General features: G+C 46.4%; 1 protein-coding gene and 2 pseudogenes across 1 annotated transcript; all 3 read right to left on the bottom strand.

The window, feature by feature from the left end:
• Window positions 1-26,882: 26,882 nt before the first annotated feature.
• Window positions 26,883-27,001, bottom strand: LOC142473898 (5S ribosomal RNA; annotated as a pseudogene).
• A 286-nt stretch (window positions 27,002-27,287) lies between these two features.
• On the bottom strand, window positions 27,288-27,406 carry LOC142473897 (5S ribosomal RNA; annotated as a pseudogene).
• Window positions 27,407-31,279: 3,873 nt separating this feature from the next.
• Window positions 31,280-72,086, bottom strand: LOC142473895 (tetratricopeptide repeat protein 5-like; the record flags this gene model as incomplete). The annotated part of the gene is made up of 5 exons (XM_075580830.1): window positions 31,280-31,961; window positions 48,434-48,578; window positions 49,094-49,281; window positions 49,766-49,912; window positions 72,060-72,086. Coding segments are annotated over 5 exons (627 nt in total), but the record flags the coding sequence as incomplete, so codon positions are not given.
• Window positions 72,087-72,089: the final 3 nt, after the last annotated feature.

The raw sequence follows: 72,089 nt of genomic DNA, 5'->3' as shown, positions 1-72,089 counted from the left end.
TTAGGTACCTCCAGATCAGGGATTTCTACAACAAAACGCCAATACGACCGGCACGAACAAATTTTGAGCAGCTGTGTTCTAGAGATACGGACACTAGGGGACTCACGTCTAGAATGTACAGGGAAGTGATCTGCCAGAAGTCGCCCAATGACAATAGACTGAGTTACATGAGACATTGGGAAATAGACCTAGGAGAGACTTTAGAGGACGATGACTGGGACAGAATTATCCAGGCGGCGGCAAAAGGCTCAATCTGCACCACATTAAAGGAGAACGCATATAAAGTCCTAATGAGGTGGTACTACACTCCGACGCGCTTAGCGAAATTTGTAAAGGGCTACTCTCCTCTCTGCCCTAAACAGTGTGGGGAGGCAGCAGATCTCCGACATATGCTGTGGTCTTGCACTAAGGTGGCCCCTATTTGGGAACAAATCAGAGATTGGATTCAGCGGATTCTCGATTTGGAGATCCCCCTTGACCCGTGGCTGTTCCTGCTGGGCAGACGGATCAAGGGTCTTTCAAATGCGTCACATAAATTGATCGCGCATTTTGCCACTGCCACGAGGTGTGAGATCGCAGCATTATGGAAACAGCAGGAGGTACCAATTATCCCTAAGATCAAAAATAGAATTTGGTATGTCTGCCGGATGGAACAATTAATGAGTTTAGTTAATGACACCGGCACAAATTTCCTAAAAGTCTGGGATCCATGGTTGACCCAGGTAGACATCCCAGGAGTGGATGCCGCCTCAATTCTGCACTAATTAAACTAGGTGCGTTCTCCTTTATGGGCAGACAAGACAACACGACTTAGAGACGCACAGCTAGCAGACCTTTCGGTAGTCATAGAATTGGGAAAAACAATGATCAGGAGGAATCCTCAGAAGGACCTGTCCCGACTCAATCTCTCAGCAAGGGCCGACAATACTGAAAAGGAGATACAGTATCTACACCCTTACTCCGGAGCCCGGCTACCCACTATCTCCCCCCTCACCTCCCCTCCCCCACCCCTATCCTCTCACCCTGTCCCCATGTCATGTTCGTCTGGTCCTGTCTGTAAACCGTTAAGTCTGTTCGTCTCCTAGGCGTTACTATATATGTTTGACAAATCTGGAAATGTAATAATGGGCTGTGGTACATTGGCTGTATCTGTACTTTCCAATAAAAAATTTGAAGTTAAAAAAAAAAAAAAAATGGTGTATAAGGGTATATATATAAATATATTTTATGCACTATATATGAGCTGGCGATTTCTAAATCTGTGGTTCCGAGAGGGGGTAACCAGGCTCACTAATAAAGGTCAAGCCACTTGGTTGCCCATGATCCATGTTTTGGTGCCCTAGAGTGTAAGCTCTTGGGCCTGACTGTTGTATATATTCTGCCATGGATTGGGTGTCAAATATGCAATAATAAAGAATGCATGTGTCTTTTGTCTTTCCAGGACTGCTAACCAGTGGAGATTCTCAGACTATGAGTTTCAGGGTGGACTTTCCGGTAAAAGTGTTGCCGGATTGTGTCGAGCTAGCCGGGAACCAGAGATAATGGTCACCCCCAAAATGAACAAGGGAACCGAGTCAGATTCCCGGGTACATAAGGACACAGACCTCCGGACAAAATCCTCCCTGGAAAGCAGTTACGCGGCTTCCTGCCAGAATGCCCTGCTTCAGCACAGACCAGTAAGGCATTGTGATACGCGTATCCCCGGTATAGTCAGGGGTAAATGGGAGTCATCCCCGTCCCCCCAGTATATGCCCAGAACCATGGACCCAGTATTTGTGGTTCGGACTGTCTCCAACCAGCCATAATGTTGTGAGAGTGAAATTATGTCTAAGTCATGCTTCGGTACATTAGAAGCAACTCTGAAACTTAACCTAAGCGTTTTTCGAAGCTACTTTTTAGCTAACTTCTTATAGGAAGGTCTAGGAGCTCTGAAAATGAACGTGCGCGTCTTTCACTCTTCCCGAGGGACTTAGAAGAATTTTGTGATATTTTTTATTAAAATGGTGTATACGGGTATATATATAAATATATTTTATGCACTGTATATGAGCTGGCGATATCTAAGTCTGTGGTTCCAAGAGGGGGTAACCAGGCTCACTAATAAAGGTCAAGCCACTTGGTTGCCCATGATCCATGTTTTGGTGCCCTACAGTGTAAGCTCTTGGGCCTGACTGTTATATATATTCTGCCATGCATTGGGTGTCAAATATGCAATAATAAAGAATACATGTGTCTTTTGTCTTTCCAGGACTGCTAACCAGTGGAGATTCTCAGACTATGAGTTTCAGGGTGGACTTTCCGGTAAAAGGGTTGTCGGATTGTGTCGAGCTAGCCAGGAACCAGAGATAATGGTCACCCCCAAAATGTACACGGGAACAGAGTCAGATTCCCGAGTACATAAGGACACAGACCTCCGGACAAAATCCTCCCTGGAAAGCAGTTACGCGGCTTCCTGCCAGAATGCCCTGCTTCAGCACAGACCAGTAAGGCATTGTGATAGGCGTATCCCCGGTATAGTCAGGGGTTAATGGGAGTCGTCCCCGTCCCCCCAGTATATGCCCAGAACCATGGACCCGGTATTTGTGGTTCGGACTGTCTCCAACCAGCCATAATGTTGTGAGAGTGAAATTATGTCTAAATCCAGCTTCGGTACATTAGAAGCAACTCTGAAACTTAACCTAAGCGTTTTTCGAAGCTACTTTTTAGCTAACTTCTTATAGGAAGGTCTAGGAGCTCTGAAAATGAACGTGCGCGTCTTTCACTCTTCCCAAGGGACTTAAAAGAATTTTGTGATATTTTTTATTAAAATGGTGTATAAGGGTATATATATAAATATATTTTATGCACTGTATATGAGCTGGCGATTTCTAAGTCTGTGGTTCCGAGAGGGGGTAACCAGGCTCACTAATAAAGGTCAAGCCACTTGGTTGCCCATGATCCATGTTTTGGTGCCCTAGAGTGTAAGCTCTTGGGCCTGACTGTTGTATATATTCTGCCATGCATTGGGTGTCAAATATGCAATAATAAAGAATACATGTGTCTTCTGTCTTTCCAGGACTGCTAACCAGTGGAGATTCTCAGACTATGACTTTCAGGGTGGACTTTCCGGTAAAAGTGTTGTCGGATTGTGTCGAGCTAGCCGGGAACCAGAGATAATGGTCACCCCCAAAATGTACAAGGGAACCGAGTCAGATTCCCGGGTACATAAGGACACAGACCTCCGGACAAAATCCTCCCTGGAAAGCAGTTACGCGACTTCCTGCCAGAATGTCCTGCTTCAGCACAGACCAATAAGGCATTGTGATACGCGTATCCCCGGTATAGTCAGGGGTTAATGGGAGTCGTCCCCGTCCCCCAAATATATGCCCAGAACCTTGGACCCGGTATTTGTGGTTCGGACTGTCTCCAACCAGCCATAATGTTGTGAGAGTGAAATTATGTCTAAGTCCAGCTTCGGTACATTAGAAGCAACTCTGAAACTTAACCTAAGCGTTTTTCGAAGCTACTTTTTAGCTAACTTCTTATTGGAAGGTCTAGGAGCTCTGAAAATGTACGTGCGCGTCTTTCACTCTTCCCGAGGGACTTAGAAGAATTTTGTGATATTTTTTATTAAAATGGTGTATAAGGGTATATATATAAATATATTTTATGCACTGTATATGAGCTGGCGATTTCTAAGTCTGTGGTTCCGAGAGGGGGTAACCAGGCTCACTAATAAAGGTCAAGCCACTTGGTTGCCCATGATCCATGTTTTGGTGCCCTAGAGTGTAAGATCTTGGGCCTGACTGTTGAATATATTCTGCCATGCATTGGGTGTCAAATATGCAATAAAAAAGAATACATGTGTCTTTTGTCTTTCCAGGACTGCTAACCAGTGGAGATTCCGGGGGTTTCTGGGGTAACCAGGCTCACTAATAAAGGTCAAGCCACTTTGTTGCCCATGATCCATGTTTTGCTATGTGCAGAAGCAAAGATATACGCGATTTCACAATGTGTTCCTAGAAGAGCTGTGAGCAACTTTTTTACACAACGTTAACAACACATCTGAAGCTCAATATTTCTGGGCGGAAGCGGGGAGGATAGTGCAATTGTGCCCTGTAAAGTGGAAGTCTGTGGCAACAGCAGGGGTGGAGAAAAAGTACTTTCTACCCATTTTTAGGTTCAGCGGTAAAACTGCAAGTTTCTATGGAACTGCAGCTCGGCTTGTGACTGTGGTTTTCCCGGTCATACAAAAATGCTGAAATTCGACTTATACAGTGTTTGTGCTTATTAAACTTGATGAATTCTCTGCTTTTGACTGTAGAACAGTGTGTACAGCAAAGGACAATACATTGCTATGTGTAGAAGCAAAGATATACGATTTCACAATGTGTTCCTAGAAGAGCTGTGAGCAACTTTTTTACACAACGTTAACAACAGATCTGAAGCTCAATATTTCTGGGCTGAAGCGGGGAGGATAGTGCAATTGTGCCCTGTAAAGGGGAAGTCTGTGGCAACAACAGGGGTGGAGAAAAAGTATTTTCGACCCATTTTTAGGTTCAGCGGTAAAACTTTTTACTTCCTCAAATTCCTCTACCTGCTCTCCCCCCACCCCTGCACGCGCCCCACCTCTTCTTAACTTGTCACCGGCGTTCCTGACATCACGTGGCAACGCGACGTCATTTGAAAACGCATCCCCAGAAGCACCCGGAGATCAGGTAAGGGAATTTACGCGATCACTCAGCATTTCATTGAAATGCTTTGGGCAAGAGCGTGGGGCCTCTAAGCGCCGCGCCCCTCCCCGCCCCCCCCCGAAAATCTCATGCCCCCCAGTTTGTATTTAACTGTTGTCGGGGCACCTGTCAATAAACTTTTTTATGTTCAGTATATGTGACTCCAACTTTTCTGGCGTAGAGTAAGAATGCTATATTCCAAATGCTGACATGTCCGTGGCATTTAAATTGTGCTCACTTTTAGAGATCTCTTCTTTCCAGCGCAGTCTTTTTTATTTTTGTAAATATGATGCTTCATTTTGGTGTTATTGTAATATGAAGCACTGGGTTCTCCCCAGAGCAGTTTTAAGGTTACCATGGTAACCCCAGAAGCTAGATATTAAGAACATAATATATATTTTTTAACACAAGGCAAAAAAAAAATAGCAGGCCATACTCGGGGGACTAGATACTAACGTTATATGAGTTCAACTTATATAGGTTTCTCGGGGGCAGGTGGGTGGCGGCGTTAAATGAGATGCAATTAAAATGTTCATTAATAAACACAGGGCTCTTAACCTCCTGATTCAGCAACAAGTATAATATACAGGATCAGACTTTCTGGCTTTTATGTACAATCAAGGGTTTTTTGTTTTTCTTTTTATGACTGAACAATGAGACTGTTTAAGCCAAATGGGTGAATTGAAGCAGAACGTTTCAGGGACCTTGGCTATTATTTGTCTTGCACAGGGAGTGTCTCCAACAGGATGCTGTTTCCTTCCATCTCGTTTTACTCACTTTTAGCATTGCGCAGAGAGATCCCATAACGGCTAAACTAATTTCTTTATATTATGCTAAGTGGTCAAAGCAGTCAGTACACTTTTGTGAACACCAATTTAAAAGGATCAGAGCAGTTTCATACCCGCCAAATACACCAGTATTTTGCAGGTACTCAAATCAACTCTAAAGTGTTTGGCTTCTGTAAGACCAGCTGTACCTATTATGCATGTAGCCCTTTTTGTGAAACCCCTGTACAAAGGAACTACTGATGCTGTGTTTTATCTGTGGCTCCAGGAGCTCTAAGCCTCCGCTGTTGGGGAGCCTGGGGTCTTACCCTCTATTGTCATGGTGCAGCGCCTCCACTTACCCAGGATCCCCATTGTAGAGAATCTACCCTGAGTAAGAAACATACAACTGTATTGTGCAACAAGCAACCTTTTACTGTGATACTAACTATGATTTACTGGCACACTAGTGCCCCCAATTAGTTAGTGGGAGGCGGGATCAGCGCCTGGGTGACCGGTGTAGGTGCACTTGATGACTAACAATACCTCCCGGTCACTGCGGTGACCACACCACTTCACAAAGGGTCCGTAGTGTTGCTCCAGCCTTGCGCCGACACTCTGCTCTTCTGTGCGTTCTGTTCTCCAGACCAAGATGGCGTCCGCAACTCTGGCAATGAACCAGCACTAATGGGATGCTTCCCTAATTGCTACGGCCTTCCCTACAAAAGCGGCACCCTACTGTGACAGGGGTTATACTCCTGGGGTCTGGGGAATGTCTCTGTCCTAAGCGGAAGGGTCACTGACCCTCCGCTCTCACACACGAGGATCCGCCACCTTCCTCCTTCTCCTCTCTCACTCGTGTGTCCGCCCACACGCTTCCTGTATCTCTCTCTCTAGAGTCTCATACCCTATTGGTCCCCAGCCTCAGCTGACTCCTCCATAGTTCACAGTTCAGAGTTCAACCCCTAAAGTCCCGCCGGATTGGTTGCCGTTCGCGCGCTTTCCTCGCGCATGCGCAGCCTTGCTATTCACACAGTGACCTTACTGGCAAAAGAACAGTATGACGCTTCCTGCATTAGTAACAGCGCGGAACCCACACATTTATGTACACATCCTTACATTCTCCCCTCTCCAGAATCCAACGTCCCCGCTGGACTACCTTCATATATGAACTTATTTACACAGCCCTCCTTCCTTATATTAGGTTACACATTTCATTGAACAGTACCACCATAGATTGCATTCTATGCCGAGCCCACTGCTGAGCCTCATAATGGGGTGCCCCAAATTGATCGTACGCCATTCTCATGGGAGGCTGACTGGTTCTTTGACTTCGCCGAGGTTGGTCCTCCTCGGCTTCCTCCGCAGAGTATCCAGTCTCAACTGGTGGTTCCATCTCTACCCTTGAGGGGTTTTCAGCATTAGTAAAGTCTCTCTGGGGTGTGAAACAGGGGCTTTGTGGATCTAATGACTGACTCATTGGAGTCAGATTGTCAATGTTCGGGCCAAGAGGCTCTTTACCCGTAGCTCCTTCGGAAGATGCCCCCGCGGCCGGAAGGCCCCTTTGAGAGGTTCCTTCCATCGGATCCTCAGAGGTGGCAAGTTTTACAGTCTCTAGGCCATCCTCTGGGTTTCCAACTTCTCCATCTATTGGTGTAGCGGGTAGTTCCAACTCGTCGTTCCCTACTTGAGGTATGGGAAGCAGGTGATTCCTATGCCACACTTTTACGCGGCCTTCGGAGTCCTTGATCCGATACACGGGAAGGCCAGGCATCTGAGACTCCACCTCGTACACACCTTCCCGCCAACGGTCAGCCAATTTATGTTTCCCAGGAACACCTAAGTTGCGTAAGAGAACCGCATCCCCGGGGTGAATTTCCTTGTGACGCACTTTGTGATCATAGCGTCTTTTATTTCCCGCATTCAATTGTGCTGTCGCTCTTTCAGCCAATTTATAGGCCTGCTGCAGACTATCCCGTAACCGCTGTACGTATCGGAAGTGCGTTCTGTTGGATACCCCATCGGTAGATATCCGCAGTCGCACATCCACCGGTAATCAGGCTTCTCTTCCGAACATCAAAAAGTACGGGGTGTACCCGGTGGACTCATGCCGGGTACAATTATAAGCATGTACCAATGTCTCCACGTGCTTACTCCACTCCGTCTTTTGTGAGCCTGTCAGGGTTCCTAACATATCTAATAAAGTGCGGTTGAACCGTTCGGGCAAAGCATCCCCTTCGGGATGGTACGGGGTGGTACGTGAATTGGCAATGTTCAGCAGTGTTAGCAATTCTTTTATCAGTGTACTCTCAAAGTCCCTGCCCTGATCAGAGTGGTGGCGATTTGGTAATCCATAATGAATGAAATACTTTTCCCACAGGACTCGGGCCACCGTTACGGCTTTCTGATCTTTCGTAGGGAACGCCTGGGCGTACCTGGTGTAGTGGTCAGTAATCACTAGTACATTGCTAATGCCCCGGCTGTCGGGCTCAATACAGAGAAAATCCATACACACCAGATCCATGGGGCCCGAACTTTTCAAGTGCGCCATGGGAGCCGCCCTGGTGGGCAGTGTTTTCCTTTGTAAGCAGCGATTACACCTTCGACAGTGCTGTTCCACGGACTCTCTCATCCTAGGCCAGTAGAATCTATCCTGTAGTAGTCCGAACGTCTTATCAATGCCCAGATGGCCATGGTCATCGTGGAGGGCCCGAAGGACCATGTTCCTCAAACGCTCCGGCAGGAACAGCTGACGCCGATCGGGATGGTTGTGATAGGGGATCACCCGATATAACAAACAATTGTCCATTTCGAACTTTCCAAACTCATTCAACAGGAGTTTCACCAAGTTTTTGGGGGCTTGCTTGAGTATAGAGGGATTTTCTTGTTGTACCGCTTGACAGGCCAGCTCCACTATCGGGTCTTGAGTCTGGTAATGCACTAGATCCCTCCATGAGATGATGTTATCTTCCGTGATATTCATCCCTTCTCGACCCTGATAGGCCCGGGGAATGGCTCGCGAGTGACATCCTAAAGAATCAGCAACCCGTAGTTCCGAGAAGGCCACCTGATTATTGACTACCGCAGCCACAGAGCAGAGAGCACGGATTCGGGGACCCGGTATTTCTTCCCATACTTCCTCATCAGGGGTGGATTGAAGGCCGGGTCGATGAGACAGGGCATCGGCCCCTATATTGGTGGGTCCTGGTTTGTATTTAAGATTGAAACTGTAGTTGGCCAGGGCAGCTAACCAACGGTGTCCCGTAGCGTCCAATTTGGCGGAAGTATTTATATAGGTCATGGGATTATTGTCCGTGCGTACTTCGAACTGTACCCCATACAGGTAGTCGTGCAGCTTGTCCACCACTGCCCATTTCAAGGCCAAAAATTCCAGTTTATGGACCGGATAGTTCTGCTCACTAGGTGTCAAGCTTCGGCTCGCATATGCCACTGGGCGGAGCCCCGTTTCATACTTCTGATGCAGGACAGCCCCCAGCCCACTAAGGCTGGCGTCTACATGTAGGACGTATTCACGTTCCGGATCTGCATAGGCCAAGACCGGGGCCTGGGTGAGGCTGGTTTTTAAGTTCAGGAATGCCTGTTCACATTCTGGGGTCCATTTCTCCCCAAAGGGCGTTTGCGCCATGACCCCTTTTCGTTCTGTCTCTCCCGGATAGATCTTTAAGAGATTGTTCAACAGCTTGGCTTTGCTGGAATAGCCTTCCACGAACCGCCGGTAGTAGCCACAAAATCCCAAGAAGGACCGTAACTCTTGGACATTATGGGGTCTAGGCCAATTCACCACAGCCTCTATCTTCCCTGGATCGGTGGACACTCCTTCAGCCGATACGATGTGGCCCACATACGTCACGAAGGACCGACAGAACTTGCATTTGTCCAGATACAGTTTGAGGCCCTCCTCCTGAAGTCTATCCAGTACCTTCATCAGCCTCTCGGAGTGTTCCTCTAGAGTTCGCCCGAACACTATAATGTCATCCAGGTACACTAAGCATTCTTGCGGGTTCAGGTCTCCGAGAGTCTTTTCCATCAATCTCTGGAATGTGGCCGGGGCCCCGCAGATCCCTTGCGGCATGCGGGTAAATTGATAAAATCCTAATGGGCAGATGAAGGCAGTCTTTTCTTGGTCCTCCTGGCCCATGGGCACTTGGTAGTACCCGGACCTAAGATCGAGCACACTGAACCATTTACTTCCCGTCAAAGCGTTCAACAGATCCTCGATTCGGGGCAGGGTGTACTGATCGGGGATGGTGCGGGTATTAAGGGTTCTGTAATCCACGCAGAGACGGACCGTCCCATTCTTTTTGCGGACTACCACGATGGGTGAGGCGTAAGGGCTACGAGATCCTTGCACGATGCCAGCCCCCTCCATTTCGGCGAGTAATCTCCTCACCTCTTCGACGTCCCGGGGTGCGAGCCGGCGGGAGCGCTCCCGGAAGGGGGTAGCGTCGCTCATTCGGATTGTATGGTGGGCACTGCGACTGCACCCCACATCCATATCTCTAGTGGAGAACACGCTCCTTCGGTCTTGTAGCTCGACTTGCAGTCTCTTCCTCCATTCATCCGGGAGCGGAGAGTCTCCAAAGTCGAATTCCAACGACGAATCAGAGGTAGGGGGAGAGTACTTGGGTCGTTTCGTCGAGACCTTCTCCTCGGGAGTCACAGGGTATATTCTCCCCAGCATCTGACGCCGATCAATATTCATGGGATAAGGGGAGATATTCCGCATGTACACCCAGGTGCGATCCGGAATCTTCCTGGGCCATTTCTTCACGGAGGCCAGTACTTCGTAGCCCAACCGTTGTTCGTCTTGGGCCACGCTTTCCAAGGCGAAGAGCTGATCCTCCGGCCGTCGTCGAGGGTAGTGGCAAGCAGCGACCATCATTCGTCCTTCCCCCGGGGGAATTTGAGTTAGTCCCCATTCTTGACTGTAGAGTACGCCATGTTCCTCTTCGGTCGCAATTTTACCGCAGACCTCCTGGAGGGCGGGGCAGGCTGCTAGGGCCAGCAGCGGGGATTCTCCCACTTCTTGCAAATACATGCGGAACACCGCGCGCACAATGTCAGCGTTAGTCCCCAAGATGATTGGAGCGCTGGGGTGATCCTGAGGTTCGGGGCACACTAAGGCCTCCACTTCCATGGGATGATGTTTACCGGTGTTCAGTTGGGGAATATCTAACTGCACCTTTACTACTCCGTCTATGGGGTAATCCTCATGACTCAATCCCCTTAGTCGCAAGGCATCCGCAGAGAGCAACGGTAATCGATGTAGGTGTTGATCGTAGAAGGGCCGGTATACGATGGTCACCTGGGATCCCGTGTCCAACAATGCGGCGGCGTAGATGCCCTCGATAACTACCCGAATAATGGCGGCGGGGCCGATTCGGTTGCTTGGGGAGGGCGGCGACGCCTCTCCATCCTCCAGGGTTTTGCACGGCATCGACTGCGCTGGCCGGGACGCCGTCTTCCGCAAGGTGGGGCAACGGGCACGCAGATGTCCCATCTTTCCACACGCGTAGCACTGCGTTTGGCTGAGGTAATTCTCGCTTCTCCTGGTTGGTGAACTTCGCCCGGTCGGGGGGCGAGGTCTGGGCGTCACTGGTGCGCCGGCATCCTCGGGGTCGGGATCCCCAGGTTCGGGCACGTCGGCCTTGGGTTCCACTTTCTTGACTTCCTTACTCCCGGGCTGGGGCTTTTTCCCAGGGGCTAGGTCACGTCTTAACAACACCGTCTCGTGCGCTTGGACCCGGTCCATTAGGTCGTGAAACGATAAGGCTTGCCCGGGCGTTAGGCAGCTACTGACCCGCACTGACACGGGGTGCAGGGGTAGGAGCCCCCACAACAGCTGGGTGGTGGGCAGTCCATTGGCTTCCATTCTTGGCAACACGCCCTTCCTCACCAGGTTCCATAAGTCCAGGTGTATCGCCTGAGGAAGTCGGATACCATCTCCCCTTCCTTCTGGGCTAACGCATGGAATTTGGCCATCAATGCATAAGTATCCACCGGAACCCCATACGCCTTCGTCAGGCAGTAGATGAGATCCGCTGCATCAGCCTCCGGGTTGTCATCCCGGTAGTAGTGCACCATGTGGGACGCAGGGGGTCGCAAGCACTCAACGATGCGCTGTCTTCGGACTGCGTCCGTGCAGGTCCATTCAGGCAGCACCTGTTCTGTATGATCCAACCAGTCCTCTATCCCTACTTCCCCTTGGGGCGTGGGTTTCTCGCCGGAGAAGGCCTTTAACTTCCTATATTGAAGCGACTGGGTGGTGTTGTGGAGAGCGGCTGCTATTGCGGGAATAGAGGTGTCTCCCGGTAAGCTATCCCCGACTACGGGGTAGGTGTCCAGTCTGGATAGGCTAAGGCGGTTGAGGCCAGACCGCAGGCCTGGCGGGGTGGACGTGGAGCCTAGGCCCAGGGCTGCCGGCCAGTGAGGTTGCAGGCCACGGTCAGGGGAGTGGTCTGGGCCCCCAGCCGCGGCACCTACTGTGGGTGTATACTCTCTCTGTGGGGTGGAAGTGGCCAATGGTGCAGGGGTGTCAACTTGGACTATGGGGCAGCGTATCCCCGGGGCCTCGGGCAGCAGCAGTATACGAGGCAAGGCCTCGGGGCATATGTCTTGTTCAGTGGCATACAAGACCCGGCGCCAGGCCTGGTCGCGGTAATAGAAGTGGTCTTGTACTTGGGCATTGTCCAGGAGTGGGAGCTTTCGGACCTGCTCGGTCACAGTACCTAACGAGATCGTGGCAGGGACGTGGCGCAGCGCGAAAACACGGTTCAAGGGAATCCCGCGCCGCTGGGCCCACTTGCGCACCTCGAGCGCCGAGGGCACCGACATGATGGGGGTTGGTTGCACAATAGAGAAAAAAATGTGGGGGCACCCCAGGTCTAAGTTCTCAGCAGCGCCTCCAAATGTAGCCCTTTTTGTGAACCCCTGTACAAAGGAACTACTGATGCTGTGTTTTACCTGTGGTTCCAGGAGCTCTAAGCCTCCGCTGTTGGGGAGCCTGGGGTCTTACCCTCTATTGTCATGGTGCAGCGCCTCCACTTACCCAGGATCCCCATTGTAGAGAATCTACCCTGAGTAAGAAACATACAACTGTATTGTGCAACAAGCAACCTTTTACTGTGATACTAACTAATACGAAAATGTAACGTACATATACATGCATATAACTCTTATACTTTATAATCAAACATTTCACACTGTGGCTCGGCCACACCTTTATAGGGTTAATGTCCTGTACACAGGTGGCTCTGCCACTCTCCCAAGGAGTTTGTCCTGCAACTAGTAGTTGTATTGAATGATTTACTGGCACACTAGTGCCCCCAATTAGTTAGTGGGAGGCGGGATCAGCGCCTGGTGACCGGTGTAGGTGCACTTGATGACTAACAATACCTCCCGGTCACTGCGGTGACCACACCACTTCACAAAGGGTCCATAGTGTTGCTCCAGCCTTGCGCCGACACTCTGCTCTTCTGTGCGGTCTGTTCTCCAGACCAAGATGGCGTCCGCAACTCTGGCAATGAACCAGCACTAATGGGATGCTTCCCTAATTGCTACGACCGTCCCTACAAAAGCGGCACCCTACTGTGACAGGGGTTATACTCCTGGGGTCTGGGGAATGTCTCTGTCCTAAGCGGAAGGGTCACTGACCCTCCGCTCTCACACACGAGGATCCGCCACCTTCCTCCTTCTCCTCTCTCACTCGTGTATCCGCCCACACGCTTCCTGTCTCTCTCTCTCTAGAGTCTCATACCCTATTGGTCCCCAGCCTCAGCTGACTCCTCCATAGTTCACAGTTCAGAGTTCAACCCCCAAAGTCCCGCCGGATTGGTTGCCGTTCGCGCGCTTTCCTCGCGCATGCGCAGCCTTGCTATTCACACAGTGACCTTACTGGCAAAAGAACAGTATGACGCTTCCTGCATTAGTAACAGCGCGGAACCCACACATTTATGTACACATCCTTACATGCAGAAAGGTGTTTTTTTTATTTTTATTAAGCTGCATATGTTATGGGACTAGTGGTATCTATTGTCTACCCACAAAGTGTTTGTGTATGTATTCTACACACCACTCCTAAAACCCTGAGTGCCAGAGACACTGACAGGGGTTACTGCAATTTATTTTGTTCTTGTATTGCGCTTGTGTACGCGCTGAACATAACATTTTTGCAGGCATGAATCCCTGCCCCACAGAGTTTACAATCTATGATTTTTGATGCCTAAGGCACAGGGAGATACAGTGACTTGACCGCTTCAAACTCAGTGTCTCATATTATTTGAATCCTGCTAATAAAGGGGTGAAAACATTGTATTTCCACATGAGTGAGCGGCAGCATTATGAGTGTATAACAATCTGATCTTATCACATACACCCCTTGGGTCCTTCTCTCTCCCCTGATCACTACTAATGACTTTCATCACCTCCACGTGTCCACAAATAACATGCTGCTATCACTTCCTGGGGCTGGCAGGCCACACCCTCCCTGCTCTGCTATTGGCTTGAGCAGGGGGATGCCATGCGGTGATTGGTTAGTGTGCTACCAGTCATGTAAAGGGGGCAGCCTGCAGGCAGACAGGTGGGAGATGTGTTGTTGTGCCCTGCAGATCAGGCTCTGGGCAGAGAGACAATGACACTGGACATCACAACCAGTAACTACAACATCACCTGCACTAGTCACACTGGAATATGTGCATCTAAGTAGGGAGACCTGTGTGGGCCATCAACTGTCCCTTCTAAATCAGGGACAACTGTGCAGTTAACCGAGGATTGGCACTTTTATTGCATGTTATTGATTAAATAGTATTGGAATAGCCTCAGTCAGCGAGGGAACCTGAATATCCAGCTGTAAGAAGAGTCTGGGCAGCACAGGGGGGGAGAGACTGAGCCTGCAGAAGAGAGGGACAGGACCTCAGCAGGACCTGCCACTCCAGGAATAGGTGCACTACTTCTAGGAGCAGCCATCCTGGCTACATCCTACTGAGCCTCACACCACTTGCAGTGTCATAGGTGACACATCAGATAGTCGCCAGGAGTCCCGTTGTGAGCAGTGTGTGTGAGAGTCATGGAGGGACAGTGACACTGCCACTGCACCAGCGGGGGCAAGAGATGATGAGCAGCAAAGAAGCCATAGACATCCTGTCTGCTGCTGAGAAGCACTCATCATCATGTCTCCTACAGCTCTGCACCCCTCTCTCTGGCTGACCATTGGCCTATGTCTGACACAACTGCTGCAGGTACACTGGCGACACACTTTATTCGAGCTTGGCTAGTCCCACGAATTCGGGTATACCCGGGTGTATTGAGGTTTGTGACTGTTTTCTGCCCGAGTGCATTGAGGTATTTTCCAAGCAGGGATTGAAGCATTTTATTCCCGCTAGCTGCAATACTGCACAGTATATATATATATACTGCATTACAATTCATGAATTTATGCCATCTGGTAGACACGCGAAGCATTGCAGCCTATTAAATCCTAATCATTATCATTTAACAGATCAGCCGCCCATCAGCCAGGCATGAACCCAGGCTGGGAAGGCAAATGCAACGGGGCTTGTCAGAGGTGAGGAGCGGCGCATTCCAGGTATCTGCCAGGTACATACCGGGTATTTGCTCGAATAAAGTGTGTCGGTGCAGTAAGGGCACCTTACACAGCCCTGCTACTGTTTGAGCGCTGCTTTAAGTGTAACTGTACTAGAAAGTACCACTGCTTTAAAAATAAATATATATTTTTCCCGCATAATTTTTTTTACATTTACAAATCCATTTTAAAGAAGGGGGGGGGGGGGTGAGACACTTATTTTAGGGAGCCCCATCCCCTTTTCTTATTTTAACCTCAGAAATGAAATTAATGCTTCAGCCACCCACATCACTTCTGGGGAACCTTTTGTGAAATGTAACATAACAATTCATTCAGCCGCAAAAGAAACTTTTTTTTATTTTGCTTGTTTCAGAATTGAACTGTTATGACCCTTTTTAGATTTTGAAGGATTTTCCTGTCCGTATCGTAATCCCGCCATGCTCCTCTGGCAGTGAAGGGGTTAACAGTAGTTTGATGCAATTGTACACAGTATACAGTATATTGAGACTTTTTGACATGTGCGATTATTTATTTCACTGTTAAATTTTCTCGTAGTTTCTTTCTGAGCCCCCCGCCCCCCTGGGGATTATTAAAGATGGCCACCAGTGATCATTTTTTCTTCTATCTGCATCTTTTCTGCATCATAACTTGCAGCAGCGGTGCGTTGCAGGACTGGAAGGGGTTAACGCCACCTGTTCTTGAAAAGCCTTGCTCTGCCCTCTGACATCCGCAGAACGGAGGTAAAGATCCGGGCCCATGTTTACTAAGCAGCCTTTCAGCGCGGGAAGAAACCTCCCAGCCTATTCAAGTCAGTGGGCAGCAAGGTCTCCTATGGGAGAAAAGTGCTTAGTAAACATGAGCCCAAGTCCCTTTTCAGGGAAGAAGAAGAATCAGGCACCCGGTCTTAATCATCAAATGAAAAGGGGGTTTAATGTGCCCCTTCGAAGCGAAACATTGGATTCCTTGGCACATTAAACCCCTTTTCATTTGATGATTAAGACCCGGTGCCTGATTCGTCTTCTTCACTGGATCTATTTGGGACATCAGGAGCTCCCCAGAACCAACGCACTGGTGGTTAAGTACCCCACTTTCACCCTTTTTGTTTGAGTGCGTGCGCTACCTTCCTCCCAAGTCCCTTTTCCACGGAGGCTGGGGAAACGGGGTGATCCCTTTACCCAGGCCTCGGAGCCCCCCTGATTTCTGGCAGTGCTCCAGTACAGGATCTGCATCTCTACAACTGAATATACAGGATGTGCTCAATGCTTGTCAGTCTACCCCAAACCTCACCTGTTGGTGGCCCCTTGAGAACTGGAGTTGGCCGCCCCTGCATTAGATCATACACCATTAAGTAACCCTTGTTTTTTGCCTTTGACTCTCTGGCTCTTTCCCTGTTACCCCTCTACCAAGAAATCTCCTCTGTGCATAGTAAGGCTAAGTCCATGCTGCCGCAGACCGCGCGGAGGTGTCCGTGTGGGACGCGATCACATTGCCTTAAGGCAATGAACGCGCAGGCAGCAGCTTGAGGGGGCATGCGTTCCGTGGCGGGCAGGTCACGTGAGCGGTTCGCCCAATGAGGGCGAACCAGTTGCGTGACGCCCCTAGGCACGCCCCCCCACAGCGCATCTAGCATGGACAAAAAACGTACCCGCTTCATGCAGGTGACGTCACACAGGTGCGGGTGAAGGCAGTATGGACCTGCACGCGGCACGGACAAATTCATATAAGTGCACCAGTCCGGCCATGCGACACGCTCGGCAGGATTTGGAGGAGACCAATCCATTTGATCGCGTGACAGCCGCGTCACGTGAGACAATGAGGGCGAACCAGCTTGGTGATGTCACGGCCACGCCTCTCTATCGCGCTCGTCAACGGAGTCCACAGATCGCTCAGGCGCGTGCTCTGGCCGCAGACTCACCCTTTCTCTGCTGGAAGCGCCTATGTTGCTGGCCTGTATGTACAGTAGTCTTTGCATGTATATAATGACATATTATAGTATCTTAAATCTCTACAACGTTTCAGACACATTCAGACCTGCGATGATGAGGAAGCTGACCCGGTCCCCCCCAGCTCCCCACACGGATACTGTTCATATTCTGTTTCGTCCACGGAAATGTGAGGCGATGTTGGACTCTTATTGAATGTTTCCATGTCTAAATCAATATTTGCTCATTAGCAGCAGGAGGATTGTAATACAGAACCTCTGTGTATACACGGCACCGCAGGCGTGGTTCCCCAGCACCTGTCTGTGTGCCTCTCTCACTGATTGTATTTTTTCCGGGTCTAAATTCTTGCACACAATCTGGGTGCATTAAACATGCAGAAGCTTTAGAAGAAGTGAAATACAATTAGATTGTAAGCTCTTCGGGGCAGGGACTCCTTTTTCTAAATGTCAGTTTTATGTCTGAAGCACTCCCTCCCATTATGCGTTGTATGTATGTCTTTATTTATATAGCAATAAAACAAGGAATAAATGCTGCACACCACAATGTAATAAAGAAATCGATAGTTACCGGTGCTCCCTTCAATGTACGATCGGCTGTGTCCAATCCACGGCATACAAGAAAGATAGGAGATGGGGCATATGGATTTCAAAAAATATGAACATTTATTAAAGCATGCACTTATGCTTTAATGTCATATTTTTTTTAAATCCGTGTGCCCCCCTCTCCTATCTTTCTTTTATTTATATAGAGCCATTAATGTACATAGCGCTTCACAGCAGTAATATACATCACAATCATATAAATAACAAATAATACAAATAACACAAAGGGAAGAAGTGCTTCAGACATAAAAGTAACATTTAGGAAAAGGAGTCCCTGCTCCGAAGAGCTTACAATCTAATTGGTTTTAAGAACGTGCAGAGACAGTAGGAGGGCATTCTAGTAAGTGTGTCTGCAAGGGGCCAAGGTTTATGTATGAGGTGTAAATTATCAGCCATGGAGCTACTCATGCTTCCTTAAGCAGGTGTGTTTTAAGGTGGGTCTTAAAGGTGGATAGAGAGGGTGCTAGTCGGATATTGAGGGGAAGGGCATTCCAGAGGTGTGGGGCAGTCAGTGAGAAAGGTTTAAGGCAGGAGAAGGATTTAGATACAAAAGGAAAAGAGAAAAGACATCCTTGAGCAGAACGCAAGAGTTGGGATGGTATAAAGCGAGAAATTAGGGCTGAGATGTTAGGAGGGGCAGAAGAGTGTAAAGCTTTAAAAGTGAGGAGGAGACTTGTGTGTGTGATATTTGTATTACTTGTTATTTATATGATTGGCACGTCTATTACTGTTGTGAAGCGCTATGTACAGTAATGGCGCTATAAACATATATACATAATACAATAGCCAGTTGAATAAATTAGATGCTGATAGGATAAAATCAGTGTATGTATATATCTGTCCTATAACAATGATGTGCCAAGAAACGTGCCACTTATTAGATTGTAAGCTCTGTGTGGCAGTGACTCCCTTCTCACACTGTTCCCGACTCTCTGCATTATTGCCGTTGGTTACCCCATTACAGACAATGTTAGCATTGCTTCTTTTTAAATTGTGCAGCTGACTACTCGGCGTAGGAATAAAGCTGGGACACATGGTCTGGAGTTCAGTGTGTCCTGGCACATGTGATGTGTGTGCCCTCACTGTGTGCTCTGCTGGGCTGGAATCTGCTGGAGCCTCTGTCTGAGCCCCTCTGTGCTAGTGACTGTCCCTGCGGGTCACAGGTTTGGTGAGGGGTAAATAGGATGATTCTGGGCAAGTCGTTAACAGACAGATCGCTGAGGGACACACACACACACACAATACACACACCTCTGTTATGTTGTGAAATATCATAAATATCCTGTATGTGGTCAGCTTCACTTGTGTTGCATTGTTTGCAGTCACTGTTCCCCACCCCTTGTGCAAACACAGGGCAGCAGCGAGGTGTGAGCTGTTCTTATGAGCTGTTCAAAAAGCCTCCCTTGTTACAAGCTGCTTTTCCTCCCGCCTTCAGCACAACCCATGATACAGCCCAGAAACATTTAATGCTGCACTATTGTGTCTGTGGGGTGCTTGAGTAGCAGTTTGTGTGGGAGATGATATGTTGCAGTGTGTGATGCTTGTGTTGCAGTGTTTGTGTGTGGGATGCTTGTGTTGTTTTGTGTCAGTGTGCGCGTGATGCTCCGTACTTCTTGATGTTTGGGAGAGAAGCTCGGCTACCCGTGGATGTGCAACTGCGGATATCTACCGATGAGGTATCCAACAGGACGCACTTTCGATATGTACAAAGGTTACAAGACAGCCTGCAGCAGGCCTAGAAATTGGCTGAGAAGGCGGCAGCACAATTGAATGCGAGTAACAAAAGGCGCTACGATCACAATGTGCGACATAAAGAAATCCGCCCGGGGGATGCGGTTCTCCTTCGTAATCTGGGCATTCCCGGAAAGCACAAACTGGCTGATCGGTGGAGAGATGGGGTGTATGAGGTGAAATCACAGATGCCTGGCCTCCCGGTATACCGCATCAAGGACTCCGAAGGCCGGGTAAAGGTATGGCATAGGAACCATCTGCTCCCCATACCTCAAGTAGGGGACAACGAATCGATGGAGAAGCTGAAAGTACAGAGGATGGCCCAGAGACTGTAATAAATACCACCTCTAAGAATCCTAAGTGGGTAAAGAGATAGAACGAGCACTGCTGCTTGAATAGGCTGGAGGCAAGGTGCTAGATAAAAAAAACTTTATTCCGGCATACAAGCCAAGATTAAAAACCACATGAGGAGGATCCTCTAACGCGTTTCGTCCCTTGGGGGACTTTATCAAAGAGTGATCTTTGGCCACCGGATCTCGCTATATATAGCCCCTTCCCCCTGGTCCACAGGTACGTGGCTCCTCCCTTTCATCCCGGCTGTCTTAACAGCTGGTGAAAACATGATAGTTAATGGGTATAAGTCGCCACGCATCCGTATGCCACGGGCAGGCAATCAAACAAGTTTAGAAACATCACGTATGCTCTCTTACGTTTGCTAGTTGTTTATACGTACCCAATCATAAATAAACACATGTAATTTGCAGCACATGAAAGATTTGGTTTAAACACACAGTAGTAACATACTGATACACTGTTCCAAGAAAAGCATTACAACTGCCAGCGAGTCCGGTTAGCCTTACAAACTGATACATACACACAAAGACACAAATATATTCCATTGATAACCAAGACATATAATACACATATAATAAGCCCATGAAAACACTGAATGAACCTTCAAAAATACAATACAAGGGATAGAAGCCCATATAGTTAAATCCCAAAGTGAACTATCCTATACTAATAAATAAAAAAGGAAAAAGAAAAAAATAATGATAAGAGTTCATATAAATGCACAAAAAACAACAAATTTAGAAAACTTATGTTTCTTGAATAAAATAAACTCCCATGTGGAAGTAAAAAAGAAGAAAAAATATATCCTTGACAAAAATACTAAATGGAAGAGAGGAGATATCAGGGATAGCTATTAAATAGCTCTTTATATATGTAACCATATTGTTTTGCATATTATTTTTCATTATTATAATTAGAGGAATCATACTATTATGCATGTCAATTAGAACATTACAATCTTATCCTTATAGAGATAAAAAAAAGACAAAGATTTATAAACCTAGTGATCAGAAAGCTTGGAACGCCAAACATGTAAACAATTATTGGCCCAAGTGTACATTGTAAATTATAAATTTATAATATATTATAGGAAAAATGATCTAGGAAAGATAAAAAACCAACCTAGCCTAGATTCCTGAGCAGACAAAATTTGGTACAAAGATGACACATATATTACAGGTAAAAACATTTAGGAATTTTATAGTCTTTATAAAAAATGGGCCAATTCCCAGTCCACATTTATACCATGTGGATGGAGACTGTCCATGCCGAAGATCCATGACATTTCGCATTTGTTTAGGAGGTTCAATCTGTCTCCCCCCCTTACTGGTGTTGGTATATGTTCCAATCCCGAAAAAGAGAAACCCTCTATCCCTCCCCTGGGGCACGTAGAGAAGTGTCTCGAGACTGGATGTAGTGTATCCATTTTTTTAATTAAGCGAACATGTTCTTGGATCCTCTGTTTTAGGGGTCTGATGGTGCGCCCAATGTAAACTTTATTGCATCCACATCTTAGTATGTAAATTACGTAACTAGTGTTACAATTATTAAATGTGTGAATGATCCTACGTGTCTTGGGAATCGAGCATTCTATGTTCTTTATTGACTTAGCAAAGCGGCAAATATTGCAGTGGCCACATGGAAGAAACCTTTAGGTATGTTCCTCATGCCCATCGTATGTTTAGAAGAAAACAAACTGGAGACACATACAGTATGATGCCAGAGATTTGGCCTTGTGGAAAACAAGTTTAGGACCTTTATCAGTAATTGCTTTCAGATTTCCATCTAATTTCAATGTGTCCCAGTGTTTAGAAATAATTATCCTTATAGCATTTGATTGTCCGCTCTGCTGGGTAATAAAGAGGGGTAAAGGTTTTGTGCCCTTTCCCCCCAAATGTCCTTTCTTAGAGATATTCATAGAAAGGAGATCTTTTCTCTCCATGGATTTCACCAAACTTAGTGTATCTTTGAGATCTTTTTCTCTATACCCCATATCCTGGAATCTGGTAATGAGTTTCTGGGCCTGAATGTCGAAGCTCTCTTCTGTGGAAAATAACCGTTTTAGGCATAATAATTGGCCCTTAGGGATTCCCCTCTTTAGGGGACCAGCATGATTACTGCTGGCCATGAAATATGTGTTCCTGGAGTTGGGTTTTCTATAGACGTCAGTCTGAATATTCCCTTCTACATCTATATATACAGTAGAGTGAGGTCCAAATAACAAATATGGTGAATACTGTGCTCATATGTAAAGTATACTGTAGGTTATATTTATTTAGATTGAGTTTGGCTGAAATAATCCAATGTTTGTACATCACCCTCCCATATAAAGATAAGGTCATCAATATATCTACGGTAAAATAAAATGTGTTGTATAAATGGATTACAATCCCCATAAATAAACAGTGACTCCCATAACCCCATAAACAAATTATCAAACGAAGGTGCAAATGATGTGCCCAAAACTGTGCCTTTAAGTTGTAAGTAAAACTGTGTATCATAACAAAAGTAATTGTGTGTAAGTAAAAAAGTGATGGACTCAATCAGAAAAGTGCACAGTGCTGGTGAAAGACTAGATGTGCTCCGAAACTGTTGAATGTCCTCAATGCCTTGTCCGTCATCAATAATGGAATATAAAGATCTGACGTCCATAGTAACCCATATACAGTTTCTATTCCATTTAATTTGTTGGAGATCCTCTATGAGATCTCTGGAATCTTTGATAAATGACGGTAATCCCAAAACTATGGGCTGCAAGAATGAATCAACATAACGTGATAGACCATCCCCCAAAGATCCAATACCTGACACAATCGGCCTTCCCGGAGGATGTGTCAGGGTCTTATGGATCTTTGGGAGATGGTAAAAAATAGGTATTACTAGGTGTGATGGAAATAGAAAACCCAACTCCTTAGGTTTCAGAAGATAAAGTATCTCACCTAGCTCCAAGAGAGATTTTAATTCTCTAAGGAAAGTTTGGGTGGGGTCTGACTTAAGTTTTTTATAGGACAAAGTGTCCCCTAGTTGTCTCAGTGATTCTTTATTGTAGTCTTCCAAAGATTGGACTACAATTGCACCACCCTTATCCACTGCTTTAATAATCAGCGATTTATCTTTCTGGAGTTTAATAAGCTCTTGTCTTTCAGTTTTGGTGAGATTATCAATCCTGGGGTTGCCAATCATATAGCCCTCAGACAGTATTTTTAAATCCCTTTCAACCAATTTTTCAAAGGTTGAAATAAATGGGCCTTTAGAGCTATTAGCACAAAAGATAGACTTCTTTTTAAATTGTGTATGTTTATGTTGGAAAAAATCTGTAGAGGGGTCATATGATTGCAAACCAGATAGTTGTTCATCAAGCAGGCCCTCTAAATCTGCAATAGCACAATGTTCCTTTAAAGAAAGCCCCCGAACGTTCAACCCCATATTCAAGACATCTACAGTGTCTAAATCAGTATCATCTGAATCCTCTGACATAGCCTCAAGTTGGACATTAGCTGTGGAGAAAAATTTGGTTAAGGCTAGTTTTCGAGTAAAGCATTGCAGATCAATAACCATCAAAAAGGCGGAAATTACTCTGTGAGGCGAAATTCAGGCCCTTGTTTAGGAGTGTCAATTGATCCTTAGTAAGTGTGGTATTTGAAATGTTAATCACATTGTCCTACTTTAATTGTATTTCTTTCTTTTTGTCGCACCCCTTTGATGCTCCCCTCTACCTTTTTGACCTCCGCGTCCTAAAAAAGCAGAAGAGGAAGAGGTGGACGGTCTTGCATCATCTTCATAAACCTGGACTGCCGAACCTGTTCGGCCCCGTGTGGAAGAGTCTCGATAACCCCCCCCCCCCATATTTTTCTTTCTCCATAGATCTTCACTTTTTTCTTTGTTATCAAAGGACACTGATCGATTTTCTCCTTCTGAATTATCTGATTCCATACTGGATATTTCTGTGTATTTATTTTTTAAGATAGATTTTTTTGGGATAGATGATCCCTTTTTCTGTCCATTAGATGTTTTTTGTGGGGACTTAGATCTGCCCTTAAAGCGGTTAGGGTTTTGTATCGGTACTCTTTCCCAGAAATACACTTGTTTCTTAAGGTAGTCCTGTTTGTCTCCCAAATTTTGTCTGCTTCTTTTCCATAATCGTTTTTTCTACTTCATCAATATTCTGTGATAGAATCAAGTCATTGCTGATAAAATGCTCCATTTTATTGAAAGATTTGAGCTTAACCTTTAGCTCATTCATTTCTTTCTCTAAAGTGGATCTTTCTTCACTCTTTTGGTCTATAATCAGACCAATTAACTTAAAGGAGCCCTCATTCAGCGTTGACTTCCATTTGTTTTCAAAATCTCTATTCACAAATCCAAAAGTGGGGGAGTTTTTGATCCTGAAACCCATTGGTATTCTATTAACCCTAGTGTAGTTTTCCAATGTTGTTATGTCCCACCACAATCTAATATTCAATGCTAAAAGCTTTTCTAGTTTCTGGAAATATGTAATGAGATCTGATGGTTCCTCACAAAAAACTCCTCCACTTTCATAAAAAACATGTTCCGCTTTCCTGCTACGCTTCGTATGATCACTACATCTAAAGATATATGTATCCTCATTCTCATCCTGCAAAATCTCCTCAGAAAATTCTTCCATTGTTGATAAAAAAATCACAACATATTTTTAAGTTCTTATTGATGTCAACAGTTCTTGGTTAAAAAAAGACTCCAATGCTCAGTTTGAATCAAAATAAAGAAGTAACTATAAGGTAATTTATAAAGAAAAAATAAGAAAAGCACATAATGCCAAAGCAACAGCCTATTATTTTGTAGAGTTGTATCCAAAGGTCATAATATGACAAACAATCTCCATGCCATCTGTAACACTGTGTTTTGTATGAGCTACCCCAATATATTCAAAGACAAGTGGATAAGGGAAACTCCCTTAATTGGGTGATCTATATACCCCTGGTGGTGCATGACGTCATCACGCCACGTCGCGCTGGCACTCTGACGTCACGATGGGGGCGTCGACATCCAGGAGCAAGGCAGCAGTGATCGTGGGGGGGGTGAGTACCCATTTGTGTATAAATTGTGGTATGTTTAGCATGTTCTGTAGCCCTCTCCTTGATAAAGGCAATCTATTTGCCGAAACGTTGGACCTTTGGTGGCACAATACACTGCACCTTTAGAAAGACCGTGTGCCTGCTTCCATTCCTTTGCTCAAGTACCTCTGGGATGTCTGGACCTCCCTGGATACAGCGCACCGGAAGATAAGTACCCCCCTCCAGCACCTACCAGCGGTGTGCATGTGCTTCTACATATGACTGTGCTCTATATACCCACAGTGCTACCAAATATAGGCAATTGATAATGTCTTTTAGAGCAGGATTAACATCCTCTTGAGCAGTAACATCAGCAATTTGAATATCCCAATGAGAGAGAAACAATGAAAAAGCCAAAGTCCATTCAGTGAAGGGAGGCAGCCTTCTAACCTATCCGGTGAGTTTTAAATTCCACTCGGTGGTCCCGCAGAGGAGTTTCCCTTATCCACTTGTCTACGAATCCTAAGGAGGGAACCTCTCAAAGGGGCCTTCCGGCCGCGGGGACATCTACCGAAGGAGCTACAGGTAAAGAGCCCCTTGGTCCAACGACAGATACGCTGACTCCAGTGAGCCAGCCGCTAGACCCGCAGAGCCCGTGCTTTGTGCCTCAAAAAGACTTTGTAGACCTATCATGCCCCTCTAGGGCAGAGTTGGAAATGCCAAACGAGACTTGCTACTTTCCCGAGGAGGTAGCTGAAGAGTAACTTTGCCGAAGCCAAAGAATTGGTCAACCTCCAATGAGGATGGCTTATGATCGATTCGGGGGACCCCATTATGAGGCTCAGCAGTGGGCTCGCAGCAGAGTGCTGTCTGTCGCTGTAATGTTCAATGAGATGTGCAATCTGATCTAGAGCTGATAAGTAAGATCGCATTTATGTTGTGTCATTTTTATTATATAACGTTCTGTGTATAGTTACGTAAGTTGTGACCCAAGCGGGATCGTTGGATTCTGCAAGGGGGAGAATGTAGGGGGGTGTTAAATACCTCATGTGGATGCAGTGTGTGCCTGGAGGGAGTAGTGCAGGTTCCGCGGCGGCTCGACAGTATAGGGCGCCGCCATGTTATTGCACAACCTTACAGAGGGCACTGACAGAGCGGAGAGGTCGCACATGCGCAGTGTAAGCGCGCGAACGACAGACCAATAAGGGAAAGGCTTTGTCATTGGACTACAACTCCCATGAGCTCTGGGACAGTCATCTGATGTCAGGAGCCAATCAGAAGGCTAGGATTACGGGAGGAGTTAAGGGAAGCGTGGGGGAGAGACCACGCTAGACAGAGGGGATCCGGAAGGTAAAGGAGGACGTGGTGTGAGTGCATGGGGTCCGTGACCCACCTGCATAGGATAGCTTTACCCCGCAGGCCCCTAGGAGAATCCCTGAGTCACAGTAGGCTACTGTGCTGCAGGGACGCCCCATAGTGGTAGTAACGTCACCCTTACGGAATACTAGTTAGGGACAAGACACAGAGTTGCGGGGTTGAAGACGACTGGACACCGTGATACCTGGGAGTAACGTATTGGATCGACGGATCCTTTTTGAAGCTGTTGCCGGTCACTGCAGTGACTGGGAGGTATTTACATTATGTGCACCAAGACCGGTCAACAGGCGCTGATCCCGCCTTAGGTATAACTCTTTTGGGACACTAGTGAGTGGCCAAAGGGCTTAGCCTACCTAACAACCTTTTCTAAGTGATACAAGGACACGGTGTGCGGGGCACGCGGTGGCTGGCAAAGACAATACTCATTAGGAGCGTGGCTGAGCCACTACGTTATAAGGACATTACCAGTTATTAGGCCTTGTGTCTAATGATAGCGTTATAGGTTAAGTGTTATGAGGGTATGCCAATGATAAAGTGATAAGGTTATATTGCAATACAGTAAACCGTTCAAAGCATATGTGTGTGTATATGTTTCTTGCCCAGGGGAATCTCAAATAACGGGGATCCTGGGTAAGTGGAGGCGCTGAGCCATAAGTGTTACCCCAGGCTCCCTGCTAGCAGTAAAAAAGTAGTAAAAAATAAAACATTTTCTTTTGTTCAGAGGAATGCCATGTATATTTTCAAAAGGGAAGCGAAAAATAAATACACCTACAGCGCCTGGTATTCCCAGGTAGTCTCCGAACCCGGTACTAATGAAGCCTCACCCTGCTTAGCTTCCGAGATCTGACGGGATCAGGTGCTTTCAAGGTAGTATGGCCGTAGGTGGAGATTCCGGTCTCATGATATCCTCTCATTCTTAAATTCATGAGCCTATATCTTGCTCCATGCATACACAGAGACTGAGAAAATGATAGGTGCACTGAAATGTACTATAGACGGAATTCTTGATGTCAGAATTCTATTTTGGAAGGTTGCATTGTGTTGAATTTTCTGAGGAAAAAACGATATATTTCTTTGCCACTGCGGGAAAAAGTAGTAAAAAAATGAAACATTTTCTTTTGCTGAGAGGAATGCCATGTATATTTTCATTAGGGAAGCGAAAAATAAAAACACCTACAGCACCTGGTATTCCCAGGCAGTCTCCCAACCTGGCACTAATCAAGCCTCACCCTGCTTAGCTTCCGAGAACTGACAGGATCGGGCGCTTTCAAGGTAGTATGGCCGTAGGTGGAGATTCCTATCTCATGATATTCTCTCATTCTTAAATTCATCATTTTGTATGACCGGGAAAACCACAGTCACAAGCAGAGCTGCAGTTCCATAGAAATGTACAGTTTTACAGCTGAGCATAAAAATGGGTAGAAAGTACTTTTTCTCCAACAGTTATTGCCACAGATTTGCCCTTTACTGGGCAAACTTGTTCTATCCTCCTTGCTTCAGCTCAAAAATATTGAGCTTCAGATGTGTTGTTAACGTTGTGTAAAATAGTTGCTCACAGCTCTTCTAGGAACACATTGTGAAATCGCGTATATCTTTGCTTCTACCCATAGCAATGTATTACTCTTTGCTGTACACACTGTTCTACTGTCAAGAGGAGAGAATTCATCAAGTTTAATAAGCACAAACACTGTATAAGTCGAATTTCAGCATTTTTGTATGACCGGGAAAACCACAGTAATAAGACGAGCTGCAGTTGCATAAAAAAGTGCAGTTTTACCGCTGAACATAAAAATGGGTAGAAAGTACTTTTTTTCCACCCCTGTTATTGCCACAGACTTGCCCGTTACTGGGCACACTTGTTCTATACTCCTGGCTTCAGCCCAGAAATATTGAGCTTCAGATGTGTTTTTAGCGAAGCAAAGATATACACGATTTCACAATGTGTTAACAGAGCTCCTCATACTTCCTCCCAAACCTGGCCCTACTACCTCCTTCCACATTACTGTTGGAACTACGATCATTCACACAGTAGCCCAAGCACGCTGCCTAGGGTCACACTCGACTCCTCTCACATTCGCCCCTCACATTCAAAACATTTCTAAAACCTGTCGCCTTTTCCTCCGCAATATAACTAAGATACGCCCTTTCCTCTGTTGCTCGACTGCTAAAACTCTGACTCAGGCCCTCATTCTCTCCCGTCTTGATTACTGTAACCTCTTGCTGTCCGACCTCCCTGCCTCATCTGTCTCCCCTACAATCTATCCAAAATGCTGCTGCCAGAATCACTCTACTCTTACCTAGATCTGTCTCAGCATCTCCCCTAATGAAATCCCTCTCCTGGCTTCCGATCAAATCCCGCATCCATTCTTCTCCTCACTTTTAAAGCTTTACAGTCTTCTGCCCCTCCTTACATCTCAGCCCTAATTTCTCGCTATGCACCATCCAGACTCTTGCGTGCTTCTCAAGGATGTCTTCTTTCTACCCCCTTTGTATCTAAAGCCCTCTCCCGCCTTAAACCATTTTCACTGACTGCCCCACACCTCTGGAATGCCCTTCCCCTCAGTACCCGACAAGCACCCTCTCTATCCACCTTTAAGACACACTTGCTTAAAGAAGCATATGAATAGCACTGTGGATATTCTTAACACATGATACATAAAGCTTGGCCCCCTGCAGACGCACTTACCTGTGTAAGTTACTATGTAACTATTATGTCCTGATATGTAAAACCATAAAAATTGAAAGAGGGTGTACTTTCTTTTTCACATGACTGTGTGTGTGTCTATATATATATATACACGGTATCGTATTGCCTATAATATATATATATATATATATATATATATATATATATATATATATATAGGCAATACGATACTGTGTGGACGAATATCAGAGGCAGCACTCCAGAAAGTAGTCAAAAAAAGAATTGTATTAATGAGACATCATATCCAACGTTTCGGTCCTACAAGCGGGACCTTTCTCAAGGTGATGTGAATACAGAGTACAATAGAACACATATAAATACCCTAACAAACCATGACAAACAGGTGCAATACATAATAAAATTCGAACAAAATCTTACATGCTAAATACAGGTTACTCCCATTGCTGTTAGACCGCCAAGCTAAAACGTGAACATATATACTGTGATGATCTGGCATGATGAAAATATATATATTATAAAATGATACTAATGGTCAGAACATGCCAGAACATCACAGTATATATGTTAAGATTTTTAGTATTTTTTCCACTATTCTGCACTTTATTATGGGTGTTTTTCTTTATGTCACAAATTGCATGCTCATGTTTAATTGCTTGGACCAGCATATGTTATCAGCCACTGTTATTGGATTTATACTACATTGTTAGGCATATTCACATGCCTTTGTTAAGCCTGTTTAGGCTTATCCTCCCCCCCCCCCCCCCCCTGTATTGTCCCTCAATCAGGTTAGTTGTTGCATATAGTTTGCGAACTCCTAATGGGCTATTTCACCATGTAGTACCCATCAGTGTCAATACACATATGCTGATACACTGAGTTCATGAAGGATCAGTACCCCTTCAGTTGCGCTCGATATTTATTTATCCCGGGTTGCACGTGCACATTAGGCATCCTGTCCGCTTCATATGCGTTCCATTGATTTCATGGTCCTTCACGAGGCTAGCTGTTTTATACAGCTTGCTCATTTGTCACAGGCTATTCCAACACAGAAGGCGCATCAGTACCATCACATACTCGCAGACATACACAGATCGTACAGGACAAGCTCTCCTATAGTTGCGATCATTATTTAATTCCCGCAGGTCGCGCATGCGCAGATGACAACCTGTCAGTTCATCATGCGTTCCATTGACTATAAGCCCCCCATCTGGCCCTGAGACACACGACGGAGGTTACTTGACTTATTGCCTATAACCCATGACCCGCGCATGCGCAGTGATTGCGTTTCAAGAGACGGGTGTATCACTGCGTTCCAGATAACGCTTGGCGGTGTAAAAGCAATTGGAGTATCCTGTATTTAGCATGCAAGATTTTGTTTGAATTTTATTATGTATTGCACCTGTTTGTCATGGTATTTATATGTGTTCTATTGCACTCTGTATTCACATCACCTTGAGAAAGGTCCCGCTTGTAGGACCGAAACGTTGGATATGATGTCTCATTAATACAATTCTTTTTTTTACTACATTCTGGAGTGCTGCCTCTGATATTCGTCCACACGGTATCGTATTGCCTATTTTGTTCATACAGGATTTGCACCCACCATTATTGACTTGGAGTGCCTTTATTCTCATTTATTCGCTATATATATATATATATACGAGCCGTCCAAATGATGTCATCAGCGCGCGTCCCAAGACGTGGTCGCGCTGACGTTACGTACATTCTTATGGGTGTCTCAGGGATGCTGCGATTTAAGCAACTAGTTATTTGTTTTTTATAGAATTCCATTTGTTCTTTTCAACTTGATTTTGTTTGTGTTAAAATTTTGAATAAAGTTTGTTGAATGAAAAAATTGTTGGTCACGTGATCTGCCTGACTCATAGGAATGTACGTGATGTCAGCGCGACCACGTCTTGGGAGGCGCGCTGATGACGTCATTTGTATAGCTCGACGGACAGTTCTAGTGAGTATAGATACACACCTGAGTTGACCAGCCTATGGCTGTGTACATTGCATCACCGCGATTTGACGCAGACGCTGTGTGAAGGCATCACCGCGACTCTGCGCGGACACTGTGTGATGACGTCGCAATCAATAGTGCAATGGACAATGCAGGTAAGTATAAAAAGGCAGCATTTGGTTTACCTTGTTACCTTGATAAAGTACTCCTTGTACGAAACGCGTAGGTGCGTTCTATTAGTCCCTTTTTTCACTTTATGTTCGTCTTGCAATAAATTAACCCTTTTTATTAGTTTGGAGTGGCCTAGCTTTTTTTCTATCTGAATACTGGAAGAAGGATTTCCTCGGCTGTGCTTCATCTACACCTACTACCTTCCTCACTCTATTGCCAGCTGATAAATGGTCTATCCTGTTTATACCTGTAGCACCAGTCTTACTCATCTCGCTTACTCATACTGTCTCCATCCTCCTAACTCCTTGCAAGATGTGTGCTTTGGAAGAGGATAATAAAACTATTGCAGTTACACTAGCAAAACAAAAAAAAAAACATTTTTATTCAAAACATTATTTCTCCAAACAGGAGGGAAACATAAAACATTTCCAAAAATAAATAATCATGATAATCTTCTATCCTCTTTATAAATACAACAGTAGAATAGGGTTGAAGTGACAATAAGGAAGAAACAAAGGAAGCACAAAAGAGAGAGAGTTGGGACAAAAGAGACAAATGAAAGCAAGTAATAAAGAGGGGTGACAGGGACACAGGGGGTTACAAGATACAGAAATAAAGGGGGGGGGGGTTTACAGGATACAGGAATAATGGAGTGACAGGGACACAACGAGATGACAGGTAAATAATCCCTGTGATGCTGGGGAACTGCAGCTGGCTCAATCTATTGCCGAGTTAGGTGCTACAGAATGCGTCAGCTCTGGAAGTCTGTAGTAACCAAAATGAGGGAAAAGTAACCCCTTTGTACCAGACAGGCACTGTTCACAGGCGTCAGTTCCCTTCAGTTCTTTCTTGCCTTGAGGGGCTGTAAAATTCAGTACGGGCTTGAGGGGCAAAAAGTAATTTCCTTATTTATGTCCTGTCTTCATTCACTCTGGGGTCTGTAAGCTACTGTAGCACTGGCCTGGGTACTATGCCCCTGGGGTTTACCATTCACCAGCAACATGACAGGGGAGTCGACACGTATACTGTGGAACACCAATGTCTGTAAAATGAGAAGGGAAAAAATATGGGGAAGTTACATAGTTACATAGTAGATGAGGTTGAAAAAAGACGTACGTCCATCAAGTTCAACCTATGCTACATTTAGACAACAGATACTTTATACTATATCTATACTTACTCATTGATCCAGAGAAATCCAAATAAAAAATTCCAGTGACATATCATCCAATGATATCTCAAAGAGGAAAAATAAATTCCTTCCTGACTTCAAGAATCGGCAATCGGATTAATCCCTGGATCAACATCCACCCCATGTATACTTATTTGGTATATCCCCGTATACCTTTCCCATCTACAAAGATGTCCAACCTTTTTATGAACAAATCTATTGTATCTGCCATCACAGTCTCCATGGATAATGAATTCCACATTTTAACTGCCCTTACTGTAAAGAAACCTTTTCTTTGTTGCTGGTGAAATTTCCTTTCCTCCAATCTTAAGGGATGGCCCGAGTCCTTTGTACTGCCCATGGGATGAATAGTTCTTTTGAAAGCTCCGTGTATTGATCCCGAATATATTTGTATATAGTTATCATATCCCCTCCTAGACGCCTCTTTTCTAATGTAAATAAATTTAATTTAGCTAGCCTCTAAGTTAGATTGTCTCTAAGTTAGATTGTCCATCCCATTTATTAATTTGGTGGCTCTTCTCTGCACTCTCTCTAGTTCCATAATGTCTTTTCTTAGGATTGGTGCCCAAAATTGTACTCCATATTCAAGGTGTGGTCTTACTAATGCTTTATAAAGGGGCATAATTATGTTTACTTCCCTTCCATCCATTGCCCGTTTGATGCAAGATAAGATCTTGTTTGCCTTTGCAGCTACTGCATTACATTGGGCACTATTGCTAAGCCTGCTATCTACAAGCACTCCTAAATCCTTCTCCATCAAGGATTCCCCCAATATATCTCCATTTAATTTGTAAGTCGCCTTTTTATTCTTGCATCCTAAATGCATAACCTTACATTTATCCATATTAAACCTCATCTGCCATTTACCTGCCCACGTTTCCAGTCTTTCCAAGTCCTTCTGAAGAGAAATTACATCCTGCTCTGATTCTATTACCTTACACAATTTAGTATCCTCAGCAAAGATGGAGACTTTGCTCTCGATGCCAACCTCAAGTTCATTAATAAACAAGTTAAAAAGCAGGGGTCCCAGTACCGATCCCTGAGGTACTCCACTCACGTCTTTAGCCCAACCTGAAAAAGTTCCATTTATGACAACCCTCTGTTGTATGTCCTTTAACCAGTTTTCAATTCAGGTGCATATATTATTACTGAGTCCAATTTTCTTAATTTTGTACACCAACCCCTTGTTGGAAACCGTATCAAAAGCCTTTGCAAAATCTAAGTATACCACATCAACTGCATTACCCTGGTCTAAATTCCTACTTACCTCCTCAAAGAAACAAATAAGGTTAGTTTGGCATGATCTATCCTTCATAAATCCATGCTGACTATTACTAATAATTTTGTTTTCCATTAGGTATTCCTGAATATTATCCTGTATTAAACATTCAAGTAGTTTCCCCACTATTGAAGTCAGGCTTACAGGTCTGTAATTTCCCGGTTGTGATCTAGCTCCCTTTTTAAATATAGGCACCACATCTGCTTTACGCCAATCTTGAGGTACTGAGCCTGTGGAAATGGAGTCCTTGAATATTAAATACTAGCTGAGAGACCCGGCGTTGCCCGGGATGTAATTTTGGGGGGGGCGTACGACAGGGTTAGGCTTTCCCCCCCCCCTTGACAGCTACGTGGATGACTGAGTTGACTGAGTGTGTGGGTGACTGTGTGGGTGGGTGGGTGACACTTGACTGAGTGGGTGGGTTGGTGACTGAGTGGGTGACTTTGGGTGGGTGACTTTGGGTCGGTTTGACTTTGGGTCGGTGGGTGGGTGACTTTGGGTCGGTGGGTGGGTGGGTGACTTTGGGTCGGTTTGACTTTGGGTCGGTGGGTGGGTGACTTTGGGTCGGTGGGTGACTTTGGGTCGGTGGGTGGGTGGGTGAGTTGGGTCGGTGGGTGGGTGAGTTGGGTCGGGGGGTGGGTGAGTTTGGGTCGGTGGGTGGGTGACTTTGGGTCGGTGGGTGGGTGACTTTGGGTCGGTGGGTGGGTGACTTTGGGTCGGTGGGTGGGTGACTTTGGGTCGGTGGGTGACTTTGGGTTGGTGGGTGGGTGACTTTGGGTGGGTGGGTGACTTTGGGTGGGTGGGTGACTTTGGGTCGGTGGGTGGGTGACTTTGGGTCGGTGGGTGGGTCGGTGACTGGGTGACTTTTTCAGGGTCGGTGACTGGGTGGGTCAGTGACTGGGGTCGGTGACTGGGTGGGTGGGGTCAGTGACTGGGTGGGTGGTTTTGGGTGAGACTGGGTGGGTGAGTGTGAGACTGAATGGGTGGGTTAGTGTGAGACTGAATGGGTGGGTGAGTGTGAGACTGAATGGGTGGGTGAGTGTGAGACTGAATGGGTGAGTGAGTGGGAGACTGAATGGGTGGGTGAGTGGGAGACTGAATGGGTGGGTGAGTGGGAGACTGAATGGGTGGGTGAGTGGGAGACTGAATGGGTGGGTGAGTGGGAGACTGAATGGGTGGGTGAGTGGGAAACTGAATGGGTGGGTGAGTGGGAAACTGAATGGGTGGATGAGTGGGAAACTGAATGGGTGGATGAGTGGGAAACTGAATGGGTGGATGAGTGGGAAACTGAATGGGTGGGTGAGTGAGAAACTGAATGGGTGGGTGAGTGGGAAACTGAATGGGTGGGTGGGTGAGTGGGAAACTGAATGGGTGGGTGGGTGAGTGGGAAACTGAATGGGTGGGTGGGTGAGTGGGAAACTGAATGGGTGGGTGAGTGGGAAACTGAATGGGTGGGTGGGTGGGTGGGTGAGTGGGAAACTGAATGGGTGGGTGGGTGGGTGAGTGGGAAACTGAATGGGTGGGTGGGTGGGTGAGTGGGAAACTGAATGGGTGGGTGAGTGGGAGACTGAGTGGGAGACTGAGTGGGAGACTGAGTGGGAGACTGAGTGGGAGACTGAGTGGGAAACTGAGTGGGAGACTGAGTGGGAGACTGAGTGGGAGGGAGACTGAGTGGGTGGGAGACTGAGTGGGTGGGAGACTGAGTGGGTGGGAGACTGAGTGGGTGGGAGACTGAGTGGGTGGGAGACTGAGTGGGTGGGAGACTGAGTGGGTGGGAGACTGACTGGGTGGGAGACTGACTGGGTGGGAGACTGACTGGGTGGGAGACTGACTGGGTGGGAGACTGACTGGGTGGGAGACTGACTGGGTGGGAGACTGACTGGGTGGGAGACTGACTGGGTGGGAGACTGACTGGGTGGGAGACTGACTGGGTGGGTGAGTGGGAGACTGACTGGGTGGGTGAGTGGGAGACTGACTGGGTGGGTGAGTGGGAGACTGACTGGGTGGGTGAGTGGGAGACTGACTGGGTGGGTGAGTGGGAGACTGACTGGGTGGGTGAGTGGGAGACTGACTGGGTGGGTGAGTGGGAGACTGACTGGGTGGGTGAGTGGGTGACTGACTGGGTGGGTGAGTGGGTGACTGACTGGGTGAGTGAGTGACTGGGTGGGTGAGTGGGTGACTAACTGGGTGGGTGAGTGGGTGACTGGGTGAGTGTGTGACTGAGTGACTGGGTGGGTGACTGAGTGACTGGGTGGGTGGGTGGGTGACTGGGTGGGTGGGTGACTGAGTGGGTGGGTGACTGAGTTGACTGAGTGGGTGGGTGGGTGGGTGACTGGGTGGGTGGGTGACTGGGTGGGTGGGTGACTGGGTGGGTGACACTTGACTGGGTGGATGGGTGGGTGGGTGACTGGGTGGGTGGGTGACTGACTGGGTGGGTGGGTGACTGACTGGGTGGGTGAGTGGGAGACTGACTGGGTGGGTGAGTGGGAGACTGACTGGGTGGGTGAGTGGGAGACTGACTGGGTGGGTGAGTGGGAGACTGACTGGGTGGGTGAGTGGGAGACTGACTGGGTGGGTGAGTGGGAGACTGACTGGGTGGGTGAGTGGGAGACTGACTGGGTGGGTGAGTGGGTGGGTGAGTGGGTGACTGACTGGGTGGGTGAGTGGGTGACTGACTGGGTGGGTGAGTGGGTGGGTGACTGAGTTGACTGAGTGGGTGGGTGGGTGACTGGGTGACTAAGTGAGTTTTTGGGTGACTAAGTGAGTGGGTGGGTGGGTTACTGAGTGGGTGGGTGACTGAGTGGGTGGGTGGGTGACTGAGTGAGTGGGTGGGTGACTGGGTGAAAGTGACTGGGTGGGTGTGTGGGTGACTGGGTGGGTGACTGGGTGACAGTGCGTGGGTGGGAGACTTACCTTGACCCCGTGGCATCTGGTTGGGGCAGGAGGTGAGATCGGGAAGCTGGGGGTGGGGGGGCAAGAATGGCAGGAGACCCGCGCCGCGCTTCCCCTCCGTCCGGGAGCCGGCGCACGTGATGGGGAGTCTCGCGCCGCGCTTCCCCTCCGTCCGGGAGCCAACGCACGTGAGGGGGAGTCCCGCGCAGCGCTTCCCCTCTCCGGTAGCGGCGCACGTGAGGGGGAGTCCCGCGCCGCGCTTCCCCTCTCAGGTAGCGGCGCACGTGAGGGGGAGTCCCGTGCCGCGCTTCCCCTCTCCGGGAGCCGGCGCACGTGAGGGGGAGTCCCGCGCCGCGCTTCCCCTCTCCGGTGGCGGCGCACGTGAGTGGGAGAGCAGGAGGCCCGGCCCGCGCTTCCCCTCTCCGGTAGCGGCGCACGTGAGGGGGTGAGCAGGAGGCCCGGGCCGTGCCGCGAGGGGGGAGGAGCCTGGAGTTTGCTGCTGAACAGGAGGGCCGCGGCGCACAGTGAGGGTGATGGTGCGGCTGGGGATGTTGCGGAGCGTGGGGATTTGGGTGAGGTGGGGGGAGAGAGTGAGGGGCACCGGGAGAGGAGGGGGGGGTGTGTGTGGAAGGTGAGCTGCGGTCCAACTGACGGGGGAGAGTGAGGGTGTGTGTGTGTGTGTGTGTGTGTGTGTGTGAGGTGTGTGTGTGTGTGTGTGTGTGTGTGTGTGTGTGTGTGTGTGTGTGTGTGTGTGTGTGTGTGTGTGTGTGTGTGTGTGTGTGTGTGTGTGTGTGTGTGGAGGGGGGTGTGTGTGTGTGTGTGAGGAGGGGGGTGTGTGTGTGTGTGAGGGGGGTGTGTGTGTGTGTGTGTGTGTGTGTGTGTGTGTGTGTGTGTGTGTGTGTGTGTTTTTGCCCGTCACTCTGCCTCAGGCCAATGAGAGGTGCGGGGGCGGGCAGGCCAAGGGACCAATGAGATTGCCGCTAGGGACGCAGACATACAGTGCTTTCAGAAATATATAGTAGATAATGGTTTGGCTATTACTGAGCTTAACTCCTTGAGAACTCTTGGATGTATGCCATCGGGGCCAGGTGCCTTATTTACTTTAATTATTTCAAGTCGCTTATGAACTTCTTCCACAGTTAACCAATTTTCATTAATATGGAGGTTGTGGCTTCCTCCTGCAGCACTACTATTGAACTTGATTCTTCCCTGGTAAACACAGAGGCAAAGAATTTGTTTAATACCTCTGCTTTTTCCTTATCTCCAATAATCTGCCTACCCATCTCACACTGAAAGGAGCCTATATTTTCTTTTCTCATTTTTTTGTTATTAAGGTACTTAAAGAACATTTTAGGGTTGACCTTACTTTCTATTGCAATCCTTTTTTTCATTATCCATTTTTGCTCATTTGATTGCCCTTTTTGTTATATTCCTTATAATTCTGATAAGATGTCTCCGTCCCTTTTGACTTAAAGAATCTAAACGCCTTCCTCTTCTAGTCCATTTACACCCCTACCTGTTTATTTAGCCACATTGGTTTTGACTTATTTCTTTTATACTTATTACCCAAGGGTATACCCTGAGAAGTGTGCTTTTCTAACAATGTTTTAAAGGCTGCCCATTTATCTTCTATATTTTTCCCTGCAAAAACATCATCCCAGTGTATTACTTGTAGATTAGACCTCAGTTTATTAAAATCTGCCTTTCTAAAGTTTAAGGTCTTTGTTGAACCCAAGTAATCTGTTTTTTGATCATTTATTTCAAATGAGACCATGTTATGATCACTGTTACCCAAATGTTCCAGGACTTGAACATTTGTTATTACTTCTACATTGTTTGATATGACCAAATCCAGAACTGCCCCTCTCCTGGTTGGTTCCTCAATAATTTGGGTCATATAATTCTCTTTAAGCACCCCCAAAAACCTGTTTCCTTTTGTTGTAACGCTAATCTCATTGCCCCAGTCTATGTCTGGATAATTAAAATCCCCCATTATGCAAACATGACCCAGTTTTGATGCCTTCTCCATTTGCAAAAGTATTTTAGCTTCCTCAATCTCACAGATATTTGGTGGTTTATAGCATATTCCCACAAACATTTTCTTTATACTTTTACCTCCACTGCTAATTTCTATCCACAAGGTCTCTACATTTTCATCATTCCCTTCATAGACATCATCCCTTAAAATAGGTTTTAGATCCGGTTTAACATATAGGCATACTCCACCTCCCCTTCTATTTGTTCGATCCTTCCGAAAAAGAGAATACCCCTTTAAATTAACTGTCCAGTCACGAGTTTCATCCCACCATGTTTCAATAATACCTATGATATCATACTGCTCCCTTGTAGCTATTAATTCAAGCTCCCCCATTTTATCTGTCAGGCTTCTTGCATTAGCAAGTATACATTTAACTTTTTTTCCAGCCTGTATTATTATCTTATCTGCTCCTTCCTTGCTGCGCCTACTTGGTTTAGTCTTTAGAAGTTTTCTAGTATTATCTGTATTTACTATGGGTGTCTCACTGCTTGTCAAACTTGCACTTGCCCCCATTCGACCTCCATACCACCTTGTATCTTACTCTATTCCATTTAGTTCATTATCTGTTTCATCCCCCTCCATTCTAGTTTAAAATCTCTTCCAACCTTTTTAGAATCCCCCCCCCCCCCCCCATAGCACAGAAGATCCCTCTTCATTGAGGTGCAATCCGTCCCTAGAATATAGATGGCACCTCTCAGAAAAGGAGTCCCAGTGCTCTTAAAACCCAAACCCCTCCTTCCTACACCACTTTCTTAGCCATGCATTAACTTCCCTGATCTCTGACTGTCTCCCTGCGGTAGCGCATGGCACTGGTAGTATTTCAGAAAATACTATCTTGGAGGTCCTTGCCTTAAGCTTTTGGCCTAGATCCCTGTAATCATTTTTTAGCACCCTCCATCTTTCTCTAACTTTGTCATTGGTGCCAACATGTACCAAGACCGCCGGATCAATCCCAGCACCCCCCCCGCCCCCCAACAATCTGTCTACCCGATCTGCAATGTGCCGAACCCGACCACCCGGGAGATAAACTGTTCGGTTCATGCGGTCCCGGCAACAGATTGCCCTATCTACCTTCCTAATAATGGAGTCCCCTACCACCACAATCTTTCTTTGTATCTGAGCATCCTGAGTCCCCACTGTGCTGGAGGAACTATTCCCTTGGCTGCTAGAGGAATTAGTCTCCCCCAGCCTTGCCATTTCTGCCCTGACATTCCCAATATCTTCACTCAACATGGCAAATCTATTGGGATGTGTCAGCTCAGAAACGACCTGCCTCTCCCTATTGCCCCTGCTTCCCCTTCTAACTGCCACCCAGCTACCTACCTGCTCCTCACTAACAGCAACCAAGCTACCTACCTGCTCCTCACTAACAGTGCCACTATCTGCACCACTAGTCGAAGCAAGGGCCTGCTCAGTGAGCTCTAAACCCCTTTCAAGATTGCCATTGTCCCTCAATATTGCAAGCTGCCTCTTCAGATCAGCAATCTCTGACTCTAAAGAGACCACCGCTCACACTTCCCACAGCGGTATGCTCCTTGGAACAGCTGCTCCAAGTGCACATACATGTGGCAAGATGTGCATTGAGTGGCATTTTCAATCCTGCTCATTCTAGCAACGATGAAGTTTAGAAGTACTAACAGTAAACTGTACTTCAATATACTAAACCTTGTTTAACCACTTCCTTGTTCTAACTGCACACACTTTAAACAACCAGCACTTCAAATCAAACACACAGATCAGTACACGCAAGCTCAGGATTCGTTGGTAAGTAGCTGGGAGATTGTGAGGATTCGCCATCCTGGCGGTCGCAGACCGTCTCCTCACCTCAACAAACCTTTTATGACGGATACCCAGCATGCGCTGTTCCATGGTCCCAGTGCGCGGACCTTGCGCACTCCGTACAACCACCCGCGGATTCAGACCCCGCCCCATCACTGTCCCACAACGTGGATGTTCGGACAACCTCCCTGATGATGTGCAAGTCCGGTCCCGCCCTCTGACCTCCGTTACGCGTGCGGGTTGACGCGCGACTGGCTCCGCCTCCTCTGGTATCAGGAATCGGTGTGGAAGTGACGCGCAACCTAAACTCTGCCCCCTGGCTTCCATGACGTGCGCAGGATGGCACGTGCGAGCAGTTCCACCCTCAACCCTGATTGGGCTGCATCATAGGGCACACCTTTGTGCACCAGCAGCCAATCGAATTACACTTCCTGGTGCTGGCTATTGGAGGCTCCTCCTTTATATACCTTTACTCTGCAGTCAGTCATCGCTGAGCAGTCACTGTGACGCCGTGCCTTTCCACATCCTTGTTGCTTGTCCTGCCTTGCGTGCTGTTAACCTCTTGTTGCCTGAACCATGCTAGCTCTTTGGACTCCGCTTCTCTCTACTCCTCATCCGGCTTGTACGACGATTCTCTAGTCTCCAGTCCAGACCTTGGCCAAGTACTCCAACGATCAAACATTCTCTTATCCTGAACCTTGCAACGTCCCCCGGCTACCCGATACTCTCCAATCCTGAACCTGGATACGAACTACAACGATCCAAAACTCTCCACTCCTGAACTTGGCAAGTACCTTAACCATTCTTCAATCTATAACCCTTACCTGGCTTGAACGACTACTCTACATCCTAGGCGCGCCCGCGTGGCTGTGGGTCGGCGTTATCCAATCCCCTACCTCAGCACTGTGGTTGCGCTTCGTTTGTGGTGAGTGTGACGGTAACTTTGTGACAGGCTATAATAATACTACACCAAATAACTGGGTTGAACTGAACAAGGCTTAGATATAATAAAGTATATTTATTCCTTAAATAGGTGAACACAGCAATATAGTACAATTAACAGGCAAGAAGGTAACACTTACTTGGGGATGGGGGATGAGAAGCATCAGATAGCAATTCTCCAGCAATCAGGTAACAATCAAGATGGTATTTGAAGACCAAGGATATAGGGCTGACCACAGTTTATATATCTTTGTAACCCTATCCTTAACATTGAGTACAGGCTATTGGATAACAATTACCTGTATCCAATCTTTAACGTGGGACCACAGTTTAACCCATGCCCCCCAGCTAGTTAGCCCATGCGCACTAGGACTCATCTCATTTCTGTAGCCCCACATTTAAATCAGGGATGCCGGCCAGTCTACCAAATGGAATATCTGGCAGGATCTGCTTTGTTTGTAAGTGTAAGATGTGACACTCACAAACCACTCCAGTTTGACGCTTCTCCGCCCTCAGGTAAAAAGTGAGGGTGGCAAAACCTTTTGATCAGTACTTAGTCTCTAGACATTGGGTCGCCCCTCTGACCATCTGCTTCCCTTTGTGCCAAGGAATCTTCGCAGGTTTTTATCCCCGTCTTGGAATGCAATATTAAAGGTGAAACATAAACATATTAAAAAACCCGGTTCTGTTGGGTCCAGCGGGTCCAAACTGCCCAGTTCTCATTGCCGGTACCGGGACACCATATGGTCCACGTTTCAGCCCGCTGCGACCTTCAGAACCAGAGATACACAAAAACTACTTAAACCGTTTCCTATTTTAATACAAAACTCTCCGCTGTAAATTAAATCACGGTTTTTCACTAAATCACCATTGAAAACAACGGGCTCTGTCGCCATAGACTTTCAATGGTAAACCGCCGCCTTTGAAGTCTATGGGGTTTCTCCGCCATAGCCGGTCAATGGGAACCGGCCGCAATTGAAGTCTATGGGGAAAAACTCCCGAACCTTTAAGGTGGTCCATACTCCGTCAGGTTGGTCAGATAGGGTCAAGGATGGTTCTGCAGCCATGCCGGAGCAGTGACTACAGGTACCCCAAACCCTAGCCCTCTGGACCCTCCAGAAGCGGATATGGGCTTATGGTCTATAGCTTTTCTGGCTTAGTCGTTTTCTTGTGCTGCTTCTGCCGCCGCCATTGGAACCTATTGCGCGACCCGCTCTACCAGCACAACCTGTTCCGGGGGTCCTGGATTCAAGGACACGGTGGTGGTCGAGTGAGGGGAGGCCTAGGAACTAGGGGCAAAAATAATTTTATTTCTCGGTGCCCTAGAACCTAAGATTCCCACGCCACTTAACGTTGAACTTGACTAATCAGTGATCAAAGCTCTTTTTCAGACATTGTATCCGCTTTGCGGTTTTGCGGTTTGGACGGCTGCCAACTCGTTCCTGGAAAGCGCCGTCGAGGAATCTCCATTGAAGTCAATGAGCCCATTGGCTTACAATGGGAAACCGCCGCTCCTCCTCTCGAACGCCACCTGCTGGTCTTCAAGGGAAACAGGTCCAAAACAGCTAGATCCGCCATTGAAATGAATGGAGCTTCAATGGCGGCCTATGGGACCCTGCAAAATGGTGCCTGAAAAGGCGGGAAAATTAAACAAAGAGCTATAATCACTATACAACTATTAACCGTTGCCCTCCCGGATGGATCCCAGTGTGTGTGTGGTGCAGACACTGACATAATAATAAAACATGGGAACGGGACCATAAATTTTCATGATATAACAAGGTGCAACCCACATTCCTGTACTGCAGTCCAGTTAACCCCTTGTCTCCCTGGTGAGGTCAGGGGGTGGCCATATGGGGTGCAACCCCTTTAATACCGGGCCAAACCCTCTCTCCCTCTACAGTGAGCTATGCGTTACAGCAGGGGGGCGCAAACTTTTCTCCCTGCACCCCCCTGCCGGCTGTCCCCTCCCTCCCGCGCCCCCCCAACCCCAACTTACCTGCGCTCCGGCGTAATGACGTACGTTGCCATAGCAACGTGACGTCACATGACCTTGCAGCGTCATTTTGACGCCGCGTTGCCATGGCGACGCAGGGAGGAAGCCACCGGAGCCACGGTAAGTTAGGTTTACAGAGACCCTGCAGCTCCCCCGGCACTTAATTTAAGTGCCTTCGGGAAGCGCGCGGGGCCTCTGTAAACCCCGCGCCCCCCGTCGGCAGTCTCGCGCCCCCCCAGTTTGCGCACCGCTGCGTTACAGTATGCTCAGCCACACATACTTCGACCCCGCTGAGGTAGGAAGGCAAACCATGCTTTCTCTTCAGGAGGACTTTCACACTCTCGTGCTTTACAGGAACCACGTTCCCCACTTGTACCTGCTGTTCCTGAGATTTCCACTATTACCGCTTTGCCTTTTTCCAAAGAAGCTCGCTTACCTACTCCCAATCGCTATGGGGGTGATTCTCATGAATGTCGGGGTTTTTTGAATCAATGCTTTATACAATTTGAAATTAACCCTTCACGCATCACAGCACCCCGCGCCAAGGTGGCGTATATCTTCTCTCTCCTAGTAGATGATGCTCTCGCCTGGGCATCTCCCATCTGGGGGCGAAGAACCGATCTCACACAGGATATCGGTGCCTTTGCCCGGGAATTCCGGAAAGTATTTGATACACCCGGTCATAAGGTATGTGCTTCCTCTGCACTTTTCCATGTCTCCCAACACAGTCGTTCAGTCTCCAAATATGCTCTCGAGTTCAGAACTATCGCTGCTGAGACCGACTGGAACGACGTAGCCCTGGCTGCAGCCTTTTGGCAAGGTTTATCGGAGACCTTGAAGGATGAACTGGCAGCCTATGATCGTCCTAACGATTTGGAGGAGCTCATCATCGCCTCCTGGAGAGACGTTCTGAGAAGGTTCACCATCGTACTATTCCAGCACGGTCCCATCCTTGTCAGATGAGCTCCACTGAGGCCTCTACCCCAGATACGTCAGAACCCATGCAAATAGGAGGTACCAGCCTATCCAAATCTGAGTAGTTACGCCGCAAGACCGCTGGCCCATGTCTTTACTGCGGGGCTTCAGGACACTTTGCCTATTTTTGTCCCCAAAAGTCGGGAAACGCAAGGTTCCCATGAGTCCTAAGGCAGTCTCATTGGGAACGCTTTTTCTATCCCCCATCTCTACTGATAACCCGTCTCGCATTCTTGTCCCCATTACACTCTTCGGGGAGGCCTTTCAAGTATCGACACTTTATTTCATCGATTCAGGTGCCGGAGGAAACTTCATAGATCAAGCTTTCGTGGCACGCCATCGGGTTCCTATCCGTCAGAAAAAGAAGCCCATCGCCCTTGAAGCTATTGACAGAAGACCCCTGGAACCAGCATTTATCTCCCTGGAGACAAAGGTGCTACAACTCAGGGTGCAAGACACACACCTGGAAAAGATTCAATTTAATGAGATTCATACTCCTGCTATCAGCGTGATCCTCGGGCTACCCTGGCTACAGATTCACAACCCTCGGGTTGATTGGCTCAACAAGGAACCCATCCAATGGGTGACATTTTGCCATAAGAACTGCATTCTGGAGACAAGTAGTATCGGGGGTACCAACGTGTTCGAGGAGAAGGAGAAAGAGAAGGTACAATTGCCAGACGAGTACGCCGAGTTTCAGGACATTCGATAAGGTCCGATCGGAGGTCCTGCCTCCTCACCGCCCGTTCGATTGTCCCATCGATCTGCTTTCAGGCACTACACCCTCCAGAGGGACTTCTTATCCGCTGTCTATGCCAGAGACCAAGGCAATGAAAGAATATATTGAGGAAAACTTACAGAAGGGCTTTATCAGGAAGTCCACCTCCCCTGTGGGCGCAGGGGGTTTCTTTGTGAAAAAGAAGGATGGATCCCTATGCCCTTGCATAGACTATCGGTCCCTTAATAAAATTACAGTGAAAAAATGTTACCCCTTGCCCCTTATCAATGAACTGTTTGATCGATTACAAGGAGCTAACATCTTTTCGAAGTTGGACCTACGTGGTGCTTATAATTTGGTCAGGATCCGCCGGGGTGATGAATGGAAGGCGGCCTTCAACACTAGAGATGGTCATTATGAGTACTTGGTCATGCCATTTGGTCTGTGCAATGCCCCAGTCGTGTTTCAGGACTTCGTAAATGAAATTTTCAGAAACCTCTTCAACTCATTTGTAATCGTTATCTTGATGATATTATGATTTTCTCCAAATCTAGACAGGAACACATCTCTCACGTAAAACAGGTGCTCCTTCGCTTACGCCAGAACAAACTTTTCGCCAAACTGGAAAAATGTCGTTTTCATCAAACATCCACAACATTTCTAGGCTACATCATCTCTGATTCCGGACTTACCATGGATCCCGCCAAGGTTAAAGCCGTCCTAGAGTGGCCACAACCTACCACCCTGAAGGCTGTACAATGCTTCCTTGGTTATTCAAACTATTATCGGAGATTTATCCAAAAATTCTCTTCCCTTGTAGCCCCAATTACTGAATTAACCAAGAAGGGAGCGGGCCCTGCTTCTTGGTCTACTGCTGCTCTCCAGTCTTTCGATCGTCTCAAAAGCTCTTTTGTATCTGCCCCCATTCTCATTCACCCTGATCCCAAGCTTCCTTTTACCCTTTAGGTCGATGCCTCTGACGTGGGCGTAGGCGCCGTTCTGTCCCAAAGGAAGAATTCTCTATCCAGGTTACATCCTTGTGCATTTTTCTCGAAAAAAAATTATCCGGCCCAATACAACTACGACGTCGGGAACCGGGAACTTCTGGCCATGAAGCTAGCTCTCGAAGAATGGAGACATCTGCTTGAGGACACGGAAGATCCAATAACCATCCTCACGGATCATAAGAACTTGCTTTATATTGAAGGTGCACATCGTTGGGAGCCCGTCAAGCCAGATGGTCACTGTTCTTCTCTAGGTTAAATTTCATAATCTCTTACCTTCCCGGATCCAAGAATATTAAAGCTGACGCTCTTTCTTGACAATTCTCTCTGGAAGATAAGTCTGATGATCAGCAAAAACCCATTTTACCGCCCAAATGTATTCTCTCAGCCACTTCATTTGGAGCACTCAAAGAGATTGTCCATCAGCAAAGCCACATCCCATCTGGCATCATGCCTCCTCAGGACCGTCTCTTTACTTCACCACCACACCATAAGAAGGTTGTGGAATGGAGTCATTCGTCCAAATCTGCAGGACATCCCGGAACCAAGAGGACCTTGGACCTCATCTCTCGTACCTTTTGGTGGCCAAGTATGCAAAAGGACATAAAAGACTTTGTAGCAGAGTGCCCTACATGTGCCAGGACTAAAAACCCTAGGATACCTCCTGCAGGTCTCCAACCTCTACCAGTTCCGGATCGGCCATGGACACATCAGTCGATGGATTTCATCGTTGACTTGCCTACTTCCAAGGGGATGGACACCATTCTCGTAGTAGTAGGCCGTTTTTCGAAGCAGGCCCACTTCATACCACTTAAGGGTCTGCCCAAATCTCCCAGATTAGCCGACATCTTTATCAGGGAGATCTTCTGGCTACACGGTGTACCCCTGTAGATAGTTTCTGATAGAGGATCTCAAATCATTTCTCGTTTCTGGCCCTCGTTTTGCACTCAGCTAGGTATCTCCCTCCATTTCTCATCGGGATACCACCCATAGACCAATGGTCAAACGGAGAGGACCAACCAATCCCCTGAACAGTATCTTCGATGCTTTACCTTGGATTCTCAAGACGACTGGTCGGAACTCTTACCTTGGGCGGAATTCACCCACAATAATGCACGTAGCAGCTCTACTCTGGAGTCACCATTCTTCGTGAGTTACGGCTTCAATCCCTCAACTCGTCTCTCGTGTTCTACACCCAGGGTGAAGGTACCCTCGATGATGTTTGCACCGAGATTTCTTGGACCCTTTGCAATTTCCGAAAGGATCAATCCCGTGACATATCGTCTTGTTCTCCCACCTTCTATGAAGATTCCTTCTGTTTTTCACATCTCTCTGCTTAAACCGGTGGTACAGAATGCCTTTTCAGTTCAAGTGGTTCCTACCTCTCCCCTCATGGTTCAAGGACAACTTGAACACGAAATCCAATCCATCCTTGACTCTAAGATCTCCAGAGATTGGCTACACTATCTGGTGCATTGGAGAGGTTTCGGCCCGGAGGAAAGGTCCTGGATTCCGAGCCACCGAGTACACGCAGCCAAACTAGTTCGCATGTTCCATGCTAAATTCCCAGAGTAGCCATTGTGGAGCCGCCCGGAGGGCGTACGGTGAGGATTCGCCATCCTGGCGGTCGCGGACCGTCTCACCTCAACAAACCTTCCGTGACGGATACTCAGCATGCGCAGTTCCGCGGTCCCAGTACGTGCGCGGACCTTGCACACTCTGTACAACCGCCTGCGGATTCAGACCCCGTCCCCATCACTGTCCCATGACGTGGACGATCAGGCAGCCTCCCTGCTGACGCGCAAGTTAGGTCCTGCCCTCTGACCTCAGTGACGCGCGAGTTAGGTCCCGCTCTCTGACCGCCGTGACGTGCAACTGACTGTGCCCCCTCTGGTCCCCAGGAATCGGCAAGGGAGTGACGCGCAACCTAAACTCCGCCCCCTGGTTTCCGTGACGCGCGCGAGCAGTTCCACCCTCAACCCTGATTAGGCTGCAACATAGGACACACCTGTGTGCACCAGCAGCCAAATCGAATTACACTTCCTGGTTCCGCCATGGCTAGCTATTGGAGACTCCTCCTTTATATACCTTTACTCTGCAGTCAGTCATCGCTGAGCATAGACATTGTGACGCCGTGCCTTGCCACATCCTTGTTGCTTGTCCTGCCTTGCCTTGCCTTGTATGGTGTTAACCTCTTGTTGCCTGAACCCTGCTAGCTCTTTGGACTCCACTTCTCTCTACTCCTCATCCGGCTTGTACGACGATTCTCCAGTCTCCAGTCCAGACCTTGGCTAACTACTCCAACTATCAAACATTCTCCTATCCTGAACCTGGCAACGTACCCCGGCAATCCGATACTCTCGAATCCTGAACCTGGCTACGAACTACGACGATCCGAAACTCTCCCCTCCTGAACTTGGCAAGTACCTTAACCATTCTTCAATCTATAACCCTGACCTGGCTTGAACGACTACTCTACATCCTAGGCGCGCCCGTGGGTCGGCGTTATCCAATCCCCTACCTCAGCACCGCGGTCGCGCTTCGTTTGTGGTGAGCTACGCGTTACAGAGATGAGGCTTGGGGAGGGCTGGACAGCTTGGGCACAGAAAGAGTAAAGCAGGTATAGAGCAGTAGGAGATATGCCTTGCTGATCTCACCCTGGGGCAGTACAAAAGGGTGAGATACCCTGCAGGTCTTACCTTGCCTTTGTGCTGTATGTGATGATGCTTCAGCTGGGGTTCAGGGACGGCCACAGAGTCCCCAATAAGTACCCCCCAGCTCTCTACCATATTATAAACCATTACCGAGTAACAGGAGCCATCAGCATCTACCAAACCGAAGGTGCTATAAAGAGAGGAATAAATAGAAAAGAGAAATAAATAGAAACACAGAAATCATTTCACAATGCGCTAGCTCGAACCTTAATTTTCCAGCCAAACACTTTTTTGCGTAAAAGACAGAAAAAATACTATTTTACGTTGATATCTTTGATGCCTCCCAGCGAAATCAAGTATTGTGTTTGTGTGCATTTTGGCATGTACCGTACTGCAGGCCGGTCACATCACAAACAGGAGGGGGTTTAAAAACTAAACATGTAAAACTACATTGGTAAGTACCGCACATTCAGATTGTGCAAACATTGTAGTTCTTGCATGTCTCAATGGAACAGATTAAATTATGTTTAATAACCATTATTTCATTTCTTTACAGACACACAGTTTGACAGCAAAACCGTTTACATTTCAGCCTAAAAATTCAGCATGGGTAATACAAGCACTGCAAGCATTGGACATACAGTATAATCAACCAATGGCACAAGGCAGGTATATTAACCCCTTCACTGTCAAGAGCTCACTCACAATGGCACTCTTTCCTCTGGCGTCAGGCTGAACACAACTCTCCCAAGTACTATACAGCCAGGGTTCCTTCCAGGTTGCAGGGAACTGAGAGGTTTGAGCTGTAACCCACCAGAGCTTCCATAATGACCGAGTAATGCAGGGCTCAGGCTACTGAGCATATTCTGCAGCCGTTTCCCTCGTACCTTCCCCTGCAGAGGCAAAAGGCAAAGATAGGGATAAACATATATAGAGCAGAAAAGAGATGGGAGGTATACAGGCATATCCCGTTTTAAGGACACTCAACTTAAGTACACTCGCGAGTAAGGACATATCGCCCAATAGGCAAACGGCAGCTCGCGCATGCGCCTGTCAACACGTCCTGAACAGCAATACCGGCTTCCTACCTGTACCGAAGCTGTGCGCAAGCGGGGAGACTATAGAGCCTGTTACAAATGCGGTATTTACATCAGTTATCCACTTGTATGACGATTGCAGTACAGTACAGTACATGCATCGATAAGTGGAAAAAAGGTACTGCTTCACTTTAAGTACATTTTCGCTTTTCATACATGCTCTGGACTCATTGTGTACGTTAATGCGGGGCATGCCTGTAATTGAGAAGGACAGAGCAAGGACGGAGTTGTACAGACAGGAAGAGGAGAGCAAGCGGTCAGTAGCAGAGACAGGAGATACCTTGTTCCCCAGGAGGTCACACAGCCTGTTGAGATAATCGAGCAGCTGCTGCTCCCTCAGGACGGGCTCGGACCATGAGGGTTCCAGAGAGGCAGCTCGAGAAAAGCCTTCTAATGCCTCCCGATACTCCTGCTCATACTTACACAACTAGGCATAGGAGAGACACAACTATCAGTGACAGAGCAACGTTCTGCTGTTCACGCCTGAAAGGCATAATATACTGATGGGGCAATCCCACATTGTGGACATAACAGTTTATTTAAAACAGTGTATCAATGGAATTGAAGTTAGATCTTCCCTAAAGTAAGATTTTCATTATTTGTTTCTAATTTGTGTGCCTCTATAATCCAAAGGATTTCCGAATAATTATTGTTCTTTCCCGTTAGCTTTTTGAACTCATTCTGCGGTCAACATAAGACAAACAGAAGAAAAGGAGAAAGATCATCTCCTTGAACATACAACAACAGTTTACAAAAAGTCTCATCACAAAAGAGAATACTTAAGGATTGTAAACACCATCCAGGCCTTTGGTTGCTACAGAGTTGCTAAAAATCGTGTCTACATTTAACGTATTGAAATACCACTTCCATTAGCTCACTTTTGTCCTTGGAGGCCTTTTGAGAAGCAATGTTCTGCATAGTTTGAGTAATACTGTGCAATGTATGCTTAAAGGATCAATGTGCTGCTTATTTCTTTACCAAAATAAGAAAGTTCTATTTAGTGAGACACAAAACACTCGAGTTTACACAAAACACTCGAGTTTACTCTGACTAACGCTGCTAACACACCAATTTTACTTCATATAGTGTTTCCCATGGTTTAAAAGGTAAAGTTAACAGGTACAGTAGGGGGAGAAAGGGACTTTGTGGCTAATTATTCTAGGTCAACTTTCAGAAGTTTATGTGGTTTATTGCTCAGCAGCCTGTGCTGTGGACTGAGAAGAGGGGACTGAGAAGAGGGGGCTAAAAACTGCAGTATGCTACAACTAAGGCTGGGGTCATGGTGCCTTCGCCCGTGGAGGCTGGTCAGTGAGCAGGCGCTTACCTGGCCGTGGGGAGCGTGCCGAAGGGTGTCACGGAGCTGGTTTGCCCTCTTTGGGTGAACCGCTCATGTGACCGGCCTGTCGCGCCAAGAAATCAGTTTGAACTGATTTCTTGCGCAACGCGCGCCCCCTCCAGCTTCCGCCCACACGCTGCATGGACGCGAACACTGCCTTAAGGAAGACACGTCCGCGCGGTCTACTGTACCATGGCCCCAGCCTACAGTTAGTCTGAACAGACAGCAGATGGAAATCTACTTTGCTTAGGTTGTGAGAAAGGTTCAGAGGATATGGCAAAAAACTAGAAATATACTCACCGATATTTCCATTTCTTCAAATCCACCATGGCAGCCCTAACTAATGGGCTATAGTGCCTCTGGTTAGATGTGGTAGGACAACAAACTTCTGACACAGGTATAAAAGGAGGTGTGTCCTCATCCCTGGCCAGTTATCACTTAGCTAAGCTCATAAAAAGGAACAAAAAAAAGCTTAGGCAGTAGATTCCAAATAATTATGATGATAATAATCAGAATATTAATCATAATATGGGAGGGAAATAAGATAGAAAACAGGCTCCAGGGCACTCCAAAACGATCTGATTCTCTTCTGAGTGTAATGAAAAAACTGTGGTCCCAGAGTTGAGTAATAATGAAAAAATATTTATTGCAACATACAAAGGTGAACAATAAAATACCTCCCACCCGTTTCAACCAACAATTGGTCTTTCTCAAGGAGTAACAAACTGAGACAAACAAGCACTTTATATAGGTGCTAGACAATTTTAAAAAAAAATCACAAATCAGGTAGAATCAATTGTATTATCAAACAATACAATTAAGTATTGATTAAAATAAAAAAAACATGATAAGAGGAAACATACAGAGAAAGATCATAAACATGATCATATAGACCATGATACATATGAATTTTGGGCAACACACAAAAATATGGATACATGACCTGATTCACTGTCACTCTAGCTTATTCTAGTTCCAAATTTACTATTTTTGCTTTTCTATTCACATACAGTTTTATGTTACTCTACATTGTGGTTATGAACATGAAGAGCTATAATTTTCATGGGTTATAAATTTCTATTATAACTCAGCAGGGACTCTAGAGTATATTCCTACGGGTCCGATTGCTGTTGTCATTTTCTTCCTTAACCAGAGACCTTATACAGAGGCGGCACACTTTATTCGAAGTGGGCTAGAGCCGCAAGCCGGGAGGTTTCCCGGCTGGCTCGTTTCTTTCCCTCGGCGTGCCATCGATGCGCGGTCACGCTTCATTGGGCGCGTGCGCGCATGGCGCGTGTGCCCAGGGCTCCCCGAGGGAGCCATGGTGTCCCGCGATGTGGGGGATGGCGGTGGGGGGCTCCGGAGAGGGGAGGGGGAAGCCCTGATCGGAGGACCGATCCTCCGAGGCTCCGGCGCGCACCCGGGACACCTCGGCGCGCGCCCGGTTTCTGTTGCGGCCGAGACCGGGTAAAGGTAAGAATAAACTCGGCCGCAACAGTATGTGGGCTATTCATTATCATTGTGTATATATATTGAATGTCTTTTCCCTTGGGGTATAAATTATTATTTACCTGACATTCATTTTATAATTAATTTATCCTTTCAGCAGTTAGTATGTTTTCATTTGCTTATTGTTGTTTACATATAGAGTTATTCAGACCATGAGATCAGAAATATAGAATTGAGAGCTTTATTGCAATCCTCAGTCATTGATTATTGTTAGTGCCTGAGGTTATGGGCTTTTGTTTTGGAGCAACTGAATAACAGGATTATTTGATTCAGTCATTTCAATCATGTGTGATGCATAATTTACTACAAGTATCCATATTTTTGTTTGTTGCCCAAAATTCATATGTATCATGGTCTAGATGTTGATGATCTCTATCTCTGTATGTTTCCTCTTATTATCATGTTTTTTATTTTAAGCAATACTTAATTGTATTGTTTGATTATACAATTAATTCTACCCGATTGTGATTTTTTTTTAAATAGTCTAGCACCTATATAAAGTGCTTGTTTGCCTCAGTTTGTTACTCCTTGAGAAAGACCAATTGTTGGTTGAAACGCGTGGGAGGTATTTTATTGTTCACCTTTGTGTATGTTGCAATAAATATTTATTCATCTTTACTCAACTCTGGGACCACCGTTTTTTAATTACACTCAGAAGAGAACCAGATCGTTTTGGAGTGCCCTGAAGCCTGTTTTCTATCTTATATGCATTTGGCGTTCGGAGGCACCCTTACTGGGGGAGGAGTTTACACTGCGGAAGTGCAGTGCAACCTGACTGTGAAGGAGGGTGACTTCCCTGCTGTTCAGCCCATGAGTGAGAACCTGTCAGGACTGCTGTATTTCATTCCTGTAAGGGAGGACACTAGAGGGTATATCAAGCGGGGTAAGAGGACACTCATTGCCTTACTTTTTCCCCTACCCCACCTCCTCTCACTTGACACTGCTGTTATTTGTTTACACTCCCGCTTCCACCCCCCCCCCCTCAATCTTCAAGGATTCTACGGAGTGCTTCTATCCACCTGCCTTTGAGCGCATGGCAGCATCTTTTTTGTTATGGAAGGGAAATAGGCTGCCATGGAGGATTTGAAGAAACAGCAATATCGCAGAGTATTTCTACAGTAGTTTTCTTCCACAGCCTCCATGGCAGCCATAACTAACGGGATGTATCAAAGCAAATTGTTTGCTAGAATGGACCATTCATGGTAGTTAAAGAAAAGAAATGACAGCTTGTAAAACCTTCCTCCCAAATCTCACATCGACCGAGGCCTGGAAATCGAATCTGTAATGCTTTGAGGTGTTCAACGATGACCATGTTGCTGCTTTACAAATATATGCTGTGGATGTTCGAGCCTTTTCCACCCAAGAAGTTGCCACAGCTCAGGTTGAGTTAACTTTAATGGTTTGAGGTGGAACTTTGTCTACAGAATGTTAAGCTTCGCCGATATCAGCTGTGATCCTTCTTGTAATGGTTGCGGCAGAGGCAGCTTGCCCTTCTCTAGGGCCCTGGAAAAGTACTACGTCTTTCTAAACTCTGTCTTCTGCAAATATAATGTCAAAGCTCTGACCACGTCTAAATTATGTAATTGCTTCTCCTTTTCATTCTTAGAGGGCAAAAGGAATGAACCCCAATATCATTCTTTATCATGAATTTGGATACCACTTTAGCACCACAGGAATTTGGACACAGTTCTTTGCATGATACGGCTTGCAATTCTCCAATTCTGCGTGCTGTAGTGATTGATGTCAAGAACTCTTCCTTGTGTGTTAGTGTGTAAGGATTCTGCCCGATTAGTGCCGGGGTTTCCAGCTTTCCTGCCCTCTCTCAGTTCGGCCATTTTGATTACTGGCATCCTGCTACTTAAGGCTGCTGTTCCCAGTGGGAGTCACTGAGCAAATTTCTGTTTGATGCAGCTCCGTTTGATCTTCGTTGTCACGCATTACCATTTCGTCTATTTGGAATACCTGTTGCTGACCCCGGACCGTGAACCCAACCTCGCTGCCTTCTGTCTGCTAACCGACTACGAATGCTCTAACAAAACTCGGTCCCTGAGCCCTGAGCTCTAGTCGGTTATTGTGCATCCCTACCTCAGCCCTGTTGGTCCACTTCCTGATTCGAGATGAGCTCCATCACACTGTGTTTTAATACATAGGTCCTTCAGGCTGTAGTGGTGAACGCCTAGAAGACCAAATTGAGATCCCATGCGGGCATGTTTTTTTTTTAATCAGTTACACAGAAGATGAGGTTGAAAAAAAAAAAAAAAAAGACATACGTCCATCAAGTTCAACTTATGCTAAATTAAGACGACAGATACTTTATCATATAAACGAACTTACAGTATATTGATCCAAAGGAAGGCAAACAAAAAACCCCAGCGAAATATCATCCAATGATATCGCATAAGGGGAAAAATAAATTCCTTCCTGACTCCAAGAACTGGCAATCCGATTACTCCCTGGATCAATATCCTTCCCGTTAACTTATTTGGTATATCCCTGTATATCTTGCCTTTGTAAAAAAATTGTATCTGCCATTACAGTCTCCATGGGTAATGAATTCCACATTTTAACTGCCCTTACTGTAAAGAACCCTTTCCTTTGTTGCTGGCAAAATCTCCTTTCCTCCAACCTAAAGGGATGACCCAGTGCCCTTTGTATTACCCTTAAGATGAATAGTTCTTTTGAAAGCTCCTTGTACTGTCCCTGAATATATTTGTATATAGTTATTATATCCCCCCTTAGACGTCTCTTTTCTAATGTAAATAAATCTAATTTACCTCATAAGTCAGGTTATCCATCCCATTTATTAATTTGGTGGCTCTTCTCTGCACTCTCTAGTTCCATAATGTCTTTTCTAAGGAGTGGTGCCAAAAACTGTATGGTCTTCCTAATGCTTTATAAAGGGGCATCATTTTGTTTACTTCCCTTCCATCCATTGCCTGTTTAATGCAAGATAAGATCTTGTTTGCCTGTGCAGCTACTGCATGACTTTGGGCACTATTGCTAAACCTGCTGTCTACAAGTTCTCCTAAATCCTTCTCCATCAAGGATTACCCTAATTTATCCCCATTTAATTTGTAAATTGCTTGTTTATGCTTGCTTCTCAAATGCATAACCGTACATTTATCCGTTTTAAACCTCGTCTGCCATTTACCTGCCCAAGTTTTCAGTCTATTCAATTCCTCCTGGAGACAAATTACATCCTGCTCTGATTTTACTACCTTACACAATTTAGAGTCATCAGCAAAGATGGAGACGTTGCTCTTTATGCCAACCTCAAGGTCATTAATAAGTTAAAAAGCAGGGGTCCAAATACCGATCCCTGAGGTACTCCACTCGCAACTTTAGCCCAACCTGAAAAAGTTCAATTTATGATAACACTGTCTATCCTTCAACCAGTTTCAATCCAGGTGCAAATATTTTTACTGAGTCCAATTTGCTTTATTTTGTACACCAACCTTGTGTGGAACCATATCAAAAGCCTTTACAAAATCTAAGTTGACCAGATCAACTGCATTACCCTGGTCTAAATTCCTACTTACCTCCTCAAAGTAACCAATAAGGTTAGTTTGGCATGATCTATCCTTCATAAATCAATGCTGACTATTATCTGTGGCTTGATTCTGATGGCTGCCTTAATTAATCTGACCATCGGATTGTGAGCAATTTGTTTATTGAGCAGGGTGCTGGTATAGCATTTCTCACTGAAGTCCTTAAAACTTCAGGAGTTATGCTTTTTTGGTCTCCGTTGAAATTAGCTTTGGGTCTTCCCCAGGATGATGCTGAGACAGTTGAGGTCACCTGTTCAAGTTGGTATTGAAAGGTATGTCTGGTCTGTAGGCTCTGGTTTCTTGATAATTGCGTTTTGGATTTTTTTGGGTGTGAGGACTGAAATTTTCCTCTGCTGTGGAAGGATCTGTCCCCTTGGAGGCCGAAAGCCTGGTCAGGATGTCATACAAGGCTTCTTCGAAGAGGTAGGAACCGGTTGTCACGAGGGACCATACATTTTTAACCCTTTTTACCGGGATCACTAGCACCAGATGGGACAAAGCAGTTGAATAAAATGGGGTTTATTCAGGCAAGCCCGCAGACATTACAAAATACACAAATACAGGGTACATACAAACCAACTAGGGGATTGGGGGGAAGACACTAGCCTCGACTATTTGCAGGGGCCGGCTTCAGGTTGGCCTACCCTGTCCGCTTCACGTCCCGGCACTAAAGGGGCTATCCTTGCAACAGCCACCCTGTGACCCCCGCTGGTTGAAACTCCACTCATTCCTGGAACTTGTCCACACCTCCAGAACTTGTCCTCCGCTGGCCAGGCTTCTCCGTCACTTCCCTGCCGAGCGCTCTTGCTATTTCGAGCAGAGCACTTTTTAAAAGCCTGCCATGCGCCTCACCAGACCGTTTGGAGATTGTCTGGTACTCTGATCGGCTGCGCTCCATACATAGTACTCGGAGCTAATCCTTAACATAGAGCGGCAACCAATCAGAGCTCGGATCCTATGTAACAGCCAATCACATGCTGGAGCCTCGTCCTGCTGCTCCAATCAGAGGAGGGCGTTTGCTTAGGTTCTCAGGACCTCCCCATGACGACGAGGATTGCGAAAAGAAGGAAATTTGAACTTGCCAATGGAAATCATACCTACTAGCTCCGTCTCGGCTTCCCCTGGCCAGACCCATACCGCCCGCTGGGTACCCGCCACAGAGTCTGGAGGGAACAATGGGTCTCATCCGCTGAGAGCCCAGCTGAGATCTGGTCTTCCGCCCTTCCCCACTTACTAGATGGCCCGACACCTAGCCACTCCCAGCCTTTTCCTTTGATCCATATTCCTATGCAGACAACTAGGTTAATTTCATTACAGAGTCTGCCTCCACAATAATTAATACACATTCACAGAATAAAACTTGGTTTCTAAAACTTGTTGGCTGGGCCAATACATTGTACAGGGAACAGTCTCCCTAGACATGCATATAAGCAACCCACAATACACACTTGCTAACTGGGGGGAAAATACTGTGTTACCGGAATAGTGTATTATACATTTCCCACATCTCCCGGCCCCTTTTCCCCCCCAATATCCACTATTAGGGTCACAGTCCCAAGTTCTTAGTTTTGCAGCTATTTCCCATAACGGGACTAAACACACAAATTGTATCCGCCTGGCAAGCACACATAGGCGGCCAGACACACCCGGTTTTATTTGCAGCTAACCAGGCTTCAAACACACACATTGTATCCGGCTTTCGGGGGTAGCTAGCCAGGCTTCACCTTTATTATGTGAGGCCAGCTACCCCTACCGTGACACTGGTATAAGGCAGAGAGAGAGAGACTTATTGGAAGAAGTATCTGCTGCTCATAGTTTTAACAATAGTGCTCTGTTGGTGACTATAGAAAGCACAGAGGGCCTTGCTGTGAGTCTCATGGCATCCATGGATGCGTCACACAGGAAATCCATGGTGTCTTTTAGACTTGAAAGGTCTCGTAAAAGAGTATGTCTGGAAGTGCCTGGTTCAATCTGGTCTTCCAAGTCTGAGATCCAAATTCAGATCCACTGTTCTGGCTATAGTGGTTACTGGTTTATCACTGTGCCTAGATTAGTGTATTGCTTCTGTTATGTACCGTCAGTAAGATGAATTTTCATTGGGTCTTTAAAGGTACACATCTTCTAAGGGCATGGACGTGTGTTTTGCTATCTGAGCAATTGTTCTGTCAACCTTTGGAGGAAGACTCCATAATCTGCTGTCTTACTCTTGGAATGGATAAATTCTATTAAAACGCCTCGTTGTTACGCCACGTTTTTCTGTTATCTTCCATTCCGATTTAATGATATTGAATTGTTCAGTAGACCAGAACATATCGAGTTACCTTCCTGGGACCCAGGATTGCTTGATCTAAGTCGATCCAGAATAATTCAATGCACCTCCAAAAAAAAAAAAAAAAAAAAAAGAAAAAAAAAAATATATATATATATATATATAATATATATATATATATATATATATATATATTTTCATCTCGAAAGCTCGCACAAATAAAAGCATTTCGTTAGCCACAGAACGGTATCATCTATTTATTTTTTGATATATATATATAGATATATATATAGATATATATCTATATATATCTATATATATCTATACAGTGTTCGACAAATCACCCAAAAATCTACTCGCCCAACCAAAAAATCTACTCGCCACCTAGTCCCGCCCCCAACCCCGCCCCTAGTCCCACCCCCAACCCTAGTCCCGCCCCCAACCCTGCTTTAAAATAAAATATATAAATAAAATACATTTAATAAATTCCTAGTCAGAACATTCATTTTTTACATAAATGTATTTATTGTATTACATTATACAACCAATTAGTCCTTGTTACGTGTGTGTGTGTGTGTGTGTGTGTGTGTGTGTGTGTGTGTGTGTGTGTGTGTGTGTGTGTGTGTGTGTGTGTGTGTGTGTGTGTGTGTGTGTGTGTGTAAATGTCAGATCTAGAAATAAAAGCCAGGTGTGAATGACTAGTTTCCTGAACCTCTTAACCAGTGTCTGGACGTCCCCGCTTCACAATATCTAAAGCAGCAATCCCGCCTGGGATCTTACCTGATCCGCAGTCCCTCAATGTCCAGGTACCCTCATTCCCGCAATGTTATACATTGGGGAGGTGTTCCCTACCTGTCTTCTGGGTTAGGGGGGGTTCCGATGTCTTCCGTGTGAAGCTTGAGTCAGATCTGGAAGACAGCAGTATAGGTTATTTCGGTGTAGTATAGGGCAAGTAAGATATATAGGGTAAATAAGAGATCCAGAGTGTGGGGGGGGGTAGAGAAAGAGAGAGAGAGTGGGGGGAGAGAGAGTGGGGGGAGAGAGAGAGAGTTGGGGGAGAGAGAGGGTGTGGGGGGGGGGGAGAGAGAGGGTGTGGGGGGGGAGAGAGAGGGTGTGGGAGGAGAGGGAGAGGGTGTGGGGGGGAGAGGGTGTGGGGGGGGGAGAGAGGGTGTGGGGGGGGGGAGAGAGGGTGTGGGGGGGGAGAGAGAGGGTGTGGGGGGGGAGAGAGAGGGTGTGGGGGGGAGAGAGAGGGTGTGGGGGGTAGAGAGAGGGTGTGGGGGGGAGAGAGAGGGTGTGGGGGGGAGAGAGAGGGTGTGGGGGGGACAGAGAGGGTGTGGGGGGGACAGAGAGGGTGTGGGGGGGGACAGAGAGGGTGTGGGCGGACAGAGAGGGTGTGGGGCGGACAGAGAGGGTGTGGGGCGGACAGAGAGGGTGTGGGGGGGACAGAGAGGGTGTGGGGGGGGGACAGAGAGGGTGTGGGGGGGGAGAGAGAGGGTGTGGGGGGGGGAGATAGAGGGTGTGTGGGGGGAGAGAGAGGGTGTGGGGGGGAGAGAGAGGGTGTGGGGGGGAGAGGGTGTGGGGGGGAGAGAGTGGGTGTGGGGGGGGGGGAGAGAGGGTGTGGGGGGGGAGAGAGGGTGTGGGGGGGGAGAGAGGGGGTGTGGGGGGGAGAGAGAGGGTGTGGGGGGGAGAGAGAGGGTGTGGGGGGGAGAGAGAGGGTGTGGGGGGAGAGAGAGGGTGTGGGGGGAGAGAGAGGGTGTGGGGGGGAAAGAGAGGGTGTGGGGGGGAGAGAGAGGGTGTGGGGGGAAAGAGAGGGTGTGGGGGGGAAAGAGAGGGTGTGGGGGGGAAAGAGAGGGTGTGGGGGGAGAGAGAGGGTGTGGGGGGGAGAGAGAGGGTGTGGGGGGGAGAGAGAGGATGTGGGGGGGAGAGAGAGGGTGTGGGGGGGGAGAGAGAGGGTGTGGGGGGGAGCGAGAGGGTGTGGGGTGGAGAGAGAGGGTGTGGGGGAGAGACACAGAGGGGAGAAACGGTGGGTGATACACACAGAGAGTGGGTGATACACAGAGAGAGGGTGGTGACTGATTGGGGGGGTGGTGACTGATTGGGGGGGGGGTGGTGACTGATTGGGGGGGGTACCTCTGGTGTCACACACATACACATGCTCCCATACACATGCTCCCATACACACATACATACACTTGCTGCCATACACACATACATACACTTGCTCACACACACATGCACACACACATGCACACACACATGCACACACACATGCACACACACACACACACACACACACACACACACACACACACACACACACACACACACACGGAAGGAAAGGCCGCGACCAGCACCACGCTCCTCGCCCATCTCCCGCTCGTGGGGGGGGGGGGGGGGCAGGCAGACACCCCCCCATACCTTACGCGGGCATATTGGAAGCTTTGGGGAGGCAGGGTGGGGGGGGAGGCACGGTGGGGGGGAGGCATGTGGCGAGGTATCCCCCAGGGGAGAGTCAGCCCCGCAGTGGCCGCCACTATCCTGCTCTCCTCGCCGGCATGTCTTCACAATGCGCGGCCAAGCAGCTTTGCAGACTGCTTCTTCCCCCCAGCCCGCGGCGGCATGAAGCTAGCAGGCGGGGAGGCGGCAGGGTAGGTGGGAGTCATGTGGTGAGGGCCGAGGCCGCCCCCCCCCCCCGCACGCCAACCGGGCTGCAGCAGTGGGGACCTCCCACCCCGGGCAGCGATCGGTGGATCGAGGGGGAAGGGGACAGGAGCAGGGGACAGGAGGAGGGGAAGGGGATAGGAGCAGGGGAATGGGACAGGAGGAGGGGAAGGGGACAGGAGCAGGGGAATGGGACAGGAGAAGGGGACAGGAGAGCTGCCGCGGTGGGGAGTAGGGAGCCATGTGGGGACCAGGGGGATCGCAGGGAAGGAGCAGAGGGGCCGCAGCATGGCGTGTACTTACTTTTGATGTCCGGGCAGAAAGAATGGCCGCTCGTTGGGGGCGGGCTCATATAGAGCCTGGCTGCGCGCCCACAAAGCCTGGGAGCGCGCGCCAATCAGCAGTCAGGTAGGGAGTTTATTTATTTTTCAGCGCGAGCAGGGAAAATTTGAGCGCGAACGGGGGAAATTTAAAAAAAAAACACGTGTGCTGCTTGGGCCAATATTTACACGCCCGGGGATGAAATTCACCCGCCCCGGGCGAGTAAATGTATAGGATTGTCGAACACTGTATATATATAGTGAAGCAAGTTCATGCAACTCGAAAAGATTATACTGGTGAGATATGCACATACGTGTAAGTGTCTAACCCCAGGCACGTAAAGGTTTCTTTTTACTCCTCTGCTTCCACACAGCCACAGATGAGTTTCGAAGCCTTTTTCATAAAAATTCCAAATTTATAAAGCATCAGGTACACACAAATAGATGAGCAAATAAAACAAAAGAACCAGCTCCAGTCACTTGAATCATCTCCGTCAACCTCAACTCTCGCCGATCCAGCCGGCGTATTTCGTCACTTCTGGTCTCCTCCGGTGATCCACTGTGCTCCTGGTGCTCGTCCCACGGCCACCCTGATCTAAGTCGACTAGTTGTTCCTTGTGGTCTTCAATATTTAGCGTAATTCGCATATTTTTGATGTTTCTCAGTGGTTTCTATTCTAAATTATCCTTCATCTACCTGGAATTCCACATCGTCAGAGGAGGATCTATCATTAGTTTCAAACAGGGCTGCAAGATCTTGGAAGTACAATCTACTGTCGTCTTCACCATCTACCGAAACTTTAGATCTGCTACACTTGAGTTGAGGCTGGGATCCTAGTTTCTCAAAGCATTGCATGAGTGAAGCATTCATGCAGCCTACAAATTCATTTAAAGGGGAAGGTGCCTCTCCCTCTGTAACTTTAGTAATACAACCAGCAGTGTCTTTTGGTGTGATACGCTGGTATCTTAACTTTCGAGATCGCACAATACTTGGACTTTGTAGTCACTTTCTTAAGCTTAAAAGTTGGGGAATCCAGCTGTTATTGCTCTGATTTGGGCTCTGCTATGTAACATAGGAACAGACATGAGCTCAGTTTCTGCTTGGAAACAACTACACCAGGTAAAGTCCAGATTAATTAACACCAGCAAACCACTTGCGGGGTAGGCAGGTTGCAATCGTTGAAATATATATATTTATTAAATGTTTTACCAGGAAGTAATACATTGAGATTTATCCCTCATTTTCAAGTATGTCCTGGGCACAGAGTTATGATAAGAATACATGGTTACATTAAATGAATAAAGGTTATACAGTCAATTCACAGACATTTCATGCAGCACTTATACTGCTTGAAAGATGAGATTGGTTAAAAACTGTTCTAAAATGCACTGCTATGGTCCGAATTGGGCAAAGCAAACAAAGCAAAATAAACACCCATTTTCCAGTAAGGTTTAGGAAGACATTATGGATTTTAGAAAGTATTAAAAATCATGTAAAATTTACAAAGATCTAATTTAAATTTCCTACAATCAAAAATGAATCAAACCGTTTTCCCCCTGTGCAATGTCACTGATCACACATTAAAACACAATGTTTATCGGGTATCCGGACTTATTAGCAATTACAGATGGAAATGAGTGCCCCAGCTGTGGAAAGATTTATGATGGAAACAGGAAGTTATGCATATTGGTGGCTACATTCTCCTGACAATGTCCGGGGTACTTAGGACTCAATTAGCAAGATCTGATCCTGGTTCACTGGGAGTAGTGTTTGTTTCTTGACCTGTGCTTTCTCTGGGGCACTTGCTTTAGCTACATGCTGGAGTATTGGCTGTGCCAAAGGATTATCTAGGCATGCTTCTTTTGCAGTGGTGGTTTCACTGTTCTCTTCTGCCGTTGAAGTGGTTTGGTCATGTTCTACTTGAGGTGATATCAGCTGCCTTCTTGCCTCAGCCTCTTGTTTCTGCAGCATCTGCTCAACCTCAATCTCAAATTCTAATTTCTCCTGATCAGTCTCAACATCTAGTTTCTGCATAAGCTCCCTCAGCTCTTGGATTTACGTAGCTCGTTCTGCTGTATGATTGTTCACAGGTGCTCTGTCAGCTGCTCCTTGATCTCCATTTTCTTGTGCAGGTCCAGCTTGGAAGCGATATACTCTGTTTCAGCTTTGTCAAAACTTTTCTTGGCTTGGAAATACTGCACGGATGCCTGGTCGAAGCAGTTCATTCAAATTCAAATGTCTGTGGACACCATATCATCCAAAACCTGAAGCTGCTTCTGGATCCTTTCCAGTTTCACCGTTTCTGCATCGGTTTGTTTACACCCTAGGTGGGCAACCCTGTCGCCAATTGCCACAAGTGGTGAATTGGCCTTGAAAGTGTGGTGAATTTCAGTTTGTCAGCTCCCACAGTAAAATAAACTTTTTCCTGATGGCGTGTGCTTGTTTTCGCTTTCTGAATGAGTCAGTGACGCAGCACAGCCATCCAATACTCCCTTCTGCCTTCAGTCTGCGTTCTGCAATAGCTTTTGCTAGAAAAGCTTTTTATACGCTTATTCTTCTCTCCCATTAACAGTTGTTCCAATTGAAGCTGATCCAGATGATCATTATATATATATATATATATATATATATATATATATTGGAGAGAAAAAAAAAGGAAAAGCGCCCGATCCTTGTATAAAATCAGTGATAAAAATCAAGTAACGACAATTGCCAACTCACACTTTCTCAATAAGTTAAAACTGGATGAACTAAGGGCATGGTGCCTTATGCATAAACCCAAAGCCATCGTTCTTACAGAAACATGGCTATCCTCTAAAACCCCTGATGCAAATATCGCCATTCAGGGATACTCCATTTTTCGGAGAGATAGGTCAAAGAGAGGAGGGGTGTTATTTTATATTGCAGACACCTTACAATTTACACTGTTACATTGCCCACCAAGTCCACCCTCTTTTGAAACTCTAGTTGGCAAAATCTGCCTCCCCTTTTCTAAGCCCATCTTGCTTGCTGGCATCTACCGCCCCCCTAAAGCCCCACTACAATCCTTGACTGATATCACCCAATTTCTTGGCTCCATTTCCTCTCTGAATGAGAAGAGTGAGCTGCTAGTTCTTGGGGATTTCAACTTCAATTGGCTTGACCCTAAAAACCACAAAATCCAGATACAACTCAAGTCACTTAACCTATCACAACTCATTTCCCAACCCACACGGATAAACCTGAAATCGCATAACCATTCCTTGCTAGACTGGATTCTCTCCTCAAACCCCAGCAGAATCCAATCCTCTGGCATCCTTCCTGATATTTTCAGTGACCATGCAATAGTGTACTGTGTAAGGAAAATTAAACCGCCCCATTCAAGCCCTAAAGTTCTCCTCACTAGAACATTTAAAAACTTTAACCCACAACAGTTTCTGGATGACCTTACCAACTGCCCATGGCACAGAATCGATTTAATTCCCGACCCTGATTCTGCACTCGACTATTTCCAATCCGAGTTCTTAAAACTCTGCGATACCCATGCTCCACTACGCAAAATAAGGGTACGGGGGGCCCACCTTCCATGGGATACACCTGACCTTATAGCACTCTACCAGTTCAGGGATGCCTTGTGGAAAAGCTACAAAGTAACTGGCACTACCAAGGATCTCAATCACTACAGATGCATGCGGAACATGTGCACAAGGCAAACAAGGCATGCAAAAGCACAATATTACTCTGACAATCTCCACCAAAATACATCAAACCCAGCTAACTTCTGGAAGGTTATCAACAATATATTCCAGGCTCCTAACCATCAACAACCAAGTAATATCACTAAGGGGGATATTACTCTGACAAACCCCACTGACATTGCAAATGCATTCAATGATTACTTTGTGGGGTGTGCCAATAACTTATTAGCGAAACGCAGCACAAACCCCAAACCTGAATCTCATCCTGGGAGTACCCCTATAGTCCCACCCCCTCCCAACACTGCCCACAATTTTCAATTTAGCCCAGTATCTGAAGAGGAGATTACACAAGCGCTCCTCAAACTAAAACTAAGCAGCCAATGTGGACCCGACTTACTACAATCTAGGTTCCTACGACTTGGTGCCCCAGCCATTGCCAAACCAATTGCGTCCATAGTCAACTCTATCCTGTCTGCAGGCCATATCCCTAAGACCTGGAAAACTGCCAGAGTTGTCCCAATCTTCAAAAGTGGGGACAAAAACACTGTCTCAAACTACAGGCCAATCTCACTTCTCCTAATTCTATCCAAAGTTATGGAAAAATGTGTCCACTCCCAATTAAGCGATTTCTACACCAAGACAAATTTCCCTAGCCAATTCCAGTCTGGGTTTCGTCCCAAACACTCCACCGTAACTACCCTGCTAAAAGTTTGCAATGAAATCCAGTGTGGAATGGAACGGGGACAACTCACTGGTGCAGTATTCCTAGATTTTGCAAAGGCTTTTGACACAGTTGATCATGTTATCCTGCTTAACAAACTCCAGAGCTCTGGAATAGGGAAACATGCTTTAAACTGGTTTCAGTCCTACCTATCAGGAAGATCCCAACATGTGTCCATCTCAGGCTCTAACTCCAACCCCCTGGATATCACCTGTGGTGTCCCGCAAGGCTCTGTTCTGGGGCCCCTACTCTTCTCAGTGTTCAATAATGATCTTCACACAGCTTGTAAGGAAGCCTCAATACACATGTATGCAGATGACACAATCCTGTATGCACACAGCCATAGCCTCTCTGACCTTCAACACATACTTCAGTCTGACTTTTTGAGACTCGAAAACTGGATTTCCCAAATCAAACTGTTTTTAAACACTGACAAGACTGTAACAATGGTATTTGGGACCAAGACTAAATTTGTAAAGCTTCCAGTGACTGAGCTCCTGATTAGAACCAACGCTAACACCACCCTAACCCCTGTCACTAGTTTTAAATACCTGGGCTTATAGTTTGACTCCCACTTAACATTCGGGATGCACATTGATACCCTGACAACCAAGACCTATGCCAAACTAGGGGTACTTTACAGGAACAAATCCTCCCTAAGTCTCCTGGTCAGAAAGCGTATTGCACAGCAGATGCTAATGCCAATTATTGACTATGGAGACATAGTATATGGCTCGGCTCCTCAAACCCGCCTTAGCAAACTTGACACCCTCTACAATTCAATTTGTTGTTTTGTTCTCCAATGCAACTATAACACACATCACTGCGAAATGCTCAAATAACTAGATTGGTCATCACTAGAGTCTAGGCGCAAAGTTCACCTTTCCTGTCTCACCCTCAAATACTTTCTGGGCAAGCTACCCAGCTACCTGAACAAGCTCCTCACCCCTACCACATGCAGTACCTATCACCTGAGATCAGACTCCAAAAGACTATTCATGGTCCCAAGACTCAACAAAGTATCCGGACGTTCCTCCTTCTCCTTCCGTGCACCCCAAAACTGGAACAACCTACCAGAGACTCTCATATCCACCACCAGCTTAAGTTCTTTCAAATCTAAGGCTGTCTCACACTTTAATCTGGTCTGTAACTGTTTCATACGCTCATAATATATATTTTCTTTAACTGTGCATGCAATGTCTTGTATATAATGTATACCTTGTTCATTTATGTAACTGTATTTGTAACCATGTATTATTTTGTTTTACTCTGTGCCCAGGACATACTTGAAAACGAGAGGTAACTCTCAATGTATTACTTCCTGGTAAAATATTTTATAAATAAATAAATAAATAAATAAAAGCATATTATGGGACCAGCCCATGCACCAAGCCGACGTCACACTGTTATAGTCCTCCTCGGTCTGCAAGCGGCTGTATACTCAGCAAATGGATGTAGATGTTGACGCTGCTGCAAACTCTCTCTGTGGACCCGGAAGGATTTCCTCGATCGTAGCCTGTACACGAGTTCTCCACAGTCAGAGAGCCGAGAGATCCGGAACTGACGTCCTTGTTCTGGTGTCTGAGCTGCTCGACCACCGTAGATGCCTCTACCACGTGACCCTACGCGTTTCTTCCGTCTCAGCGGATTTCATCAGGGGATCCCCTCTCGGCTCTCTGACTGTGTAGAACTCGTGTACAGGCTACGATCGAGGAAATCCTTCCGGGTCCACAGAGATAGTATGGAGCGGCAGCAGCGTCAACATCTACATCCATTTGCTGAGTATACAGCCGCTTGCAGACCGAGGAGGACTATAACAGTGTGACGTCGGCTTGGTGCATGGGCTGGTCCCATAATATGCTTTTAACTTATTGAGAAAGTGTGAGTTGGCAATTGTCGTTACTTGGTGTATTAAACCTTTTATCACTGATTTTATACAAGGATCGGGCGCTTTTCCTTTTTTTTTTTTTCCAATAGATATCGTGGGAGGTTGAGGAGCCCAAGAGAGAAGCAGCCTGGACTTTATTTTTTCAGTTCAAAGGACTCATAAGGACATTTAAGTACCATCCATTTTCCTATTTTATGGTTTTTTATTTATGTACAATGTGTTAGTATTTTTATCATTGCCACACCTTTTTTTTATATATATTTTTTTCTTTTTTATATATCACATTTTTGGTAATTAAGTTACATACATTTTTTATACATTTTTTGCATTTACGGTTTTTCTATCCATTTTTTATTTTTTATATATTTACATTTTTTTCTTAATTATCCACTGTTACCTCACCACTATCCAATTTTATATTGTATTTTAAATAGACATCTGTGCTGGGTGCATCATCTTGCTGCACGAGATCAATACACAGCAATTTGGGTGTCACTGACAGGGGCGCTGTCTTTATTGCTTATATATATATATATATATATATATATATATATATATATATATATATATATATAGACACACACTCACACACACACTCACACACGTCTGCAACCCTGCCTTTCACCATTATCACTCAGCACAGAGCACTTCCACTGCAGCAAGGGATTCTGGGAAATGACATGCTATGTTTAAAAGCTGTGTTTAAAGCAGCATGCATTGGCTTAAGGGTTGATTATGTAATGTGAGCTTGAGACAAAAGGTGGCACTGTGTGCTCATTTGCATGTAATTTCCCAGAATCCCTTGTTGCAGTGAAAGTGCTGTGTGATAATGGTGAAAGGTGGGGTTGCAGACCTGTCTAAGACATGCAAATGAGCATACAGTAGTATTCCCATTTGAGATATATCTATATATACCTGCTAAGGAACAGATGATTGTTATGTCCTGATATGTAAAACCATGGAATTCAAAGAGGGTGTACTTTCTTTTTCGCATGACTGTATCTCTATCTCTATCTCTATCTCTATCTAGAGAGATATATATATATATACAGTCATGCGAAAAAGAAAGTACACCCTCTTTGAATTCCATGGTTTTACATATTAGGACATAACAATCATCTGTTCCTTAGCAGGTCTTAAAATTAGGTAAATACAACCTCAGATGAACAACAACACATGACATATTACACTGTCATGATTTATTTAACAAAAATAAAGGCAAAATGGAAAGGCCATGTGTGAAAAACCAAGTACACCTTATGATTCAATAGCTTGTAGAACCACCTTTAGCAGCAATAACTTGAAGTAATCATTTTCTGTATGACCATCAGTCTCTCACATCGTTGTGGAGAAATTTTGGCCCACTCTTCTTTACAACGTTGCTTCAGTTCATTGAGGTTTGCGGGCATTTGTTTATGCACAGCTCTCTTAAGGTCCTGCCACAGTATTTCAATCGGATTGAGGTCTGGACTTTGACTGGACCATTGCAACACCTTGAGTCTTTTCTTTTCAGCAATTCTGTTGTAAATTTGCTGGTGTGCTTGGGATCATTGTCCTGTTGCATGATCCAATTTCGGTCAAGCTTTAGCTGTCAGACAGATGGCCTCACATTTGACTCTAGAATACTTTGGTATACAGAGGAGTTCATGGTTGACTCAATGACTGCAAGGTTCCCATGTCCTGTGGCTGCAAAACAAGCCCAAATCATCACCCCTCCACCACCGTGCTTGACAGTTGGTATGAGGTGTTTGTGCTGATATGCTGTGTTTGGTTTTCGCCAAACGTGGCGCTGTGCATTATGGCCAAACATCTCCACTTTGGTCTCGTCTGTCCAAAGGACATTGTTCCGGAAGTCTTGTGGTTTGTTCAGATGTAACTTTGCAAACCTAAGCCATGCTGCCATGTTCTTTTTAGAGAGAAGAGGCTTTCTCCTGGCAACCCTTCCAAACAAACCATACTTGTTCAGTCTTTTTCTAATTGTACTGTCATGAACTTTAACATTTAACATGCTGAGGCCTGTAGTGTCTGAGATGTAACTCTTGGGATTTTTGCAATTTCTCTGAGCATTGCATGGTCTGCCTTGGGGTGAATTTGCTGGGACGTCCACTCCTGGGAATGTTTTCCACTTTCGAATAATCTTTCTCACTGTAGAATGATGGACATTATATTGTTTGGAAATGGCCTTATAACCCTTCCCAGATTGATAGGCAACAACATTTGCTTCTCTAAGATCATTGCTGATGTCTTTCCTCCATGGCATTGTGTTAACACACACCTGAATGCTCCAGACCAGCAAACTGATAAAATTTCGGCTTTAATAGAGGTGGTCACACTTGCTGATGATCAATTAATTATGGGCATTTGATTAGCAGCACCTGTCTGCTACTTAGCATCTTAATTCCCATGGAAGTAGTAGGGGTGTACTTAGTTTTTCACACATAGCTTCTCCATTTTGGCTTTATTTTTGTTAAATAAATCATGACACGGGGTACTATGTCATGTGTTGTTGTTCATCTGAGGTTGTATTTACCTCATTTTTAGACATGCTAAGGAACAGATGATTGTTATTATTTCCTGATATGTAAAACCATGGAATTCAAAAAGGGTGTACTTTCTTTTTCACATGAGTGAGTGTGTGTGCCATTAGCGCTTATCTATTGAAGCGGCCGCCGCGCGGGAAACTCCGATTCAAATTGGAGAAAAGCCCCGCGGTTGGCCCGCATTTAACCCGGCAAGCTTTAGAATAAAGCTGGCCGGGACAGTATATATACACATACACATATATATATACACATACACATATATATACATATATATACACATACACATATATATATATACATACACACACACACACACACACACACACACACACACACACACACACACACACACACACACACACAATTGGCTGCTTAAAAGCAAGCTAACACCACATTGCGGGGCATGTAGGCTGCTGATTGCAGTATAATTAGTTTTCATCTGTTTTGCAAGAGCAGAGGCATTTCACTGCTTGAGAGCAGATGTATCATGACTCCAAGAATTGGCAATCGGATTAATCCCTGGATCAACAACGTTCCCATGTTTACTGCTGCGACACACTTTATTCGAGCAAATACCCAGTATGTACCTGGCAGATACCTGGAATGCGCCGCTCCTCACCTCAGACAAGCCCCGTTGCGTTTGCCTTCCCAGCCATGGTTCATGCCTGGCTGACGGGCAGCTGATCTGTTAAATGATAATGATTAGGATTTAATAGGCTGCAATGCTTCGCGTGTCTACCAGATGGCATAAATTCATGAATTGTAATGCAGTATATATATATATATATACTGTGCAGTATTGCAGCCAGCAGGAATAAAATGCTTCAATCCCTGCCTGGAAAATAACGCAATGCACTCGGGCAGAAAACAGTCACAAACCTCAATACACCTGAGTATACCCGAATTCGTGGGACTAGCCGAGCTCGAATAAAGTGTGTCGCCAGTGTACTTATTTGGTATATCCCTGCATAACTTTCCTTTCTAAAAAGATGTCCAACCTTTTTTTTTTTTAACAAATCTATTGTATCTGCCATCACAGTCTCCATGGGTAATGAATTCCACATTTTAACTGCCCTTACTGTAAAAATCCCTTTCCTTTGTTGCTGGTGAAATCTCCTTTCCTCCAACCTAAAGGCATGCCCCCCGAGTCCTTTGTACTGCCCTTGGGATGAATAGTTCATTTGAAAGCTCCCCGAATATATTTGTATATTTGATGCCCTCAGTCCTCCAGGTCATGGGAACAGGTTCTATGGTCCTTGCACAGTCCCGGAAGTGATGACATTGGTCCACCAAGAAGCCCAAAAAAACAGAACTCTATGGTACAACCGGAAGTACCATGTGTCAAGCCTCCTTTGCCCCTGGGACTCTGTCACCACCACCGTGGGAACTGTGGGAGAGGGAATCCTGCGTCCCAAGATCACCCGTAGAGTAGCCCTGTACCGGACTCCAATTTTAACCTTGGACACATGCCCCAGGGTTAAAAACCCTGGTAGTAAGGGGGTCCTTCCCTCATGGATCCGCTTAAGAGCGGCCAACCTCGGGAGAATATCAGGCAGCCCGACTCAATGACAAATTAATCTGTCTTTCTGAAATTTTAAAGAAAATTAAAATGCCAAGATTTGTGAAACGGTAGCAGGAAGGGTGAGCGCATCCTTCCCTCAGCTAGATAGGACAAAAAAAAAAAAAACTGACCAGGGATGAGGACACACCTCCTTTATACCCGTGTCAGAACTTCGTTGTCCTACCCCAGTTAAGAGGAGGTGCTATATCCCATTAGTTATGGCTGACATGGAGGATGGAGAAGAAACGAGAGCTATATTTTTAAGGTTTTCCTTCCTTTTAATATTACCCTTTCATACCCACAGAGGCCCTAAACACATTATCTTTTATTCAATTTATGGCTAAACTTTTAATCTGCTATTGTCTCTACCTATAGTATTGTCCAACAGTGCTCAGACACATGGCATTCTGGAGAATTGTGATAGAGGGAACAAATAACAAAATAGTGAATATATATACACACACACAAAAAAAAAATATATATAATATATATATATATATATATATATATATATATATATATACACGCAGATAGCTCTTACAGTTGCACGGTTGAGGTGTAGATCTGGATT

This window comes from Ascaphus truei (assembly GCF_040206685.1).
Source record: "Ascaphus truei isolate aAscTru1 chromosome 13 unlocalized genomic scaffold, aAscTru1.hap1 SUPER_13_unloc_2, whole genome shotgun sequence".
Taxonomy (NCBI): domain Eukaryota; kingdom Metazoa; phylum Chordata; class Amphibia; order Anura; family Ascaphidae; genus Ascaphus; species Ascaphus truei.
Note: the sequence above shows the minus strand (reverse complement) of the source record. Positions and strands in the feature narration are given on the sequence as shown.